Genomic DNA, 58708 nt, shown 5'->3' with positions numbered 1-58708 from the left:
AATTCAGGGCCACTGTAAAGAGAAATCATGGCTTGAGGTTATTTTGGCCCCAAATGGTAAAGCAAATTTAGACTGCAAATGACAGAAGGGTTAGCTCATGGTTGCAAATTCCCCAAAACAGCTGTTTGATCCTTTTTTTGCTGTGTCCAATGCAAATTTCCTCAGAATACTCTTGTATTAAAGGATAGAGCAGATTTTGTTTTTTTTCACCCTGACTCTGAGGATATGAATCTTGGTTTCCCAGATTTTCAGGGAGGGGATATCTCATATGCTCCCCACATGAATAAGCTCTTGGCATCATTTCCTATTATTACAACTCATGAGGCTGAGAAAGCCAAAACTAAGATTTTTCCAGATTTGGCAAATACCCTAAGGATAAAACCAACTTTTTTCTCTGGATTATTTCCTACATTTATATTGTTGGGGTAAATGATTATTCTCTTGATTATTCTACTATACTTTTAGATTTTTAAAATATTTTATCAATTATTTTTAGTGAAAGAGGGAACTTCTGCTTCTAAAGAGATGTTGCACCAGGTCTGTCTTCTGTTCTAAACCATCTTGTAACTCCACGTCTCACAGAAAAGCCAAAGCCTTTGCAATATCGCTGAGACCTACATGAGCTAACCAGACACGGGACCTCATTTCAATTACACTCTGCTCCAGCCACACCGGCCTCCTCGTTCTTCCTTGAACACAGACACGCTCCTGCCCATGCATTTGCACCGGAGGCTCTCCCTGCCTGGAAAGAACTTGCCTAGATCTCCTCTTGGACAATTCACGGCTTTTAAATCTTTACTCAAAGTCACCTTCTCAATGAAGCCCATACTGACGATCCTAGTAAAACAGCCATCTTCCTCCCCATCCCACCCTCATTTCTACTCTGGATCACTTTCCTCAAAGCAATGACCAACTTCTAATGTAAACCCTTTCCTTTTTTACTATGCTTATAGTATATAGTCTGCCCCTCAGTGATAGAACATCTGCTCCACAAGGCTGGTGATGTTTACCTGGTTTTTTTCACTGGGATTTCCTAGATGCAAAAATAGTGTATCATATATCTGCCATGCAACAAATACCAGTTGAATGAATAATCAGTGTAGAGCACCTCCCTATTCTAGAGATGGTATCTTTATTAATGCGACCTTAGGCCAAATGCTGCTTTGTGGCAGCTACAGCTCACATCTGCTCACCTTGCCATCAATGCCCCCTGTGCTTTTCTCACAGTGCTGCTCTCCCTCCGTCTGTTCAACTCCTCCCTCCACACCAACTTCCTGCCCCGCACACAATTATATCTCTCTCTTCAGATAAGGTGATCCTTGTCTTATGAGTCCTGTTTTTTACCCAACTGTGGATCTAAAGTAGACTCTATTTTATGAATCCATGAGTTTCCATCAGAGCCACCACTTGGATTCCTGGAGCTAAGGTACAGAGGAAGGGGGCAAGCTGAAGAGAAGGTGGAAAGCCAACAGGAATTTAATTAAGAGGAACAACTATCGGATCCCTCCTCTCTACTAATTCCAGAATCTGACTCTTTCAAAAAGATTGGCAAAGATGGAAAGAATCATCCAGGAAACAGGCCTAGAAGGAAGGGCAAGAGCTGGATGAGTTTGAAAATTAATCTCTCAATGCTATAGGTGCCTGTGACTGGGACTGGTAGGGACAATGACAGGCAGAATTGACTCCTTCTGCCGTCACAGATCGGGGAAGCCGGAGGAAAATGAGACCAGAGAAGAACAGGCATCATCTAGAAGAACCCACAGAAGCAAAATATAAACACGCAAAAGATGGGGGTTGAGGGCTGCACCCAGGTCCGAACCTAGGCTGACCCAGCTACACGAAGCCCTTGCTGCTGATGGTCCTGGAAACAGGACAAGGTCCCCATGATATCCAAGTCTCTGTGATCAAAGGTCCTAGTGAGACAATGTTCTACTAAAGGGACAAGGACAAAGGAGCAGAGAAGATGACCCAGCTGGGGAGTGACCATGTGAAAGCCCACACCGCACTGAGCACTGCCCAGGCACAGGCCTCATCCATACTAGGCTCCTCACAGCCCTCTCCTCTACTCCCCTGCACCCCACCGCCCCGCAACAGACTCAGCACAGCAAACCTACAGATTCTGGAAGGTTCTCAGTGACTCTACCTATTTCCTGTCTCAAACTTTAGGAATCTTCTCCTTTATTAACCCATCAACCCCACATGACAAGAAGTAGAAAAAAGAAATTCATATCCAGATTTTTATTTTTAATAGGGAAGAAAGATGTTACTACTCAGAGCAACATGAAGTACAGACAGGGATAGAGACAGCTCAGCCCCACCTCTGCTGGAACCAGAAACTTGATCAGGGGAGAAACACGGAGATCGTGGTGGGGAGGGGGTCCTAGTGGGCAGAGGTGGGCCAGTCTCCCCACCTCCTCACATCATGCTAATAGGAACACAGGCATGTTCAGATGCCAGTTGCAGAAAGAGAAGTCAGGGGATCTCGAAGTCACATAGTGGGAGTATGAACACATTTTTTTTTGTCACCAGTCCAACGCAAGGCAGCTGTCTCACGTTGTAGAAAATAATCATGAACAAATTCAGGTCAGTCATATAAGCGTTGACCTTCTCAACAGTCCATTACATGATTAAAATGTCCTACTGAAAGAATCTCCATAACCCCTTTGTGTCCCCCCCTCCCACCCCGTCCCAACCACTCCCCCATTCCAGGCCCTCCAAGCCTTAGGCGCTGTCACTGCCCGGAACAGAACAACATCAAGGTGTGGCCAAAGCCCAGAGCTGTAACTAAAGGAGGAATCATGGGGTGGGCCAGCTGCCCCCATGGGACCAGGGGTCTCAGGGATCAACCTACCGTAACTCACTTGTAGCCCAAGAACAGCTCCCTTCTTTTTCTCCTGTAGGAAGAAAACATCCTGTGGGAGGGCAGGGAGGAGACCGGGCAATGAGAGCCTAGACATCCCCCAGCCCAGGACCAGAGGCTCTTGGCTACACACTTGGGACCTTAGTTTTGCACTTTTAGTGGCCCATCTTTTTCCACGAAGGGTAGCCTGTGTTAGCAGGTGCAGAACTTTCTTTTCAAAGGTCTACAGTGGTTATCCTACGTCCATCCCATAACCGTATTCACGTTCCCTACCCTGCCCTGAGTCTTCAGTCACAAAAGAACTTTAGGGGCACCTGGGGGGGGGCTCAGTTAAGCCTCTGACTCTTGATTTTGGCTCAGGTCATGATCTCACAGTCATGGGATCGAGCCCCACATCAGACTCTGCACTGAGAGTAAAGCCTTCTTGAGATTCTCTCTCTCCCCCTGTCTCTGCCCCCCCAAAAATAAATAAATAAAATAAATTTAAAAAAACCAAAGAATTTTAGGACTCTATAGACTCCTTTCATTCAAAATTATTTTATTTTATTTTTTTTAATGTTTTTGAGAGAGAAAGAGTGTAAGCAGTGGAGGGGCAGAGAGAGAGGGAGACACAGAATTTGAAGCAGGCTCCAGGCTCTGAGCTGTCAGCACAGAGCCTGATGTGGGGCTCAAAGCCACAAACTGTGAGATCATGACCTGAGCTGAAGTCGGGCGCTCAACCGACTGAGCCACCCAGGCGCCCCTCAGACTCCTTTCATTTTATACTGTCTTTGCACCTTTTACGAAAATTTGGAATATTTACGTAAATCTATGCTTTTAAAAACTCATTTCAAAGTCCAGCTTCTACCCACTGCCTGATTCCAAAACTAACACCTCATTTAAGATTTTTGTTATGATAGCACCCTATTTCCAGATACCAGATCCTGTAATAGTTATTATTGCTGCGTAACAGCATTATTTTTAAAAATGCAGCTTAAAACAGCAAACATTTATTATCTCAATACTTTTCTGAGAGTCCAAATTGTCAGAGCAGGCTAGCTGGGCAGTTCTGGCTAAAGGTTTCTATTAGGTTACTATCAATATGTTGGCTGGACCGGTAATAATGTGAAGGCTTGACTGGGATTGGAGGATGTATGTTCAAGTTCACGCAAGGGACCTTTGGCCAAAGGCTTTGGTTTGTTGTTGGCCCCTGATTGGAAGCCCCTGCCCTCTACTATATGGGCATCAACACATGTGAGCATCTTTAGGACGTGGCACCTGCTTCTTCCAAAACAAATAATCAAAGACAAGGAGAGGACAAGAGAGGAAGAGAGAGCAAAAGACCACAGACCCCTTTATGGCCTAATCTCTAAAGTCACACAACAACACATCCACTTTATTCTCTTCATTAGAAGTGAGTCACTGGGGCACCTAGGTGGCTCAGTCGGTTGAGCATCTGACTTCAGCTCAGGTCATGATCTCGCAGTTCGTGAGTTCGAACCCCACATCGGGCTCTGTTCTGACAGCTCAGAGCCTGGAGCCTGCTTCAGATTCTGTGTCTCCCTCTCTCTATGCTCCTCCCCTGCTCACATCCTCTCTTTCTCTCTCAAGAAAAATAAAGAAAAAAAAAAAAGTGAGTCACTGAGTCCAGTCCACTCTCAAGAGAAGAGGAATTAGTTTTATCCCTCAAGAGGAGGAGAATTAAAGAGTTTGTGAACCACCACACCCTATATGTGAGCCGTCATTATCTCCTGCTGCTTTCCAGATTTTTTCCCTATCTTTGGCGTCCACCAGTTTATACATTGATGAGCCTGGGGCAACCTTCTTTGGTTGTCTCTTTTGCTATATTGAGCATCTTGGATCTATATGCTAAGTTGGGGGCCTTTCAGACATGATTTCTTCAAGTCTTTTTTCCTGCTCTTTTTCCTCCTCCTTCTCATTTTTGAGCTCCAATCGTCTGTTGCCTCTTAGGTATTCTTCCATGAGTTTCTAAGGTCTTGTTAATTTTTCCTTCCTTTTTGTCTGTGTGTTTTTGGATTGGGTAATTCCTATGGACTTTTATTCAACTTCACTGCCTTCCCAGGACCTTCTTTTGAGCACATCCACTGAATTTTACTTCAGTTCGAGAATTTTGTTTGGTCCTTTTTATACTTTTCATTTCTTCGTTCAGATTTCCTGCCCATTCACTCTTTAATACCAAGATTTCCTTTAATTCCTTCAACATATTTTCATTCAATTCTTTGAATTTCTTAGAGCTGTGTGGGAGTCTTTGAATACTGAATCCAATATTGGGACATTCTGGGAATACATTTCTGTTGACTTTCTCATTATAGGCACACGCTTCTGTTTCTTTGCATGTGGTAATATTTAATTTAAAAGTGGCTATCGGATATATGTTTTGGGAAATCTGGAGCCATTTTATTTTTCTGAGGATTGATTGCCTTCTTTTCCCCCTAGAAGGTGGTTAACATGCCTGGACCACACTGTGAAATGTGAACCCCTGCAGTGTGCAACAACTGGTACGTTGGCTCCATTTTCCAGCATCTACTTGTTGCATTTTTATCCCGAATGTTGAGTGATCTATCTGGCATCTGTATAATTCACTGATGAGCCAAGGATTTGGGAGGTTTCTACTCACATGCTGGCATTCACTGTCTCTGTGGTTGCCTTGTTCTTGGTATTTCCCCTAAATTTCCAAATGCACTGCCGGCCACAAAATCTGACCTTCGATACCGCAAACCAGTAAGGTTTTTGCTTTCTGCTGCCTAAGCTTTGTGCTAACTGAAGAATTCATCAGTCAAAGTGTAGACTTGCAGAATTCACCAGGATCAGTCTGGTTCTTGCTGCTTTTTCAAGCAGTGTCTCTTGAGTGTCCCACCACCATGCACACTTTAGTGGTCAAGCAGGATTTTGTTGCAGCTTCTGCAACACTTCTGCTGCTCTCTTACTTTCATAGTTTTCACTCTACACTTCCAACTACTCTGCACCATGGACCCTATCACCCACCTTCTTGAGCCACTGGGGCATCGTTATCTTCTTGGGTTAGGAGAACCCGTAGGTAAGAAGGCTACAGCCTGCAGTTCCTACCCATTATGTTCAGGATCCAAGTAATTCAAGAGCAAAGTTCTTCTCGTGTGTTTTTCCCTGCCTGTATTTATTTTTCAGTGCCTTCAAATATTTGTTTTTCATATTTTTGTCCAGTTTTCGTAACTGCCTTCTGGGGAAGACTTGCTCTGCCATGATAATTGCCATTATCAGGAGTTCTACCCTGTGAAGATGGCCATAGGCCATCTTTTGATCTCGTGAGACTAATATGGGTCTAGGCACCAGAGATTGGCCATTTGCAGCTTTCTCAAGCAGAAATAAGATTAGGCCTGGGGTCTGGGTGCACAAACTCCTCAGGGGTATCACTGACTTTACACAACCCACAATGACCAAGGATACCCCCATCTGATTGCTTCTTTAGACTCGGAGGCAACAAATTATATATCTGAGAATTTTCACACGTTTTCTTCTCTTTTCTTTTCTTTCTTTCTTTCTTTCTTTGTGTGTGTGGGGGGACCAAAGTGCAGGACTTTACATTTATTCTTTTTTTGTAAATATTTATTTATTTATTTATTTATTTATTTTAAATTTACATCCAAATTAGTTAGCATATAGTGAAACAATGATTTCAGGAGTAGATTCCTTACTGCCCCTTACCCATTTAGCCCATCCCCCCACCACAACCCCTCCAGTAACCCTCTGTTTGTTCTCCATATTTATGAGTCTCTTCTGTTTTGTCCCCCTCCTTGTTTTTATATTAGTTTTGTTTCCCTTCCCTTATGTTCATCTGTTTTGTCTCTTAAAGTCCTCATATGAGTGAAGTCATATGATTTTTGTCTTTCTCTGACTGGCTAATTTCACTTAGCATAATACCTTCCAGTTCCATCCACGTAGTTGCAAATGGCAAGAGTTCATTTTCTTTGCCGAGTAATATTCCATTGTATGTATCTATATATACCACATCTTCTTTATCCATTCATCCATCAATGGACATTTGGGCTCTTTCCATACTTTGGCTATTGTTGATAGTGCTACTATAAACACGGAGGTGCATGTGTCCCTTCGAAAAGACACACCTGTATCCCTTGGATAAATGCCTAGACGTGCAATTGCTGAGTCATAGGGTAGTTCTATTTTGAGTTTTTTGAGGAACCTCCACCCTGTTTTCCAGAGTGGCTGCACCAGCTTGCGTTTCCATTTCACACGTTTTCTGAATGAAGTCACCAGAAATGCAGCTACATTTGAATGGTGGCCTTGGAAGTGGTTCAGTTAAATCTGAAACAAGCTTACTTTTGTCCTCCATCCTCCTCAGGCCATGAAATTACAGTCATCTCTCATCAATCCTACAGCTGTTTGTAGCCTTTGCCAGTAAAAGTTCCCTTTAGCGGGCTCTGCACTTTCTAACTTAACGTTTTTCTCCACCTATGAGGACTATAAGTGACATGTTACTGCGTTGGTGCGATCAAATCCTAGTGAATAACAATTATCAATGCCCAAGGAAAAGTTATGTCTTCTCATCCCCTTTGGGGCCTTCCCTGAATCAAAATCCTAATAGGTACAAAAAGCTCCCACATAAAATGCAAATGGCACCTCTACTTGAAGGCTAAGCCTGGACCCAGAGGCCTGAGCAAACTGTACACATTGATGGTGGGTAGCACATGTACACTCCTGCTGCTTTCCCAAAGCACCGACCACCAAGGGACCCGACAACAGAAGGGCCACCTGACATTGAAGCATGGTTCACTGGTGGAACAGCTCACCTGTTCCACTGTGGCACCCCCAGAGGAGTGCTGTGGCCATCCACTGTTTGGAGGTAAACTGCCGATGGCCCAGAGCATTGGAGACTCTGTGCAGTTAAGCTGAACATCAGTTGGCCAGAGAGCACACAATCTGACATTGACTGAAGTCCATGGACTCTTGGGCCTTCATTAGCAGACCTGCTGAAGAGTCAGGTCATTGGGCTTCTGAATACTTCATTTTGAAGGGCACATCATAAGGCAAACCCTTTTACAGATGCAGGTTAGACCCCAGACACAAATTAGAACTTTATATCTTTCATGCCCATGAGAATGGATTTCTCTGTTTATATAGTTAGAGGCTAAATTATTGGGGGGATATAACATGGTCACACCTTCCTCTTGAACTGACATTATCCTTATTATGAAAATCAATCATGTATTATGATATGCCATAATTCTTCTTTCCTTAAGTCTACCTTCTCAGACACTAATACAGCTACTCCAGCTCTTTTCTGGTTAGCTTTTTATTATATCCCTTTTTTTTTTTAAATTTTTTTTAATGTTTATTTATTTTTGAGACAGAGAGAGACAGAGCATGAATGGGGGAGGGGCAGAGAGAGAGGGAGACACAGAATCGGAAGCAGGCTCCAGGCTCTGAGCCATCAGCCCAGAGCCTGACGCGGGGCTCGAACTCACGAACCGTGAGATCGTGACCTGAGCTGAAGTCGGACGCTCAACCGACTGAGCCAGCCAGGCGCCCCTATTATATCCTTTTTAACACCTTCCTTCTTAACCCATTGCTTCCCAGTATTTAAAGTGAATCACTTAAACAGCTTGCATTGGGGGGTTTTCTTTGTCTAGTCAGGCAATATTTGTCATTAAACTGGTAGTTTTAGCTTACTTACTTTCTACGTTGTTTACATAGAGAAAAAAATTAATCTTCATGGGTCCATGGGTTTTCACAAAAGCCTACAGTGTATGTCCATCGCCATAGTCATGATATGGAAGACTTTCATCTTCCATGAAATTTCACCACGTTATACCCAACCTTGGCAGTAATCTGTTCTCCAACCTTACAGTTTGCCTTGTCTAAAATGTCATGGAAGTAGAATTCTACAAAGTGTCACCTTTTGCGTTTGACTACTTCTACTTAGCAAAATGCATTTGAGATTCATTCATGTTGTTGTGACATTCAATATTTCATTCCTCCTATCGCTAAGTAGTATTCAGTGGTATCAATGTAACAGAGTTTGTTTATCCATTCATCTGTTGAAAGGCATCTGGACTATTCTCAGTTTTGGACGATTGTTAATACAGCTGCAAAAACAGCCAACTATACAGGTTTCTGTGCGAACATAAGTGTTCATTTCTCTTAGATCAGTAAGAGTGGGATTGCTAGATTGTATTGTAAGTTTATATATGTTTAACTTTAGGTGACATTGCCAAACTGTTTTCTAAGGTGGCTTTACATTTTTACACGCACACCAACATGTATGAGAGTTCCAGTTGCTCCACGCTATTGCTAGCATTGGGCACTGTCACACTTCGGGGTGTTTTTTTGTTTTAGATACTGTACTAGGTGTGTAAAAGGGTCATACCATGGTTTTAATTTGGACTTCCCTTATGGCTAGTAATGTTGAGTATCTTTTCATATGTTTAGTTGCCGCCCACATATTTTTTTGGTGCTGTTGGTTTTTAAAAGTTTATTTTGGGTGGGGGAGAGTGTGCACACATGTGTGAGTGAGAGAGAAGCAGAGAGAGAGAGAGAGAGAGAATTCCAAGCAGGCTCCACGCTATTAGTGCAGATCCTGATGTGGGGCTTGATCCTACAAACCGCGAGGTCATGATTGTAAGGTCATGACCAAGAGTTGGACACTTAACTGACCGAGCCACCCACGTGCTGCTTTTTTTTGGTGCTGCTTTTACTGCTTTGGTGAAGTGTCTGTTCAAGTCTTTGGCCCATTTTTAAAATTGTGTTTTTCTTAATTTTCAATTTTGAGAATTTTATATATATCCTGGGGAAAAGTCCTTATAAAAATGTGCTTGGCAAATATTTCCTCCCATTTTCTTTGTTGCCTTTTCATTGTCCTTACAGCATCTTACACAGAACAAGGGTACACTTTTGGTAAAGCCCAATTTATCATTTTGTTCTTAGATAGACTGTGCTTTCTATGGTGTATATAAGAACTCTGCCTAATCAAAGGTCATAAATATTTTCTTCTATATCTAATTTCTAGAACATTCATAGTTTTGCATTTTACATTTATTTATTTATTTTTTTTTTTTAATTTTTTTTTTTCAACGTTTATTTATTTTTGGGACAGAGAGAGACAGAGCATGAACGGGGGAGGGACAGAGAGAGAGGGAGACACAGAATCGGAAACAGGCTCCAGGCTCTGAGCCATCAGCCCAGAGCCTGACGCGGGGCTCGAACTCACGGACCGTGAGATCGTGACCTGGCTGAAGTCGGACGCTTAACCGACTGCGCCACCCAGGCGCCCCTGCATTTTACATTTAAATCTATATGCATTTTGAATGAATTTTTGTATAAAGTGTGAGGGATAGGTAAATTTTCCTTTTCTTACAGATGGCGAATTGTTTCAGCACCGTTTGGTGAAAAAAATTATCCTTTCTCCATTGACTTGCCTTTAAAATTTCACAAATATCCATTTATTGTTTTTGTGTTGTGTCTATTTCTGCTTTTGTCCTCATTATTTCCTTTCTTCTTGCATTGAGTGTACTTTGTTCTTTTTCTAGATTCTTAAGATGGAAGTTTTTAGATTACTGTTAAAAAAAAGTGTTTAATGCTACAAATTTTTGTTGAAGCACTCCTTTAGCTGCATCCCCAAATTTTTCATATGTTTTAACTGGTCCTAATTTAAAAAAATTTCTTTGAAACTTCCTTCTTGACCCATAGATTATTTACAAGTATGTTATAAAGTTTCTAAATATTTGGATGTCTTCTGGAAATAACTCCATTTGTTTTCCAGTTGAATCTTACACTGGTCACAGAATATACTTTGTATGATCTCTATTTTTAACAATCCTTTAAAGTTTGTTTTCTAGCCCAGCATCCAGTTTCTCTTGGTTAATATTCCAGATGCACTTGAAAAGAACATATATTCTGCTGCTGTTGAGTGTCCTATAATGTCATTTTAAGTTTTCCCTTTTTTATCCCTGATAATATTTCTTGTTTTGAAGTCTACTCTGTCTGATACTATAAGTTTGCTAAGTTTGCCAAGGCTGTGCCATAGCTCTAGAGGATAGAAGTCCAAAGTCAAGGTGGGAGTTCCTTCTGAGGGCCATGAGGAAAGGATCTGCTCCAGGATCTCTCGTTGGCTTGTAGACCCAGGTTCTCCCTGTGTCTCTCCACATCATCTTTCTCTTTATGTACCTCTGTGTACATTTTCCCTTTTTACAAGGACACCAGTCATACTGTAGTCGGGCCTACGGTAATGACTTTATTTTAACATGATTACCTCTGTAAAGACCTGCTCCTTAAATCAGATCACATTCTAAGGTACTTAGGGCTAAGATTTCAATGTACAAATGTGGGGGCTCGATTCACCCCAACAGATCGTAGTACAGTTACTCCATTTTTCTTTCAGTTTACATGGTATACCATTTTCCATTTTTTTTTAGCCTATCTATATGCAATATTTAAGTCAGGTTCTTTTTATAGACATTTTAATGGTCACATTTAGACCATTTGTATTTAGTATGATTATTGATATGTTTGGATCAAAATCTACCCTCTGGCTAGGTGTTTTCTATTTGTTCCATCTTTTTTTTTTGTTTTTTGGTTTTTTTTTGCTTTCTCGAGTTAATTGAGCATTTTTTATGATTCTATTTTATCTCCATAATTGACTTATTATTTATTTATAACTGTTCTTATAATTTTTTATTGATTGCCATAAGGCTTACTAATATATCAATAACTAGATTTCACCATTAAATACCATTATAGTGCTTCCTGCATAGTGTTACCTTATCTTATAATAGTGTATTCCCAATTCCTCCCATTTCTTGGCTATTGTTGGCATGCATTTTATTTTTATGTATGCTATATAAAACAATACATATATGCAACAACACATTGCTACTATTTTTGCTTAGGATTGCTATCTTAGAAAATAAAAATGCAAAAATATGTGCTTTATTTTACATTTATTTATTGCTAGACTCTTCATTTCTCTATATAGATTCAATTTTCTGTACAGTCTCATATTTCTTTTACTTAAAGACTTCCTTTTTATATTTCTTATAGTACAGATTTGCTGGCTTTGAATTCTCCGCTTTTGTTTCTCTGAGAAAGCGTTAATTTCACCCTCATTTTGAAGATATATTTTCTGGCTTTAGAATTCTAGGTTTACTCTTTTTTTTTTTTTTTCCTTTGGACACGTTAGAAATGGGACTCCTTTGTCTTCTAGCTTGCTTGGTTTCTGATGAGAAGTTTGATAAGACTCTTACCTTCTGGCAAGTTGTGGCTGGTTGGAGGCCTCAGTCTTTCACCACATAAATCTTGTTTTGAGGTTGCTTGAATGTCCTCTTGATATGGCTGCTGATATTCCCCAGAACAAGTGATTTAAGAGAGACATTAAGGAGGAAGCTATAGTGTCTTTTGTGACCTACTCACAGAAGTCACATAGCATCACCTCTGCCACATTCTCACATAGAAGAGAGTCACTAAGAGAAGCCCATGCTTCAAGGGAGGGAATTGTACTCAGCCTTCGGAGAAGAAGAGAATCAGAGAATTTGTAGATATACTGAAAAACCACCACACGGTTTAAAGAGTCTCACTCTATAGGGGCTTGTGAAGTAAATTTCCTGCCCTTTCCCTTACCTGTGAAGGTGCTAATTTGATTTGAATGACTCAGTCATCACTGTTCTTCTGTTCACTGTTCTTACCAGTGGCCCTTTCCATGTGTTAACAGTTACCAGAGTTCCTAACTATCCTTTCCTGAGAGGGTAAAGTATTATATACATATATATATATATATATATATATATATATATATATATGAACATATACGTGAACATATATGTGAACATATATATGAACATATATATGTATATATTAACTATACAATGATACACGATTTTTAATGTGAACAGTACACTCTATAAAGTCAAGGAAAGAAAATAGCATATAATGTCCTTGTAAACTTAGGGCAGGGAAACTTTTCCTTTGGAAAGACTCCCAAAGCACAAACCGTGGAGCTTTGACTCCATCAAAATCAAGGATCTGGGTTAGATGAAGGGCTTCCTAGTTCAAATTAACACGGAATAGATTGGGGGTAGTTATTTGCAATGTTAAAAATAAATAAATAAATAAAATTTCTTCCAGATTGCAAAGAAAAACACCAGAAACCCGGTTTTCAAAAAAGGGCAACAGATGAAACAAAAAATGGCAGCACATGTAAACAAACAACTCACGGAATGGAAAACGCTGTGGCTGTCACACCTAGGTGTTAACGCACACTAGTGAGCAGAGAGGACGAACGGAGACCAGAAGTTCGATGCAACCTTACACACGCAAGACGGGCAAAACCCAGACGGGTGGACGATGCCAAATTTGGGAGGGGAGTGGAGAGCAAACGGAAGTCCGGGCCTCCCCCTCCCCCCACCCCAGCCACGGGCCACGGGCCACGGGATCCCGGTGGGCGGTGCACGCCCCTCCACCCCCGCGCGCCTCCGTTGCGTCTCTCACCACGGTGGCCCCCACCCCGGCGTCACAGCCTCGCCCTCTGGCCGCCATGGGACGAATCTCCTGACTGAGACCTCGCTGCCTTTGAAGTCGCTGTGCTCTTGGTGGCGAACATGAGTGGTCGCGCCCGCGTGAGGGCACGAGGCAGGGCCCGCAGCCCCAGCCCCGCGGACGCGCCGTCGGTGTGTAGAACGCGTGGCCGACGCGGTCTCGCTCTCTCCTCTTCTGCCTTCTTCGTGGACAGCGCGTCCTTCTGCGCTGACCTCTCCCTGTCTGCTGGGAAGGCGTGGCGTATCTTCCCTTTCCGCTTTGAGCCTTCCCGGGGTTTCTCGCATTTTTCCCTTCTGCGGGGGGTGGGGGGGGGGGGTCTCATCCGAGGAAGATATTCATGGCGATATTTTGCTTAGCGAAGGGTACTGGGAGCTGGAGGCCGGTGTGTCAGTCTTTCCTACTTTCTGAGTGTTGCTTAGTTACTTGACTCGGTTCTAAGTCTCCTGGTAAAAAATTCCTGCACCTTCGATAGTACTCTTATAGGGCATATAGCCTGATATGATTTGTCTCCCCAATTCATGCATAAAAATAAGTAATTTCAAGCACAGATGTGGTTTAGATTCGATTGCTGTTTCTCGACAAACAAGGCAACGAGGTTAAATTGGCTGGCAAATCAGCAACTTTTGAGCGATGTGACTTACTCCTTGTCAGTCCTTCGAGCAGTCTCGTAGACCAAAGGTACTCAAAAGTGGGTAGTCTGTGGTCATTGTGCCTTTACTTTCATGGCATTGCTTTCTCTTGACTTCATGCATTTTTTTTTTTTTCCTTTGGCAGTCCAAGATACTTTTCGTCTTGAACGACAAGAAATAGTTACTGCGAGAAGAGAAAATATTAAGGGTTCTCTCTGTCTGTTTTATGAACTAATTTGGGACCCATTTATTCAGGAGAGTCCTCACCCGAGCTAGTGACCCAGGTCGCCTGGGCCCAGTTTATTTTCTTGCTACTAACGTGTTCATACTGGAGGCCCGGCGTGTGGAGGCTGTGAAGGCAGGAGCTGTGTGTGTTCGTGGGTACCACCTTCCGTGTGATGAATTCCCTGGGCAGGAGAGTCACAGCTGCCTCTCTACACCTCCAGGGTGTGACAGCAGCGTCTGGCTCACAGTCAAGATTAAGGTCTGATAAATGGGGAAAACTATAGCTTGTCCTTGTCTTTTTTTTCTAGAATGGGCAGTCTCTTCGCATCTCTCAAGCGTTTTCCCTGTTAGCATTAGCTCATGGTAATCTGATGACTTAAAACATGATACAGTTCTTATTTTGTGTTAACCTTTGGGTTTATGATTTAACATCTTAAATGTAACCAAGGTGTTTTTTTCCTCCTATTTTAGCCTACATCTGTTGATATTAGTGCCAGTGAAGCATCCTCTACTGGTGACTTTGCGGGAACGAGCAGGATTTCCCAGACACGTAAGTGCAACCCCGTCTGTCCCATCCGGCTCCTCTCCATCTGAAGGGAACAGGAGTGACCACTCAGCGTTACAGCAGCAGGCTCACTTCTCAAACATTCCATTTACCTTTTCTTGGAGGATCCCGTGTTTGTGTGTTAGGTTTCTTTGGGACTCCCCAAACACAGTCTGCTGCTGAATTTCCCGAGACTGCTTGGTAGTTGGGCTTCCACAGGCACCAGGAATCCAGTTTTCTGATCTTTTCCGTTCACTGAATAATTAAAAAACATTTTTAAAAAATTCTTTATGAGGGGCACCTGGGTAGCTCAGTTGGTTGAGCGTCCAACTTCGGCTCAGGTCATGATCTCGCAGTTTGTGAGTTTGAGCCCCGTGTCGGGCTCTGTGCTGACGGCTCAGAGCCTGGAACCTGCTTCGGATTCTGTGTGTGTGTCTCTCTCTCTGCCCCTCCCCCACTCACGCTCTGTCTGTCTGTCTGTCTCTCTCTCTGCCCCTCCTCCACTCACACTGTCTCTCTCTCCTTCGGAAATAAATACACATTAAAAAAAATTTAAAAAAAATTCTTTATGATATATGGATGCCCATGCCACCACGCTGCGGGGATGGAAGAAACCTGGCTTACCTATGGCCACGGCTTTCTTTTTTTTTTCCCCACCCATGGTAGACATCACCATTTGATGACAGCTCTCTTCACTGCAAACCCAGATTTGGCCTCAGGGTCTTGTCAACATGCTACTGCAAGTAGCCGCTATCACAGTGTGGGGTGGTGTGCCCGTGCGCTGGTTTGCGAGGGCCGCCGTGACAAAGTACCGCGGACTGGGTAGTTTGAACAATAGAAGAGTGTCATCTCATAATTCTGAAGGCTGGAAGTCCAAACCCACGGCGTCCACGGAATTGGTTTCTTCTGAGGCCTCTCTCCTTGGCTTGTAGATGGCTGTCTTCTCCCTGTGTCTTCACATGGTCTTCCCTCTGTATTTGTCTGTGTCTTGATCTCTTCTTATGAGGACACCAGTCATATTGGATTAGGGCTCATGCTAATGACGTCATTTTAGCTTAATTACCTTATTAAAGACTCCGTCTCCAAATACAGTCACATTCTGAGATATTAGGGGTTAGACCTTCAACATATGAATTTTGGGCCACACAATTCACCCCATTCGACTACTGCCAAAACCTGTTAGCCTTCTCCCTTGTTCTGACTATGAAGTGATTGATTGATTGATTGCTAACAACCATGTAAGCTCGAAGCACTAAGGTTCTCCCAGACTCTGTGAATCAGCAGTCTGTCCACCATCATGTGCCTGGCTCTCTTGTTCTCCACCACGGTTTTTCCAACTCTACTGAAGGACCCTCTGTGATCTGAGCTCACAGAAGTAAACTGGTCCCTCAGAAGACCTGTTCTGAGAGGCTGTGCCTCAGGTCCAGCACTCCTGCCACCATTCAGAGGCTAGTCCAGCTTCTCTTGGGAATTTCTTTCCATGCCTGCTGCCCATCACTTGCAACTAGCAAGTGCTGGAGAGTGATTTTTATTTATTTATTTATTTTTAAAAATTGTGGCAAAATATACACAATGTAAAATGTACCATTTTAACCATTTTTAATTGTATGGCTCCATTGGCGTTAAGGACATACACATTGTTGTGAATCACATCACCAGCACCAACTCTGAGTGACTTTTTATTTTTTAACCTTACAAAACTGAAACCCTACACTCATTAAGGAATAACTCCCCATTTCCCCCTCCCTCTAGCCCCTGGAAACTACCGCCTTGTGGTAGATTGATTTTTTAGAAACTACCCAACATCTTTTGAAACCAAGAGCAGTGAAGGATATGGATAATATAGCAAGAATAATTTTTATAAACACCTTTTTAAATTAAATAAATTTTGTGATTTTCCTGGGAGACTCAGACTCCACTGAGAAGGGGATGAACAGTGGTCTTGAGCAAGTGTTGGTGTCATTGGGGGCAGTTGCAGTGACTTTGTCAAAAGACAGTAGTCAAGTCAGAGCCCTGGAGATTGGTGATATTATTACTTCCTAGTAATACTACTACACTTTGTGACGATTTTCTATATTTTTCTATTTTCACATTGTCTTTGAAGTACCAATGTTGTATCCAAAAAAACCAGCATCTCTTCGTACCTGTTTAAACAGAAAATGTTCATTTGGAAACAGATTTGACTTTCATACTTTCCAGAACCTATGAGTAAATAACATGCCCCAAGGTGAAATGCTGGCTTTCATTTCCAAGGGAATGATCTAGAATAAAAACTGATGGCAGTGTTCTGGGCATTTCAGAGCAAGAGATTCAGCTCCAGTCTGGGAAGAGGTTGGTGTAGACAGTCTTAGTCTGTGACTCTTAAGGGTGTTTGTTACACAGGAGTTGAGGGAGGGAGAGCTACCCCCCATAAGTGAGTGTGGAGAGAGGCCTAGGGGATAGAGCTTTTTCTCCATAGCCAAGAGGAGGAGCAGACTAGATCAAAATGTTATGAGGTAGAATTAACTCATCACTTTGTTATTTCTAACAAAACATACCATGCTTCCTTTACAATTGTCAGTTTTTAGGCTGAAGACTCCTGTATAGTCATGATTGTTTTCAGCAGAGTGGGCCAGTTTTAATTAAAGCCACGAAAATCTGAGCTTTGGTTATCAATGCACTTTTGATATAGTAGTTGTAAACAATATCACTAGAAAGAAATAGACATTATGGCATTCTCTTCATATATTAGATGGTGTATCTCCTGGTGATGCAAGATGTCCTTTCATCCAAAGAGGCGGGAAAGGCAGACGGGACTTCATGGATCTGGATGTCTGTACCAGAGAGAAATTGGCCCATGTGAGAGATTGCAAAACAGGTACCCTCTCTTCACGGTACTTACTTTTTGATTGTTACCAAAACTTGATTAAGGAATTTTAATTTCTAGATCTAAAGTAAACAAGTTTATGTAGTGACTTAAAAGATACTTATTGAACATCTGTTACGTTCAAGGCATTATCCAGACACTAATTGTTTTACCCTCAATTCTCTCCTTTATTAGTAGAAATATTAATATTTCCCCAAAACATTTCACTTGTTCAAAAGATTTTCTCCTTCCACCTGGGATAGGGGTTAAAAGAGATGCGCTGTCTCTTTTCCAGCACTTTTCCTATATGGGAAATAATAACCTCCTTGGACTTAAGCCGTGAAAAGAAAGATCTAGCCTATTTTTGGAATTCCTAACCCAGTTTCCAGACTCACCCTTGAAATTGCACCCAGAGTTGTGCGCACATGCATTTTGAGGAAAGTAGGTCTGCTGTCTTCATTAGATTGTTGAGAGGCTTTGTGATACTGTCCCAAAAGGTAAGAGAGACTCCCTGAGGCAGATCAGTTTTCTTCAAACTCCTTACAACCATGCAAAAAAAATTAAGGGATAGATATATTGTTATCTATATTATATTGTATGTCTAACATACACACGCTGACACAAAAAAATTGAAACTAAGTCTCATGAGACAATGCTTGCCCTTATTCTGGTCCACTCTGTTGCATTCCTGTCATTTCGTAAAACATAATTGGTCATCTCATATATTTCCATAACTTCAGCACTAATGGGTCATGATTACAGTTTGCAAACACTGGTATAGATGATTTCCAAGCGTCTTGCCAGCTCTGATATTCTAGGATGACTCCTCTTTGTCCACGAATATGAGCAGCTAAAATATGTTGCCATTTCCCAGGATACAGGAAAAGAAAAGAAAGCTTTTCTTTAATTAAAAGAGCACAATTAGTTAATTCCTTGCTCCTAACAGATATCTACCGTATGTAGAAGCTGAGGAAATAGGCATACATGATGTTTTTTCTTTCTTACCACCTTGGGGGCTCATGTTTCCACTTCCTCCATGAAAGAAAGCAAAATAGTGCCCATTTGGTATAATTTTTTTTTTTTTTTTTTTTTGTAACATGAACACCGGATGATTCCCTACAAGGAGAAGTTGGACGTAACTCTGCATTTGTGTCCTCCTTGATTCTGTCCTAGAGGGAATTCATGCCATCTTGAGCACAGAACAGCTATATTGAAGCCAGCTCTGAATTTGTCCTGTAGGTTTTGAAGAAGTGAATAAAAACTTCTATAAGGGATGCAGTTTCTGGAAGCACACATGGCCTCCCTGTGTGTGCAGAAAACAGAAACCCAGAGGCCTTCTCTGTTTTTACACATAAAAGATGTGTGATTTCTTTTTCTCTCCCCTGTCCTGCCCCTCAGTCTCTTCCCTGGGACTTGTAGAGTGGTGTAACCACTGATTGAACTGTTTCAGAATTTTCACAAGCATGGGGGTTAACTTTTGATTATCTGGATTTCCAAGGGGCTGGGAGCTGTGTTCATGGAAGAACCGGACGTTTCTTTATAATCCAAGAGCAGGATAATTTCAGAGCAGCATCTGAAAATATTACCTGAGCCAGTTTGAATTTCAGATGCAGAGCTGGAAGGCAAGTTTTGGAAGGAGTCCTGGGGTAGTTGAATTCTGACGCTTCTCTTTTCCCAAAGAGAAGAACATCTGTGTCTTCTCTTATGTACTTATGAGGTCTGCTTTACACATGATCCCTTTTAAATTCCTAAATGTGTGTTTGTAGGACTCTATAAGGTTACCAGGCTATAGGTTGTTAGAGCTTGTCTTGTGTCACTGACACAAGCAACAACTAGGCAGGAGCAAATAAAATTGTTAAATGATGCGATCATTATTAGCATGGTGTGATTTTATTTTGGTTTAAAAAAATGTTTTTTATTTGTCTCCTTCAGGTTCCAGTGGAGTACCTGTGAAGCTGGTCACAAACCTCTTTAATTTAGATTTGCCCCAGGACTGGCAACTATACCAGTATCATGTGACATATGTTCCAGATTTAGAGTCTAGAAGGCTGAGAATTGCTTTGCTTTATAGTCATAGGGAACTTTCTAACAAAGCAAAAGCATTTGATGGTGTCATCCTTTTTCTCACACAGAAACTGGAAGAAAAGGTACAGTGTGGTTAATGTTTATACTTGCACACACATGCGTATACTTACACTCATCCATGTATATTTAAGAGGTTAGCTGATTGTCTTAACAGTTGGAATGAGTGTTTCACTCTCTCCTTTCCTCTTTCCTGTTCCCATGCCTGAGAGCAAAAAGATTTCCTAATTAAGACCTCATCAGTAATTGATTTCTTAATTAAGAAGCTGATGATCTGGCATTTAAAAAAATAAGAGCTGTAATACAAACACTGATTTTTTAACTGCTACTTTTTTTTTTAAGGCAAAGTGTCCTTGAAATAAGCATCCTTTTTAAACTTTTCCCCAAATAGATAAGACTTTAAGAAACACCGTATAGCCTATGGATGGCTTCAGAGCTTTAAATTTACTCTACATTTTTTGCTTCTACACAGTTGTATCTGTGAGTCCAAATAACTTTATATCCGTTTCTGATTCAAAAACTGTCATTTCTTTTATCATATGAAATGAGTTATTGATATCAGTCTTAAGGATTTGTTTTAATGGTGTGATCATTGAAAATGGCAATTGCATGATTCATATTCCTTTATCCATGTTTTTATACCTTCAACATTTTCAGTCCTAAAATATATTGTTATTGACGTTTTTATCATATGCTTTGTTCGGAGGCAGTATTAAAATCACTACAACGATAAAAAAACCTTATTAGTAATTGATTTCTTAATTAAGAAGCTGACGATCTGGCATTTAAAAAAAATAAGAGCTGTAATACAAACACTGACTTTTTAACTGCTACTTTTTTTTAAGGCAACATGTCCTTGAAATAGGCATCCTTTTTAAACTTTTCCCCAAGTAGACAAGATACAAACCAAAAAGAACCAGTTTTTTTATAAAAAATTGAAATGGAACATTGGATTAAAACTTTATGCTTCTATTCCTGAGAAAGCTTAGTCTTTTAGTTCAACATTTTAGACAGGACAATACCAAGGCATAAATTTAAATTTCTGGACTCCACATAAATCTCTGTGAATTTCCTCAAGAAATGCATTCTTTTTATTTTTAAGAGAGTGAGAGCGCATACACACAGTAGGGGAGAGGTAAAGAGGGAGAGAGAGACTCTTAAGCAGGCTCCATGCTAAGTGTGGAGCCTGACACAGGGCTTGATCCTACAATTCTGGGATTGTGACTTGTGCCAAAATCAAGAGTCGGTCGCGTAACTGATGGAGCCACCCAGGTACCTGAACAAATGCATTAATGAGCACTTTTGGGGCCTATATCTTTTTACAAGAGCCTAACATTTATAGGAGCTACTTGAGTGATTATTTTCTCTGGATATGCAATTTGAAAGTTGTACCATAGGTTTAAATTTAGTGGCTTGGAAAATCCAGATGTGTAAATTTAGAAGCACTTGAATTCATCCTAAGTCCTTACTGGTTTAGTATTTTGTTCTATGACCAGATATTGATAGCACGCTAATATACGGCGCCTCTCATACTTGAATGATATATATTTCAGGTGTATTGTTATAATTAAAAATCATCTTGTTCTTGTACATACATCTGTAGTAACAGTAAATTAGATATGTTAGTATTATATACCCACCTTGAGTAGTCCAGCTTACTTCAATTGTAACCAAAATGGAGAAATTTTACTCTACAGATGCTCGGAATAAGTTAATATTACTTGATTCCTATTCAAAATGAGCATGTGGTATGTACCTTATTGTTAGGGGTGGAATCTAATGAAGAGGCAGCTGAGTAAACACCTAGTGAGACAAGCCAGGCCTGTCGATTTTATTTCCCAGACACAGGTGATATGGGATTTAGAGAAAAGAGTGTTGTCTTGTACCTTATCAACATATGACCTGCTACCCAGTGACAGTGAACTAGAAATAGTAAAAAGAAATAGTGTCCCAACAAACACGTTACTATGTTCACCTTTTTATTCTGGTCTTCATTTGTCTCAGGCTTGTCCGGCACTCCCATCCATCCTCTACACACTTTGCGGGGTGTTCATTTTTGTTCAAAGAGCCCCTTCCACTAATCATTCATTGTACTCCCACACAGTGCAGTTCTAGAAGTCCTGTTCTGCTGCTCCCTGGCCTTCCGCTGTCTTGCAGACCCCATTTGTGTATCTGTGGCCATGACCTGGATGGCTGTCACTAGTCACATCTATTTGCCATTCTTATGCATTCATTCCGCACTTCGAAGGGGCCTGGTGTGTGACTGCCATCATAGAGGAAACCAGGAAACCGGGACAGATAAAACAAGGTTCTTGTCAAAACACTTCAACTTAGCGCTAAGGTCATTTCCAACTAAATACAGCACAAGGTTATTTATAAATGAATACAGGACAAGGTGACATTATTGAGTGCGTGCTCTGCCAGGCTCTTTATATGTGTGATCTCGTTTAATCCTCTCATCACTCCTGGAGCCTCAGAAAGGTTAAGTATCTTGTCCAAGGTCTTTATAGAGAGGTGGATGAAAGATCGTTCCCAGCAGGATACTTGAAGGGAAGCAATACTGGCTCCTAGGATTTGGATCAATGCAGGGGATGAAGGCGGTTAGAGGGAATTCCGAGACAGAAGGACAGGAAGGAGCAAAGGCACAATGATAGAAGGGGAGGGGCATGTTTTAGCAACTTCTGATCATTCAGGTTTAGCCAGGAAGGAATGGAAGTTGTACGTCTAACGTAGGGAGAATCTTAAATGTCCTGGTGAGGGATAGGGACTGCCCTCCATGGACCACTGAAGCCTTTGAGAGAGGGTTTCCACGAGAGCTGTGTTACATTGCAGTTGCTCTCATCATATCCCATTGAATGGTTGGCAGGAGAAAGGGGGAAGATTGATAAAGTGCCCCTGGAAAACTCTGGGCAGGGTGTCAGAGGGGCTTGAAGAAAGGTACAAAGTGCTGCCATTTATTTAACCTTCCTGAGTGCATGGATAAGGATAAGGATAAGATCAGTGAATTATCTCATGTGATTTTCACAACCTGTGACTTCGGTGAGACTTCCTCCCATTTTAGAGATGGGAAAAGGTCTTGAGGAACTATAGTAGCTTGCTGTATATGACAGGATGTAAGAGGCTGAGGACCAAGGTTTGTCCAATTCCCAGTCATGCGCTCTTAAGCCCTGTGGTAAATAACGGGAACAGCTAAACTAGATAAAGGTATTGTCAGTGTAGAAGTGCTAAGACTTGCCAGCCGATTAGCTGGTGGATTGACAAATGAAAGCCCACTCTGGCACCAGCAGCCCCGGCACTGGATGTGTGGGGATGGACGTTAACAGACACAGGAGCCGAGGAGTTGGCATTTGGTAGGGAGGGTATAGGCAGCATTGATGAGTTTGCTTAGAGGGCTGTTAGGAATGCAGATCCCAGATGGAAGTCTGAGTGGGGACCACTGCTGTCACCCCCACACCAGCCCCTCAGCCAATGTCCTTTGTTGTCTGAAGCCTTTGTCCTGAAGTCCCTACGGCAGTTTGAGAGCATCATGCCTGCTAGACTTCTCTCGGATGTTGATGAGCTCTTCCTGCATCCACCCCCTTCTGATTTCTCTCAATTTTATTTGAGGAAGAAATCATTTCATGCCCTGTGAAAGGACCTGTTTCTCTTTGTTTCCATACAGTAAACCATTCCTGCCCTATATTTCTGGTTGAACCTGAAAGTGATTGAAATTACACTTTAACTATAGGAAGTAGGGATAAAATACATAACTACCTGTTAATGAGCTGACCTCTTCTGATTCCTTACCCTTCTGAAAGATCCTTGGTCATTGATTTTTATTGACTGATTTGATCATTCTTTTATTCCAAAACCCTGTACCAAGTCCTATCTGGTCTAAAAAGTTTTACATTTCTTGGGGAGCTGGTATAGAAATTTTCATGCATTCATTATTTTGTTAGAAGATTGTTCCAAATAATGAGAAGCATACAAATTTCTCTAGATGTTTCAAAAAGTAATAAAATCAGGTTCTCTGTTTTCATGTCTACTGATTACTCCCCTCTTTCCTCACATTTACTTCCACTCTTGCAAATCTCCTCTCTTTATGTTTCTTCCTCTATTCTTCTCTGTTCTTCTGTTTTATGAAAAACAGTTGAGAGACTGTCTTTTGGAATCCACAAACCCAGAATGAGCAGGACAGTCCACATATAGGCTTCTGGGTGTCTGTGAACACCCTGAAAATAGGTGTATCATTGTGGCATACAGGTATGTAAAGTTTTCTTGGGACAACGCCTGCAACTTTAATCAGACTCTCGAAGTGATTTGTGACCGGCCCCCCCAAGTTGCCTCTGCTCCCCCCACCAAATAAGATGAAGAAACCTTGCTCTGGATTTCTCTTTGGATCAAGTCTCTGTACCCTAAGCCTGATTTTGATTCTCCATTAAGATCTTCCATTAAGAGGAGAGAAACGTGTTGCTTTTCTAGGATTAGCAAGATAGAAAAATCCTCCAAGTGTAATGTGATTAGATTATTACATTACTAACACCTGCAGTTTTGTTTTGTTAATGCATATTAAATTGTGATGGCTGTATCATATCTAATTTTTCACACCCGGGGACAATCTGGAGTGCCTATTAAGTGCGTCTTTTCCCAGGTCACGGAGTTGTCAAGTGAAACTCACAGAGGCGGGACTGTAAAGATGACTATCACTCTGACAAGGGAGCTGCCGGCAAGTTCCTCCGTGTGCATCCAGGTCTTCAATATCATCTTCAGAAAGTGAGGCAGCCCACGTGTTCATTTAATTGAGGCTAGAGACACCTTTCATCACGGAGCCAGGGTGTGACGGCTGTCAGCCATCTCGTGGGCCACCTGTGAGCAGCAGTGTCGTCCGCGGGGCACTTCCCCATGGACTTTCACGTACGCGTGCAGTACTATGCCCGCAGTCCCTCACAGCCTCTCACTGGCTCCCATCTTGTCATCCAGTGCTCCTTGAGTGGGGACAAAGAGCTTAAGGGTTGTGATGTCTCAGAGATAGCAGCTGTGGGTGGGGGAGGGTTGCCTTTTCCTTACCCTCTCTCACCCTCCACCCCAGACTTAAATATTCTCTGTTACTTGTTACCAGCTGCTTTCTGCTCTCGCCCCACCCTCAGCCCCCTGCCCTTCCCCCCATGAACCCCTGCGGCAGAAGGAAGGGTGTGATTACACCACTCAGTGTCCTTGAAATTGATGCAAGGGTTACTTGCTTCAGTGTTATCTGGGATGGAGGGTGAAACTCCATAAAATGCAGATTTCCTCGACCCTCCCTGGACCTAGTAAACAGAACATCAAGAATGGGGCCTGAAAAATCCATATTTTGAGTACACTTTCTAGATGACACATGGCAACACAAAGGCTTGTGAACCACAATTTTCCACACTGCTGGTGTGGACCAGCAAGATGATATGTCCAGAAACCTTTGACGCCAGCCCTTTGCTCAATAATGGCCTCTGGACAGGAGGAGGACAGAGGAGTTTGGTTGTTGGGTTGGGCACATGAAGGAATCCACCCCCACCCCCAGATGTATTATTTCCTAATTCTAGTCAGAGATCTTGCTGAGCAGCCTTAGGTCATATGTTCAGTATGGTCAGATATGCAGGCTGAGGCTCAGTGTCATATGGTAGCCCAAATCATGGAGTTATAACCCATGTTTTCTGACCTGAAATGTGTATACTTCCCTCATGCGGTGGGCGGCCTCAGATCAGTGATGTGTCCAGCTCCACAGGTGACCAGGATGTTAGTTGCTGAAGAGGCAGCCATGCCATGTGGGGAGCTTGAGTAGCCTCACGAGAAGCCGCTTCCCCACCTCAAATCAGAGAAGACATCAGAAGAGCCTTCAAACATGGCTTGCCTCGCTCCTTCCATGCTAACCAGTATGTGACAACCACAGTCCTATTGGTGACCACGTATTTATCATTGCAGTTAAGCGCGGAGGACAAAAGCAATTTCAGTGATACCATTCTCAAATATGAGGAAGTGATAGTTCTCATATACACACGCGTGCTTATATTTAGCATCCAAACCTTCCAGCGCTAGAAGAATGAGAGTTCTATACTTTCTACATACTTTTATCGGGATGTTCAGCATGGGTACAAACTTAGAATTATACCGTTATTAACTGATGTTTACCAAATATTTAAAAATATATATACTTGCAGGATCTTAAAAAAGTTGGCCATGTACCAGATAGGACGGAACTTCTATAAGCCTTCTGAACCAGTGGAAATTCCCCAACACAAGTAGGTTTATTTATATTTTCTGTTACTCTGAAATTGCGGTAACGTGAAGAACATAATTTACGATGCAATATTATGCGACGTTATGCCATTATGCCTCCTCTGAGAGACTGTGTATTATGAAAAGTAATGGATTTTTTTAATTTTCAAGGTTTTTTTTATAGAATGGTGAATGTCAGTGTGAAGCTAGCAGCCTGTTTTCTTATATTGGTGTGCTAGATCATTATCATAAGTCGTGGAAGGAATTCAGAAACTGAGTTTTTTGTGCATGACAAGTAGTAATGAAAGCAGAATAAGCTATATTATGTTATAGCACATATTGATCCTCTGCTTTCTTGCTGACAGCAAGTTTGGTTGATGTTGGGTCAGCAGAGGTCAGACGAACCAGTCGACTAAACGGAGAAGACTTTTCACTCCGAACTGGGGAGTGGTTGCTTTTGGGAAGGTGGTCAGCTATGTCTGCAGCGGGTTGTCAGCTCTCCAAAATATGTGGTCAAGCTAAAGACAGAGAGGCAGTGGGTAACCCAAAGACAGATGTGTAAACAAAGGAAGGAGTGCATAAAAGAAAACGAGGGGCACAGTGTTTAGCCTGCGGGCAGGTAGGGAGAACATGGCGGGGTTTCCATATGTTAGTTCAGTGTGTCAGAGTAGTCCATGGAAAGCACCCTGTTGGTGCTCTCACTTATCTCCCAACCTGGATTAGAAACTCTTGTAGGTCCAGTGTTGTGCTGGGCTGGAGTGGGTGCCCAGCGCACATGCTTGTCCTAAAGGCTGGCTGTGAATCAAGTCCACAAAGTAAACTGAAACAATTAAAAAAAACCATATTTGCCTGTTCTTTCATGTCTTTTCCATAAATTTTTCTTTTCCAAGACTTCAATCCATGATATCCATGAATGTAGAAAGGAGTTATAGCCTCTGCTGTGGTGTCCCTTTGTGTGTTTGCATGTGATGTCATTTAGATTATTTCTTGTTCTCGTGAAGTCTGTACACTGTCTTCACCGTTGAGTCTGCATGCTTTTCTGAACCTTGAAGTTTTTGCGCTGGGACGCACAACTCCATAAATGTAGTAATCCTACAGCTGTGGCTCCCAACCAAGGGCAGGTTTGTCCCCCAGGGGTCATTTGGCAATGTCCGGAAGTATTTTTGGTCGTCACGGTGTGAAGGCTATGCCTGGCTTCTGGTGGGTAGAGGTCAGGGGATATTGCCAAACATCCTGTGGGGCACCGGACGGCTCCTGAGACAGAATGATCCAGTCCCAAATGTCGGTAGTGCCAAGGAAGGGGGATGCTCTTCTCTGGGATGCATTTATCATAAATATATGCTTAAAGACACTCCCCAGCTAGAAATAACTAAAGATTTTAGTCAGCAACTGGAAGAAATCAGACTGAAGAAAGAGTGTTCTATAAAATCAGGAAAATTGGAATATAAAATCAAATCATCACTAAAAATGTTTATTGTTTTATGATAGGGCATTTCAAATTTATTTATCTATCTATTTGAAGGTTGTCCCTTTGGCCTGGGTTTGCTATTTCTGTGTCACGGTTTGAGAGCAGGCTCCTATTTACTGCTGATGTGAGTTATAAAATACTCCGGAATGAGACTGTTCTGGAATTCATGACTGATCTCCGCCAGGAAACTACTATGTCCTGCTTTACCCAGACGTGTGAAAAACGGCTGCTGGGTCTCATTGTCCTTACAAGGTAAGATTAAGAAAACTTCCTGAGGGAATGAATTCTTTTTTATTTTTTTTAATTTTTTTTTATTTTTTTAATGTTTATTTTTTGAGAGAGAGAGAGGGACAAAGTGTGAGCAGTGGGGAGGAGCAGAGAGAGAGGGAGACACAGAATCCAAAGCAGGCTCCAGGGTCTGAGCTGTCAGCACAAGAGCCCATCACAAGGCTTGGCTTGAACCCACAAACCATGGATAACTAACCGAACACTGTACCCAACTGTGAGATCTTGACCTCAGCCGAAGTCGGACACTTAACTGACTGAGCCACCCAGGCGCCCCGAGGGAATGAATTCTTTATGCTGTTTGGGAACAGGAATAGCCACAGGGCATTGTCCTGAGAGCAGATCTGATCAGTTTACTGGCCTGTTTAGACCTGGCCATTCTCAGTTGACTAGAGTTCAGACTTCCTGGAGTGGCCTTCAGGGACCGTCCACTCCTCACACGGCCCTACAGCATCTCTTGCTGCACCCCTCTCCCCACTCCTGAGAGTCTGCACTTTGCTGCTTCAGTGCCTTTGCCTGGATTTTCCACCCTTAATTCTGCCTTTTTAAAGTTCTATTTCCACAAAGTCCTGCTCATACCTCACTGCTTTTCTGAAGCCATCACCTGTCCACTCAGCTGGAAGTACTCAGTTACCTCCCCTGTGCTGTTCCCGTAGCACATTGCTCATAACCCTTTTATTTCATTTTATTCCGTCACAGGAGAGAACATCAGGTCCATGTCTCTTCTTCTCTGTAAGATTAGAGGGGCTTTAAGACCAAGATCTTTCAAATCCCGAGGTTTATCTGCATATAATTTTCCCTGCATGCACATTGAACTGAGTTAAACACGGATAGATTAGGTTGCTTCCTGAGTACCAACCACAAAGCTTACCATGTCCTTCTTCAGTCCACAGACAGTTCTTCTAGAGGACGTGTTAATCCTCTTTCTAATCTGGCTTGGAATTTACACTTCAAGTTGTTTTTTCTGGGTTACATAGCAGGGCCATAGGCCTGGTTGTCTTCCATACCACCTGAGGAGAGAAGGCCACCCCTTGATCCTCTTGTCATGATTGCCAAGAATTAGCTTATCACACTATTCCAGAGTAACCTTGCAAAGAACCAAGAGCCTAGGAGTCAGCTGACAAGGAGGTTCCTGTCTTGCGGCTGGGGCAGCATGCAAGAATATTCCAGGCCACACAGTGCTGCAGGGGGAAATAGACTTTAGAATGATCTTAGCCAGCCTGCTTTGCAGTTTGGCTGAGGGCCAGCCCTCGATGGGAGATCACGTGGGATACCCAGCTGGCATGGTTGATCAACCTTCTTCAGGTGCTTTTTAGCAGAAGAACTGTCTGGGAGCTCAAAAACTCTGAGTGATACCAGAAGCTGATGGGAAAGCTTTGAAAATGGGAAAGCTTTGAGCAATGCTTCACCCTTTGAACATATAGGAATAATTTATCTGAAGTTAGAGTGTCTCTCATTGACAAAGATTGTGGTCTAATGACTTCCTTACCAGTTTTGTTGGAGAATGGAGGTCTTCCTGTATCCTGAAGAGTTAATGAATGCTCTTCTCAGATAAGATCCAGTCATTAAAAAAAAAAAAAAAAAAAAAAGACTATTCTTGTATTACTATTGTAATTTCTGAAATTCTGGAGTCTAATACTTTGAATTAAAGCTGTAGTGAAATAGCCGCTTGTATGATTTGGAAACATTTGTGAAGATTTCTTGCATTTCCCAGATACAATAACAAAACCTACCGCATCGATGACATTGACTGGTCGGTGAAGCCCACGCACACCTTTCAGAAGCAGGATGGCACTGAGATTACCTATGTGGATTACTATAAGCAGGTTGGACTTTTGTACTTTATTCTGGTCTCTCTTCCTCTTAGTTTAGAGAAGTCTCTCTGTTCCTTTCCAGAGCTAACAAGTCCCCCAAATTGTCAGGCTGAGACAGCTTCTGACATAATTCTTCGACTTGTCTCTTCCCCTCCAAGCCTGCCTTCCCTGGCTTGGCTCAGACCTGATCCTGTCTCCTGTTGTCCTTCTTCCTGTAGTCTGAGTAATTTCCCTTAAAAGCGTATCTGATAATGTCATTTCCTTGCTTAAAGTATTTCCATGACTTTGTAGTACCTTAGAAGCCAGTCCTAAGCTCCTGGGCAAAGCCCCTTTATGATCTGGCCACTTCCTGCCACTGGAGCCTCATCTGTTACCACTTTCGTTTCCTTTGTTCTGCTGTGCTTATGTTTGTGGTTCCTTTAGTCAGTTACTCCTACCCACCCCCCACCCCCCACCCCCTTGCATCCTCATGCATGTTACTTCCTCTTCCTGGACTCCCCTTCACAGCCAGCCAGTCAGTCATCGACACCCTTCAATACTCAGCTCAGCCGTCAACTCTTAGGCAAGCCCCATGGCACTCTCCCCAGGGGCCCCTTCCTGCATTTAGCCCCATCACATTATCATGGGCAGGATGTGAAGGGTCTGACTTCCCTCCTGAACTTTGGGCTCTTTATTTCTGGATACCCAGGGGAACACGGTGCCTTGCCTTGCACGTAGCAGATACTCAAACATTTGTTGATGGAATCTCCTGCTGCCTCCAGGAGCGTGATTCACAATTATCACCATCACTGTTACCTCTACCCCCACCTTCCCCTCTGAGTTCCTTACAGAGGCTCCTTCTCTTTAATGTACAATCGTATTTCAGTCTCCAGAATCTCACAGATATTTCAGAAAACAAACACATAGCAAAAACTCTTCCTTTCTATACTTTCAAGAATATATATGTATAATTTTTTTTTCCTTAGCTGATTTCTTTGGAAGGTCATCTTCACTGGCTCCAAGCACCTCTTCTGTTCTTCCTCCCTGAAAGCTCCGTAGTCTGGCATCCAGTCTGCTGCTATGGAAATAGCTCCCTTTAAAGTCAAATTCAGCTACTGAACTTATTGTAAGGGGCTTTTTGTGGCACATGACACCAGTGACCACTCCCACCCGACTGAGTGGCTCTCCTCTTTGACTCCTGGGCACAGCCCTGATGGCTTCCCCCCAGATTTTGTTGTTGAGTTTCAGCCTCCTTTGATGCTTTCCCCTTCCTTTCCCTTCAGGTGTTAAATGTGATTATTCACCATGGTTCCCTCATATAGGATCTCCTCTTCATATCTCCAGACCTCTCAAATACAGTATTTTTGCCCTTGTTCGTGAATTATACTCATTTCCATTTTCAGACCATATTTTCATGAATGTCCTGCAGGCATTTCAGACTAACATCATTCATTCTGAATTCGTTGTCTTTCACACTCCCGTTTCTCCTTGGAAATTCAACCTCTTGCTTCCGTCCTCTTCTTTACCCTCACTTGCTCATTCAGTTGTCACCAACATCAGTCCTGCCATCTTTATCTGTGGATTCTCCCAGGACCCCATCTCCCTTCCCCAGCCCTATAACCGCTGCATGAATGCAAGACGACTCACGGATCCCCACCTGGAAGATTTGGGTCACCCCCTTATGGTGCCCTTGCCCCAGCTTTGTCTTCGCTGTGCCCTGTTATCCTAACTGCCCTGTTATCCACACATCTTCCTGAAATGCTACCCAGAAAGGTGGTTAAGAGCATAGGCTATAGAATAAGGTACTCCTGGCACTGGCTGTGTGACCTTGAACAAATCACTAAACCTGGAGGATCATCTGTGAAGGGGAATCATTGATCTGCCTTCATGGTGCCTGTAGCACAAGCATAGAATGAGGTAGCCATGCCTATAGAGTTTTTAGCCCAGTACCTGCACATGGTGAACACTGGATAAATGCTGGAGACCCGGCCCCTCTTTTCCCAGCCTCCCCTTTCTTCATCTCTGGCATCACACACTTTGGTCCCATCTCACCTTTCAGCCTCATCTGTCACCGCATTGCCACCAGGCACCCCATGCTGCTGTCACCCCATCCACTCACTGTCACTAAATGTTTCTCAGCCTTTGCTCGTGTCCACTAGACACTGGCATAAATCCACACCACACCTTTCCCCTTCACCACCAGCTAAACCCTTAACTTGCAAGTCACGTGTCACCGCATTTGCAAAGTCCTCTCTGACCTTGCTTCCTGTCACATTCACAGAAGAGCTAGTGATTCTCTTCTCTGAGCACTTGTATCACACATCATGTTGCTTCTAGAATGTCTTCCTTGTAGAACAGGGATGGCATTTGGATAACCCGTGATGAATAGTGCCTAGCAGAGCATCTTGTGCATGATGTGCTCCATAAGTGTTTTGTTTATTAACCACCAAGTTTGTTGAACATTTGGGTTTCTTTCCTGCATGATTAAATTTGTTCTTCCTTGAACAGAGGTATTTTTAGGACCTGTGACATTCTGAAAAGAGAATCATGGTAAAATCCCACTCAACTTTCTTTGTAATGAGTTGCGGTTCACTGCATGTATGTTGTAATTAGGGAGAAAAAGAAAGAAATTGTGCCAATTCTAGAATGTCTTCCTCTCTGTCCCAGGGAAAGGAACACTAAATTACAATGTAGTCAACTCTCAAAGTGGACATCTTGATTTTGACTTTTATATTTCTCCATTTTATTTTATCATGAAAAATATTTTCAAATGCTAAGAAAACTGGGCAAGGGAGAAAGTAAAGATTACCTTATGACACAGTTTAGGGGAGACAATTCTTGGCCATGTGCCAGGTAAATGCAATACCCTCTTCCTGGAACATGCCCCGGCGAATCTTTATACTCCCGTATTCCCTTCAAGGTGCTCTTTTGGGCTCTGCTTCCTTCGTGAAGCCTTCCCTGATTTACCATCCATGTATTGTTTTCCTACCACCACCTTTCTTCCCCAGGGACCCAGTACTGAATGGTGTAATAAGCAGAAGTTCCCAAGTCTTAGAGGATAAATCCTGGCTGTGCTGATTTCCAGTTCTGGGACCTTGGGAGGGTTGTTTCACTTCTCGTGATATTTCCTTGTCTGTGGAGGGGATGAACTAGTATCTGTCTCATAGGTTTGTTGTTAAGATTAAGTGAGGAAAAGTAGAGGTGCTTAGCATGTCATCCTTGTACTTCTCATACCTTGTTTGTAGAAGGTGTAGTTGTATCAGGTAGGGATTGTGCCTCTTCCATTTTTGTGTCCACTGTGGTAGTGGCGTGAGATGTTTACTGTACTGTCAAAGTCACGTACCAAACTCTCCTTCTATGAAGACTTCGCCAAGCTTTTTAGCTATAGCATTCGTTGCAATAAGCACTTCAAACTGCAATTTCCTGAATTGTTTTATTTTAATGACTAGAAGTCCTTACTGAATAGAGAAACTCTCACTTCTTGCCTCCTTAATTATGATTATTGATGTCAGCATCACGTAGTGCCCAGGCATTTAGTAGATTATAATTCCAGTTGTTCTGTCATTAGTGTTGAGTAAATTACACCGGAAATGAGTGGTAATTGGAACCTCTGCTGTTGGAAGGTAAATGAACTTTTGGCAAGGTGAGAATGTTGAAATTCAAGGTTAGGAAGGGAAAGGGGGTGGGATAGGAGTGAACAGTTGCCAAGGACTCATTAGAAACCAGACACCATGCTAGTGGTTTATGTCAGATGCCTCTGAGCTACTGTTCACCTCATTTCATAGATGAGGAAAGGTAAGTAACTTCCCCAGTGTCACAGTCCAATTAAACAGAAGAGCCAAGGATCAGGTTCACATTTGCCAGACTTCAAAGCTGCTTCCCTGTAACATCAGGCTGTCCTGGAAATTAAGGAGACAGTCATGCTTTTTTGGGAAATCTGAGGTTCATTCAATATAACCCACACCCCCAATTTGTGTGTGGATATTTTCAGAATGACTATAGATGCTCAGAGCCAGTTAGTTACACATGGAGTTGCAGGCCTCAGTCATCAATAGTGGAAAGGCTGGCACTGAGTCCCCTCCACTGGGGCCACTGAACTGTGTACACAGCCAGCTGGAGGCTGTTCTGACTCTGGATGAGGCAAGGAAATAACTTCTTTTCTGTTTTAATCTACAAAATGCCTGGGCATCGCATTGTAAAAGATAATCATTAAAATCATAACACTGACTCTGAGAAGTAAAAGACGAGTCCTAGGAGGGAAGTAGAAATGAGTGGGTAACCATAGGGATTCCTAGGGATTTTTTTTCTTTGTTGGAAAGATTTATCTATTCACTTTAGGATTACCTTGTGGCTTATAAGCAACGATGCTTATTTTACAGTGTTTCCATATTAATTTTTCCCTCATTAATCTTGCATTCTATAGCAATATGATATTACTTTATCTGACCTAAACCAGCCAGTGCTTGTTAGTCTGCTGAAAACCAAGAGAAATGACAACACTGAGCCTCGGGTGGCCCACCTGATACCCGAGCTCTGCTTTCTAACAGGTAACGTTTATACTTTATACTCTATCATGATAGTCAGGCTCTTGATCCAAGGCTCAAGGCATATGCTTAAAGCATATCAAGGCTCAAGGATCCAGGCAGTGGGCAGCTAGTGGAGTGCCAGAGCATTCATTTAACCCATGGACGGTGGGCCCGCTAAGTGGTGTGTTTTATAGAGGAAAGTGGGAGGGTAGAGTGCCCTTTGGAAATTGCTTGGCACAGTAAGGGTTATATGCTTTTTTAATCTCATGCATTCTGTTTGTTACTTTGACATAAAAGAGGCCACCAGATATTTTCTGAAAACCAAGCTTCTCTTTTTTTTACGTGCACTATTCAGTCTTTTATGTATCTTGAGCCACTTCATTGAGGTAGTGATTGACATGTCAAAAGCTGTGCATATTTAACTAATACCATCGAATGAGTTTGGGGTAAGTGTACACTTAGAAAACCGTCAGCACCCTGAAGGTCGTAGGCCTGTCCTTCACCTACCAAAGTTTCTTGCTGCTCCAATTATTATTATTATTATTATTATTATTACTATTATTATTATTTTGACGCACACTGTTCTATTTGACTTCTGTGTGATTTAAGTATAATTATAATTATCTCCATTTTATGAGTGAGGGAACCAAACCTTGCAGATTGCTTTAAGTCCCATGCCTTTTAATAGGCAAGATTAGGATTTAAACTTTTACCTGTTTGATTTCAGATCTTAATTTCTTTCTTATGGTACCTCTCACCCCAGAATAAGAAAGGGGATTCTAGGGAGTCAGTTAAGCTTAGAAGTAGAAACCTTTACTATGATGTTATCCAGTTAGAAAGCTAAAAGGGAGTAGCCAAAAAACCAGTGTGAGTTAACTTTATTTGTGAGAGACTCTAGAGGTGCTAGTAATTAATAAGAAATAAGCTCTCAAGGTTAAACTCTTCTAATACAGGAATAGTTTACAAATGGTAACACCATGTATACTGTTACCTCAGGGCCTTTGCATTAACTGTTACCTGTGCCTGAGTATTTAAAAAAATTTTTGTATTTATCTTTTTAATTCTAGTATAATTAACATACAGCGTTACGTTAGTTTCAGGTGTACAGTATAGCGATTCAACAATTCTGTACATCACCCGGTGCTCATTTGGATAAGTGTACCCTTCCTCCCCTTCATCTCTTTCACTTATCCCCTCACCCACCTCCCCTCTTGCAACCACCAGTTTGTTCTTCATATTTAGGTGTCTTTCCTTTTGTTGTTTCTTTTTTTTTCTTTGTTCGTTTTTTGTTTCTTTCTTAACTTCTATGTATGAGTGAAGTCATGTGGTATTTGTCTTTCCCAGTCTGACTTATTTGACTTAGCATTATATCCTCTAGATCCACCTATGTTGTTGCAAATGGCAATGTTTCATTCTTTTTTATGGCTGAAAAATATTCCGTTGTGTATGTATGTGTATGTGTGTATATGTCTGTATATACACACATACACACACACCAGATCTTCTTTATCCATTCTTCTATTGATGGACACTGGGTTGCTTCCATATCTTGGTTATTACAAAGAATGCTTCAATAAACGTAGGATGTATATATATTTTCAAATTAGCATTTTCATTTTCTTCGGATAAATACCTAGTAGTGGAATTGCTGGATCATATAAAACCAAGCTTGTCTTTAACATTTTTGAGCTTCCCTAGCATAGGAAGCAATATGACTTTGATTTTCTTCAGGTACATTGTTTGCATGGTACCAAAGTGATCCTTGTTTTCCTTTTGCATGAGTTCTAGAAGTAATCCTCACTCTACAGTAGAATCTGAGTAACTGTCCCGAGTACTTTTGATCATGTTCATTTGATTAATAGGGTAGGACTAAGCAAGGAGGACTTTCTGCCTTTTGCATTTTGGGAATCAGTTACGATATGTATATATTTATTTCACAATTAGAAAAATTAATAAGGATATAATATTTGAAGGAAGGGATGATCCTTGTTCATGGTATTCTAGATCTGCACAGTCCCATATGGTGGCCACTGGCCACATGTGTTTAGTGAGCCCTGGAAAAGTGACTGAAGGGCCAGCTGGAGACATGGGAGACATGCTGTGAGTGTAGAATACAGACTGGATTTCTAAGACTTAGTATGAAAAAGAGAAAAGAGCTCCTTAGTTTTTATGTAGTGATTGCATGTTGAAATGATAACATTTTGGATATATTGAGTTGAGTAACATATACTATTCAAGTAACTTCATCTGTTCTTTTTGGCTTTTTTCCAATGTGGCTGCTAGAAGATTTAAAATGACACGTGTGGCTTGCGTTTCTTTTGCATCCAGATGCTAGACCTGAGTCCATTTAAGTGGAAAGCTTACAGTCTGCCTGAGCTGGGCTGGGTTACATTGCATGTTCATTTTTCCACTTTGTTTTCATTTACATTAATAGGGCTGACCTGCCAGGCAACCTCTGACTTCCGGCTGATGAAGGCTGTGGCTGAAGAAACACGCCTCAGTCCTTTGGGAAGGCAGCAGCGCCTGGCCAGGCTTGCTGACGACATCCAGAGGTACTGGGCAGCTTTGTGGGGTCAGAGGGTGTCCTTCCTAAGGCCTAGTTTATGGAATTGGATGGTCTACAAAACGTTTCATTCCTTGATGAACATGTCTCTTTCCTACTGATTCAGAGCAAGGCACTTTTGAATTGCGTTGGCCGGAACCAGGGGTTCACCCCAGATGCTCAGGACTACAGCCTGCAGGGGGGTGGGGGGGAGGTGGTTGGGGCCCATGCTGACAGAACTACCACCCGGCTTCAACAAGATGACTCTTGCTTTCTTCTTTGTAAAACATGGAGGTTTGGGTAAAAAATTGAATGAAGAAAAATGTTGTAATTTAAGAAACAAAAAACCCCCACCACCTCAGCCCCCCAATATTCACGGTCAAGAATGTTCAGTCTCAATATAGTGGCCTCAGCACAGTGACCATTAGAAGATTTCTACTGTGTGTTCTTTAAGCTTAGGAATGCTGTGTGCCCTTTGGGTTAGCCCATCTGGCCCTCAGACTGCACTCCTGTCCTCTTTCTGACAGTTGGCTGTCTCTTGGGATCCCAGCTGCTCCTGTTTTCCCTTCTGACCTAGTAAAACTTCACTGCCCCCTGCTATAGCTTCATGTAACTGTAGGACATATGTGGCTAGTGCCCACATCTTGAAATGATCACATTTTCAACTTACTGAGTTAATGGCATATATTTTAAAAACAATTTTATTTGACAGTTTTTACTTTTGTAATGCAGCTATTTAGAAAATTTAAAATTATATATGTGGGTTGCTTTGTATTTCTACTGGACAACATTGTAGAATGGCCTTTTTTTTCTTTAAAGATACAAAACTTGGAGGACGAATTTGGAAATTTATGTAGACTGAAACGTGTGTGTGTGTGTACTCAGTGAATGTTTGTTTAATGCGTGAACGAATCCTGATTGGTGTATATCATTTCAAATATTTTTAAATGCATGTAATAATGTTCATTTTAGGAAAGTGGCATAGCACTGTGCATTGTGTTTTTTTTTCAGTTTTTTTTAAGGTTTATTTCTGAGACAGAGAGAGACAGAGCGTGAGTGGGGGAGGGGCAGAGAGAGAGGGGGACACAGAATTCGAAGCAGGCTCCAGGCTCTGAGCTGTCAGCACAGAGCCTGATGCAGGGCTCGAACTGACAGACCGCGAGATCACAACCTGAGCCGGAGCCGGACGCTCAACCACCTGAGCCACCCAGGCGCCCCTGTGCATTGTTTTTGTAACTTTTTCTTGAACATTTCCATAGGATAAATGTGAATCTCTAATATCATGTTCATGATTTCACAGTTTTCCATTTTGTGGCTATGCTTTATGTCGTTCATCCTGGGTACCCCCCAGGCTTATGCCTGCTTGAGAAGTTTCCTGGTTCTCTCCCCTTATTCTGGGCTCTGGCTTACTCTTCCTGCCGCCTCTCCCTGCCACCTTTCAGGAATCCCATTGACTTCAACCCAGTTTCCCGACTGGAGATTACCCTACCCATCTCATCTTGGGCAGATAGCATCTGCCGGAAAATAATTCCAAGTATTCAATGTGACTGGACCACACATAGCATTAACAGATGGAAATAATGAGCTGTTGCACATTGTCACTGAAAGGGGTTTGAGCTCCCTTAAGGAGAGAGGGGAGGCTTTACTAGGCAATGCATGGGTCTCATCAGTGTCTTCAGTGAGTGCCCGGCTTATCATGTGCCGGCTACCGTGGAGGCCAGGAGGTGAAGTCGGTATGGTACCTCTCCTGAAGGAATTTACAGCTTAATAGAGATGACCGTGTATCATAATCCAGTGAGGTTATACATCAGCTGTGGTTAAGGTTTACTAAGTTATAACCTTGAAGTACTATACAAATATAAAGCAGTTAATATTGCTAATACTAATATTCTCCCCATGATCTTCCTGCTGCCATGTCTATCCAATGAGTCTTCTGAAGCCTAAGTCCATATGCTCCCTCCTTTGTCATCATTCATCCACTCGTAGGCCAACTAATTCACATATTCCCAGAAGACATCTCCACCGGCAGAAGCTCCATAATATCTCTTTGTTAGCAAGTTTATTATCAGGAAAAATAGCTCACATTTATTGAGCACATTAGCATGTGCCCGGTCCTGTGGTAGCAGTTTCCAGGTGTTGTCAGTTTAATCATTACATCACCCATTTGAAGGAGTTAACTTTATTATGCCTACATTTTGCCAATAAGGAAACCATAACTTTAGAAGATTTGAGTCTTACTCAAGGTCACATATTAGGAAGTGTCAGCACTAGGAGTTAAACCCTGGTCCGTCTGGCTCAAAGGCCCGTTTTCCTAACCAGTGTGCCACATTGGAAGCCTTCTCCATCCCTGCATGTCCCAAATGGGTTCAGTTGTCCCATAATTCTTTTGAGCAGGGGAAAACAATGGTGAGTAGAAATGAAAGTCAGGAATCCTAAAAAATAAAAAAAAATTAGTCTTTGACTAATTCAGTAAGTTATAGTTCTATCTCTAATAATTAAAATTCCTTAGAAGATAAGCGCTTTAATGATTTAAAACTCTGTCAACAGAAACAAGGATGCTCGTTTTGAGCTGGAGACCTGGGGGCTGCATTTTGGATGCCAGGTGTCTCTGACCGGGCGGGTTTTGCCTTCGGAAAAAATACTAATGCAAGACCACATAGTAAGTGCTATGATTTTATTTTCATTTAAAAGTATTTGCTTGAGTATGTGTAAGTTTGATCATATGCCAGAGTGACTAGTGGGCTTGTAATAATCATTTAGTTTCTCTAGGGCCATGTCCATGCCTTCCCTTTGTCCTAAACCTTGACGTCCCCTCTGTTTTCAATCTGAGTGTACTTCTGAGGCTTAGCACCCACCGGACACGATTTAGGTCAGTGTGGTGTGGTTTCACACTTAAAAACACATTAGAAAATGGTATTTCAAGCTATGGCAATTAAAATGTTCCCACCTATTATTAATTGTTGCAGTGCTTTTGTGTCACTACATAAAAGAAAAAGAAAAAAAAATCTATAGTACCCGAAAACTTTTTTGGAGCTGGCGAAGGTTAATTCCAATAGACTATGTTTCTTGATGCCAGGTTTCTTCCCCGCCCCGCACCCCCCAAGTGAAATGCTGCTTGGTTGCTATCAATGTGAAGAAACGCAGGGAGTCCGTCCCCAGCCGTAGCATTTAGGGAAAGAGGCACTCTGAAACCCAAGGAAACACATCTCAGTTGAAAAAATGAACCCATTTTATGCAAAAATGGTAAATTATCTTTGCACTTTCCCCTCTGTTTTTGCCCATTTTAAAAGCTAATTACAGGTGCACCTGGGTGGCTCAGTGGGTTAAACGTCTGACTTCGGCTCAGTTAATGATCCCGTGGCTCGTGGGTTCAAGCCCTGCATCCGGTTCTCTGCTGAGCCTGGAGCCTGCTTCAGATTCTGTGCCTCCCTCTCTGCCCCTCCCCTGCTCATGCTCTGTCTCTTTCTCACTCAAAAAAAAAAAAAAAAAAAAGAACAAAAAGCAAAAAAAAACGAACATTAAAAAATTTTTTTAAAAACTTAAAAAAAGAAAGATTTTGGCTAGAAGTCAGTAAAAAGAAGCTCAGTTTCAGTTCCACATATGAAACAGGATTTAAATATTTAATGATCCGTCTCATCATCTCTGTAAGTAAAATCATATTTCTCGGAGCTTTTTTGTTGCATTTTTTTTTTTTTTTTTTAGTGTGGAAACAGGTCTCCGTAGGAGAAGAGGCATTAAAATAGGAGAACCTGCCCGCTAGTGGTGGTGGTGACTGGGCTAGAGTTGACTGTGTCATGGGCTTCCAGACCAATTCTGCTTTTCTGAAATTGGGTTCTAGGAACTGAGTAGAAGAGAGGCTCCCAGGCCTCAGAGTGAGCCTTGGACATTTGTCCTCGGTCTCTGTTAGCCCATAGCAGGTAGGGGTGTAGGTGAGAGTGCTGTGGCTCTCCTCATACTGGTGGCAATGGAAAGAATGAACCATGACTCCAGATGAAACCACTGATGGAGAGCTAACCTTTCCCCTTCATTCTTTAAGGTCGCCTCCTGGACCTGGCTGAGTCTCTTCCTGGCCACCTAATGCCACCTAATGGCAAGGCATTATGAGGGTGCCTGTGGTTGGATTTCAGACTGCTTGGTGGAAGGTGCCCTGATTGCAACATCAAGAAGACTGATCTAAGTCTGTCACTAACACCAGCTGGCTCCATAATCTCTCTCAGCCATAGCTTTGAAATCTGTAAAATAAGGGGATTTTAATGCTTCTTAAACATTCATATGCTGATGAATGAGTCCAGATTCTGGTGCAGTGGGTCCAGAATGGGACCCAGGACTCTGCATTTCTTTCTTTCCTTTTTTTTAATATTATACCATTCTTTAAAAAAAAATTTTTTTTAACATTTATTTATTATTGAGAGAGAGAGAGACAGAGCGTGAGCATGGGAGGGGCAGAGAGAGGGGGAGACACAGAATCTGAAGCAGGCTCCAGGCTCTGAGCTGTCAGCACAGAGCCTGACATGGGGCTTGAACCCATGAACTGTGAGATCATGACCTGAGCCTAAGTCAGATGCTTAACTGACGGAGCCACCCAGGTCTCCCAAGAGCTCTGCATTTCTAACAAGCTCTCAGGAAATAGCCATGTTGTTACAAGGCAATACTGAATAGCAAGGGATTTGATTCAGGGTGGTCCTTTTAAATTCTAACTGGCTCTTCCTAGCTCACTATACCAAAGATATTTCCATTCATTTCCGGTCTATGGATATAAGCAGAAGGCTAGTGACCAGTCCAAAGTCTCCCCTCTTCAGTGCCGGGAGCTGAGTTTTCCAGTCACCTGGGGGACCATCCAAGAGTGAGAAAGGAGCCTGTGCCCTGGCCTCATCTTTGCTCCTAGACATAGCTACTTCTGGCATAAAATACACTCTTAGCTACCCTGTAGCGTGTGTGAGTTGTAGTGTAGTGACCTGGAGTAGCATTTGACAGCGTTTCTATTTGAGGTAGCATTATGCCTAAAGAGACTGAATCAGACAGCCTGTTTGCTTAGGGATTCCCATTAAAGGGCACCCATCCTAGAGCTGGAAGGGAGCCCAGAGATCCTTGAACCACACACCTTTCTTTGCACACAGCGGAAGTCCGTGAGGTAAAGGGCCTTGCCTTCTGATCTGCAGCCGGGGAGTGGCCGACCCGGTGGGGGGTGTGGGGGGATGATCAGATGCCTCCACTTCCAGGAAGTCTGTGTAATCTGTCCAGATGTGCAGTCTGTGAATAGCAAGTGGTACTAAGTAGCTCTCCTAGGACAAACTTGGAACAACCACCTTCATGCTGTCTTTATTCAATCGCTTTCCGAATAAATGAGTTCAACCCTTTCATGATCATTATTTTTCTCAGTGTCAACCTGCGTCTGCAGCTGATTGGTCCAAGGATATGCGAAATTGCAAGATTTTAAGTGCACAGTCTTTGAATAAATGGTTGATTCTATGTAGCAACAGAGCTGAATATGTGACTGAGAACTTTCTGCACTGCTTGAGAAGAGTTGGAAGTTGCATGGGATTTAATGTGGACTACCCCAAAATGTGAGAATACACAGAAAATCATGCCAACTTTTTTTGGTATATTAATTGGGTTTGGTTAGAAGATCAGAAATAATGGCTCATGTAGCTACAAAAGCTTTATCTCAGTAAAGTTTCCTAACACAAATTACCAAAAAAATAGTTCTAAGTAGATTTTGCAGTGATTAAGTTTTTATAGTTAAAATATATTTTATATTGGTCTTTGTAAAACTGTTTTCATAGTTCTTAGGCAATAGTCTCATTATCTCCAAATCTTTTCAGTACTCGTTGGGGCATAAATCCATTAACTTTTTCTCCTTAATTCTTTCATATCAGTTATTTATAAACCTTAACAGCAAACAGGGTATTGAAAAATGAAAGTTGCATTTCCTGACTTATGTGATAGACTTTACGCTTTAAAATTTAATGTAAAAATAGATCTAAAATAACCTTTTCTGATTCTGTTAACCGTAGTATAAGATTATTTAGATAGTGTTCTGATAAAACCAAGGGCAGTTAGCCTTTGAACATTTATTGAGTATCTGCTATTAGATACTATGCCAGTTGCTGGGGATGACAAAGATAAATAAATTGCTTCCAGTTTAGTAAGGGATCCCCATATACACAATCACACTCAAAATTGGATACTCTTTGCTTTAGAAAAGCAATGAAATTGCTCCTGCCTCATTTTATTGAGCTTGATATGCTTCATAAGGAGGAATGCATACTTCATTTTGTTGTTATAGTGGAGGTGCAGTGTCCTAATTGGCAAGGTGGGAAGTTATTCTTTAAACACATGGTTACTAATTAATTACATCAGCTGTACAAGCATTGTTGAAAGCCATGCTCATTTTACAACCAAGTCTCACTTTCCACTGTAGTTTAGAATTCTCGTCTTATCACATCTGTTAACAAATCACCTGGTTTGAGTTTCACCTGCTCTAATTTCTCTTAGCCCATGAGCTAATGAAGCAGGAAAAGATTAATGAAAGAAGCCACAGTCACAGACCCGGGGATGACATCACAGTCTTCTTTCTTACATGAATTCCAAGAACAAGCCCTTGCCACGTTCTGTTCTTAGCCTGTTTTATCTGAAAGCCCGTATTTTATTCCATCCTTTTTCTTTCCCATGAAGTATCCATTTACCTGTTAGATTTTTTATATGCACGGTTTCTCCCATCTGAAACATTTGCCTGATGAGTTTAGAAAGAATGGACAGTAGGGTAGTCACAGAGTCTGCATGCAAGAGATCGAACTGGAAAAGTCAGAAACATTTAGTTGTTTTTACAGAGCTGCAGGCCATTCCTGTAGCTCAGTTAGAATCAGTGATCAGGAAACAGCCGTCCCGCCACCTGCTGGGCAAGTCTGAAAAGGCCACTGGGCATTAGGATACTCCAATTGTTTATACATATCAGAAGCGGATTCTACATAAAGAAACCAAAGCTGTGAAGTCGTCTGTGTGGGAATTATTTCTGTAGCGTCTGGCCCCTAAGGTAAACACAGAACAGTTAAGTACTTGCTGACTAATTGGTTGAGGCAGGCTAAATATTCCAGGCTCCAAGCAAGCTGTCACTGAAAGAAAAATCTTTCAATCTGAATCATTTTGATTAGCTGAATATCTTGGTCTCATTAATCTGATGATTTTTGAGACTTTTATTTTAAAGTTCTCATGGGGATTTGGTATTAGAGAAATTTTTTTTTTAAGTTTGTTTATTTATTTAGAGGGGGGTGGCAGAGAGAGGAAGAGAGAATCCCAAGTAGGTTCCACACTGTCAGCGCGTAGCCCAACTCGGGGCTTGAACTCATGAACCTTGAGATCATGACCTGAGCCTAAACCAAGAGTCAGACACTTAACTGACTGAGCTACCCACGCACCCCAGTGTTAGAGAAATCTTAATCCCAATTCAACTCAAACCAGCTTCAGATGCTTGGTATTGAGACTTGTGATGTCAAAAGCTCACTTTCAACCTCATTTTGGAAAAACAGAATTATTAATTGTAGGGGTAACATATAATTGAGGAAATTGCATTTTCCACCAAACTATTTTTAGGCTAATAAAAATGATTATCACATATTTCTGGTGTATCTTGTAGTGGGGATTATAAAATTCTGTTTGGAGTAGTTTTGACTCTGCATGTTATGTGCTTCTAAAAAGGGAATTACGTATTGTCAAAATGAATCTTTTCATGTAGCATAAAAGCACAAGAAAATCCAGCTGCATTCTTTAGCGCTGTACAGAAACATGTTGATCCTGATGTTCAGTTGGTAAGTATAGGATAATTTTGGTTTTGATGTATAATTTTTATTTTTTCCTTATATCTAACAGTCTTCTTTCCTTGAAAGAATGAATGTGAGCATATTCTCCCATGGTATGTTTGCAAATTGCTGTGCATTTCCCCAAGAACCCAAGAAAGGATTAATCTTAGCATTTTAATCAATATTTTATTTCCTTTTCATATTTCTAATATTAATTTTTAAATACTTGTTTTTACCCCTGTCTCAGTCTCTTGGATGTCTACATATTTTTAACTTGTTGGGGGCCATCTTTTATTTAAGATTTAAGATAAAGTGACTCCCATCTTACCCCATAAATGCTGGGTACCCAGTGCTCTCTCCAGTTTTTTGGCAGACTCTTGGAGGGCTTAGGTTTTTCCATGTCACCCATGGCTGCTTCCTCTGAATTCTTGCCCCCTTTCCTGAGTGCCGTCTCCCCCTGCACTGCATCCGTTTCCACAGCTCTCTCATTTCCCAAAGTGTCCTGTGTGTGTGCCCCTGTGCAGCTGACTTTGCAGAGGGTTTGCGTCCGAGGCAAGGTTACGGCACACCCCAACGTCCCAGACGAGTTACAATTGACATCCTTGCTCTTAAGGCTCTCTCAACCATGTCTCTTCTCCCAGGCCTCAGCCTCCCACCGCACAGCAGTGTCTCTTACTTACCTCGCTCACGCTTCTGGGCCCCAGCATGCCGGTCCCCATCTCCTGCAGAGCAACGTAGCCGTCTCTGTTCCTCTTTTAGTCAGACACAAAAAAGGCCCATAAGGATGTTATATTAAACAAAGGGAATTCTAACCCTAAGAGCGTCTTTTTTTTTTCTTAAAAATAAAATAAAACTTAACAGAAAGATTGCAAGAAGAGTGCAAAGAACTCCCAGATACCCTTCATCCAGATTCCCCAGTCGTTGACATTTTATTATATTTGCTTCATTGTTTCGTTCCTTCCTTCCCTCCTGCCTGCCATCCTCTATCTATCTATCTATCTATCTATCTATCTATCTATCTATCTACCTATCTACTTACCTACCTACCTACCTATCAACCTACCATCTTTTTTCCTGAACCATTTGAGAGTAGGTTACAGACTTGATGCCCCATTGCCCTTCAGTGCGTATTCTCTACAAACAAGGTCACTCTCCTACAGAACCATAGGACAACCATCCAAATCAAGAAACAGTAAGACCAGCTAATCCACAGACTCCCATTCACATTTCTCCATTAGTCCCCAAAATGTCTTCTCCAGTGAAAGGATCTAATGCATTGCATTTAGTTGTCCTGTCTCTTTAAGACTCTCCTTCAGTCTGGAACAGTTCCCTAGTTTTCGATGACTTTCCAATTTTGAAGGGTATAGATGAATTGCTTTATATAATATCCCTCAATTTGGGTTTGTCTGATGTTTCCTTATAATTAAATTCTGATTATGTACTTTTGGCGGGATTATTACAGCAATGATTCTGTGTTCTTAATGCATCCTACCAGGAGGTACTCCATTAATTAAGGTATCTGCCAGGTTTCTCCACTGTACATTTACTCCTTTCTTTGTGAAGCAGGTGTTTTTGGTCTGGTGTTTTGCAGGGAGACACTTTGAGACTATGTAAATCTCCTGTTTCTGATCAAACTTTTACCTCTAGTTTTAGAATCCATTGATAATTCTTGTCTTTTGTTATTATTACTATTTTATTTATGTATGTGTTTATTAACTTAATTAGTATGCAGCTTTGTATGCCTTCTACATTTAGTGGGTAGCCTTATGTTATAAGGAAGAACTTTCTCTTCTCCCCATTTCTTTGTTCATTTATTTTTATCAGTTATGGATTCATGGTTTCCTGTTTTATTTACCAGCTTATAGTCTGTTACCAATATTATTTACTTTGATGCCCAAATTGTTCGCGATTTTGTTGATTGGAGACTCATTCAGGTTGGCTTCCGTGACTTTTTGACATGTCCCCATTGTTTGGGGGACACTTCCTTACCATCTGGCACAATAAGGTATTTCAGGTTAATTTTGAAATTTTGCTGCCTGGCTCTGGAATTAGGTATTTCTCCAATGAGCCATGATTACTTTTGGTAGAGAACAGTATTCAGAAATCAAAATCTGGGGGGTGCCTGGGTGGCTCAGTTGGTTAAGTATCTGACTATAGCTTAGGTCATGATCTCTCAGTTTGTGAGTTTGAGCCCTGCTTTGACCTCTGTGCTAACATCATGGAGGCTGGAGCCTGCTTCAAGTTCTGTGTGTCCCTCTCTGTGCTCCTTCCCCACTCACGCTCTCTCTCTCTCTCAAAAATAAGCATTTAAAAAAATCAAAATCTGGGCAGCTGGGTGTGCTTATTTGGTAATGGGGTGTCACTGCCCCCAGACTTTCTCAATGGGCAAAGCTAGGAATATTGTGTATGCGTGTGTCTACATACGTATACTCAAACACTGCTGATCCTTGAACAATGTGGGGGTTAGGAGTGCAGACTCCCTGCATAATCCAAAATCCCCATGTGACTTTTGACTCCCACAAAACTTAACTCCTAATAACCTATTGTTGACTGGAAGCCTTATAACATAGTCAATTAACACATATTTTTGTATTTTATGTACTATATACTGTACTCTCACACAAAAGTAAGCTAGAGAAAACACAATGTTATTAAGAAAATCATAAGGAAGAGGAAATACATTTACAGTACTGTATTATGTTTATTGAAAAATCTGCCTATAAGTGGACTTGCATGGTTTAAACCTGTGTTGCTCAAGGTTTAGCTGTATATGCATACACCCTTACATCTATGTTACTACCATGTCTGTCTATGTATATATTGAAAACGTGTTCACACTTCCAGTTCCAGTCCCAACACCACAGGAAAACATTCTCCATTGCCATATTTGTACCTCCCTTCTCTGATAAGGGGAGTGTGGCCCCTGTTACCCTCCACTTATCACTTCACATCCTTGTCCCCTTGTAAGCAACCAGTCTCACTTGTCTCCCACCTTCTTTCGGCCCCCATCCCTGTTCAACCACTGCCTTGGTCTGATGCCTACCTTGCTTGGCTCCAAATTCGTAGGATGGAAAGCAGGAAGACCCCCTAAGATACATTTCCCTATTTTACGTACTTAAGTGTAAGTAATTTTGGCCCTTCACATTATGATTTTGAACAGATCTATAGGTGAAAAATCTATTTGTTCTCTGCTGGTCATGACAGTGCCTGTTTTTTTGTATAATTTGGTAGGTGTTGAAGGTAGAGAATAAAGGGTGGAAAGGTGATGGAAACAGGCCAGGAGAAGCCCTTCCGAGGGAAACACCTGCTAAGAAACAGAGGTGCTGGCAGAGATGGGTGGAATTTAAAAATACCTGAGGACCTGAAGCTTCCTTCTCCTTATCCCCCCCCCCCACCCCCCCACCCCGCCATAGCCTTATTCTCAGGTCACAGTAAACAAAACAATTATGGTTGGTTTCTTTTATTTTGGTTGTCTAGTACCTGCTGGGAAGGAGACCACCCTGTAAGCTAATCCTGCACTTGGCCTATCTGTGGGCAAGGATGGGAGAGGGATGGTGGGATGAGGGTTGGAGAGCCACAGGAAAAGCCAACGGGGTGGGAGGGAGCTGGAGTAACACCTAGGTTAGGAGGGAATTTGAGGAGCCTAACAATCAAATCAGAAGAGCTAGGAGGAAGGGAAAGCCAGCGGGTGGGGGGTTGGGGGGCTTTGGAGCGGGACTGCAGAGCCGATGGCTGATAAAAAGGCATTTCAAATGGGATTGTCAGTGGTTAAAGGCCATTTAACACAACTGTAGGCATTTTAATATTTGTTTCTTGGGAACTTGGAGGCAAGATGTTTAGAGAACCCATGTGTTCATTTTTTTTAAATTCTTATTTGTTTATTCATTTAGAGAGAGTTGGGGAGGGGCAGAGAGAGAGAAACAGAGACAGAGAATCCCAAATAAGCTCCATGCTGATCATTTTTTTTAAAGCTACTTAAAAGCTACTTTATTTTAAAGCTACTTCTAAACATAAGTAAATTGACTTTTTTCTCTTCTTTTTTTTTCCTTTTAGGTAATGTGTATTCTACCTTCTAATCAGAAGAACTACTATGATACCATTAAAAACTATTTGAACTCCTTCTGCCCAGTGCCCAGCCAGTGTGTGCTCACTCGGACCTTGAATAAACAGGGGATGATGATGAGTGTCGCCACCAAGATTGCCATGCAAATGGCCTGTAAACTCGGAGGCGAACTGTGGGCTGTGGAGATCCCTGTGAGCAGTCTGTCAGTCTTTTAGTAATCAGTCCATTTATTAATTTAAAAATGAAATCAGAGTACGAGACATTTTCACATGATTCCAGAGGTATTTGTTTTGTGTGGTGGGTTTGTTATTTGTCCGCTCTGGGTTGTGGCATGACACAAGACACCGTCCAGAAGGTGAGGTGAGGCTCCTGTTCCCCAGGAGCTTTGAGTAAGCTGATAACAGAATGTTTCATGAAAGAGAATCTAGGTTGGCACAGCCTTGCGGGGTGGCTTGATCTGGAGCTTCCCGCTGCCACGTAAAATCTGTGCCCTCTGGCCTCTACTTTTACCTACTCTTTGCAGCGCACTAGCTCTCAGAGTAGCCCTGCACCCTGGATGGGGGCCTCCCCACAGCTTGGGGAACCGGCAGAGCTATGATTTTGAACTGTGGTGGGAACTAAGAAAATCCATGTCCACTGGGGGAGGAAGTGAGGGGGTGAGAAATGAGGGGATGTCATCCATTCCCTTCCATTTCCATAACCAGGATGTGTGCGCTGAGCCCCAGCTGCCTCCCTGGAGGCTCATGGCCAGTGGCAACTAGGATCCCTTAGACATCTGAACAATAGGGAGTGGACTTCCTCTTCAGATCCCACCAGCCCAGAAGCCAGGGATAAATGACTGATCACTTTCCCAGAATCTCTTGAGCCACACTAAGGGCACTTGTCCACCTCCACAAAGGATGGTAGCTATTTTGCACTCCAGTGAGTCTCTTAAGCAAATTAGGTACCGTATTCATCCCTTCATCTTCTTTTTTTTTTTAAGTAGATTTCTTTATTTTGAGAGAGAGACAGAGCTAGAGGGAGAGGGACAGAGAGAGAGGGAGACAGAGAATCCCAGGCAGGCTCTGTACTGTCAGCACAGAGCCCAACAGGAGGCTCAGACCTATGAACTATGAGATCATGACCTGAGCTGAAACCAGGAGTTGGATACTCAATCAACTGAGCCATCAAGCCCCCCACCCCACCCCATCCCTCCATCTTCAAGTCTCTTTGGTTTCTGTTTTAATGATCTGCTTCATCTGGACCTTGATCTCCCTGGCATATAGCTTAACTTAATTTAATAACCAGGGACAGTTTTTTTCAAAACTTCATATGAAGTCATCATTTGGGGAAATAATGTCCCATTTTATTAAATCATGAAAAATTTACTTTTACAGTTAAAGTCCCTGATGGTGGTCGGTATCGATGCCTATAAAGATGAAGTCAGCAAGGGAATGGTGGTGGTTGGATTTGTGGCCAGCATTAACCCCGGAATCACCAGGTACTTTTACAATTACCTCAACATATTCCATAATTATAGTTTGCGGTTTAACTAAAAACCATGCAGCAGGAAACAGTTTGTATTCTTCCCTCATTTGAAAAATATGAACATTTTAGTCATAAATTATACTTACATATAAAGTGTGATTGATAATATTAAGATAATATGTAGCCTTATGAAAAAACTATGTTTATACACACATTAGGACAAGCTAATACTCGTATGCCAGGCAGCTTCCTCAAACGATGGATGATAGAAAGTTTCATGTACTTATTTTCTGTACATGTGCACTGTATTAGGTACTGTACTAGGAACTTATATCCAGCAACAAGCTTTGGAATCTGATTGCTTGCTTCTGTGTCCTGATCTGCCACTTATTCTGTGTATGACATCTGGCTATTTAATGTTGCCGTGACCTAGCTGTGGTCTCATGTAAAATGGGCATGAAGATGATGCCTATTTCTTTTTTTTTAAATTTTTTAAAATTTACATCCAAATTATTTAGAATACAGCACAACAATGATTTTTCAGGAGTAGATTCCTTAGTGCCCCTTTCCCATTTATCCCATACCCCCTTCCCACAACCCCTCCAGTAACCCTCTGTTTGTTCTCCATATTTATGAGTCTCTTCTCTTTTGTTCCCTTCCCTGTTTTTATTATTTTTGTTTCTCTTCCCTTATGTCCATCTGTTTTGTCTCTTAAAGTCCCATATGAGTGAAGTTATATGATTTTTGTCTTTCTCTGACTGACTAATTTCACTTAGCATAATACCCTCCAGTTCCATCCACATAGTTGCAAATGGCAAGATTGCATTCTTTCTGATTGCCGAGTAATACTCCACTGTATATATATACCACATCTTCTTTGTCCGTTCGTCCATCGATGGACATTTGGGCCCTTTTCATACTTTGGCTGTTGTTGATAGTGCTGCTATAAACATGGGGGTGCGTGTGGCCCTTGGAAACAGCACACCTGTATCCCGTGGATAAATGCCTAGTAGTGTAATTGCTGGGTCGTAGGGTAGTTCTATTTTTAGTTTTTTGAGGAAGCTCCATACTGTTTTCCAGAGTGGCTGCACCAGCTTGCGTTCCCAGATGATGCCTATTTCATAGGGTATTTATGGAAGTTACATAAGATAAAATGCTTAAAACATAGCCTCCCATAGCAGATGCTCAATACATGCTTGTTGTTATTAACACTTGAAGGCAGTTGATGTAGTTGTTCACACAGCTGCTGAAAACATAAGCAGGTTTGGGGATAATGCATTAAATACTGACTCATAGTATCTATTTAATTGTAGTTCCTAGAATTGTTTCATTACATGTAACTAAGCAATGTGTTTTGAGGCTATAGGAACTGTTTGCACCATATTTTATTCCTGGACTTAGGTTATTTGATTTACTCCATTAAGCCTGTGGTCAGGTATATATTTGGGCTGGTGAGAAATAGGATAAGTAGCAGTGTGCCTGTGACTTCATTCCAGGTTGTGTGAGATCCCTGTTCCATGTGTCACTTAATGTGACACATTAATGTGTTAATCAAGCAGGAAAAGGACTTCCAGTTTGTTAGCCACATTCCTAATTGTGTCATTATTGGCATATATAATAATGTTGATGCACACTTACACAAAGTCATCTTCATTTTGCAAGTACTTTTGTTTACTTAATGTCTTTAACAATAGAACTTCTTCTGAAATTTAAATAAGTTAATCATGTTCAGATTTCAAGTCCAAAAGCCTCTCCTATGGAAGTGGAACTTTATGCTTGAGAAATCTTTGAATATTTTTTTGTTTATTTGTTGTTGTTTTTTGTTTTTTTACCATGTGATTCCATTTATTTATTTAATTTTAATCAATTAATTTAAATTTTAGTTAAAATACAGTGTGGCATTTGTGTCAGTGATTCAAGACTTACATATACCGCCCAGTGCTCATCCCAACAAGTGCCCTTCTTAATCACCCACTTAGCCCATCCCCCTCCCATCTCCCCTCCAGCAACCCTCAGTTTATTCTCTGTATTTGTCCCTTATGGTTTGCCTTCCTCTCTGTTTCTTATTTTATTTTTTCTTCCCTTCCCCTATGCTGTTTTGTTTCTTAAATTCCACGTATGAGTGAAATTATATGATACCTGTCTTTCTCTGACTGACTTATTTTGCTTAGCATAATACACTCTAGTTTTGAATATTTTGAAAGTAAATTTGGTAAACTAATAAATTCCTTTATAATAATAACATAGTGTTTCTATTTATGATTGCTTATCTTGTGCTAAGTACTTTATATATATTATCTAATTTAATTTTTATAACAACCTTGTGAGGTAGTAACTACCTTACCATCTTGTGTGTTTCCTTGGTACAGATGAGGAAACTGAGACTTAGGTTGACGTAGCAAAGTCACATGGCTGATGAGTATGCCAACCAAGATTTGAACCCAAGCGTGTCTGATGTCAGCACTATGCTTTAGTTTCTCTTGTCGATAAATTTCTTTTGAGGAGGGGAGGTTTTTAATATAGTTATGATCGTATAACATATATAGGCTCATGAACATTAAATTTGCTCATAATGTCTAGTTCTTTTTATTTTGATTGAGCTGTAATGACATACAACATTGTATGTTCATTTGTTGTGTTTCTCAGATTCCACATAAGAGTGAAATCATATGATACCTGTCTTTTTCTGACTTATTTTGTGTAGCATAATACACTCTAGTTCCATCCACATTGTTGCAAATGGCAAGATTTCATTCTTTTTCATCACTGAATAGTATTCCGTTGTGTATATATGCTACATCTTCTTTATCCATTCGTCAGTTGATGGGCATTTGGGCTCTTTCCATACTTTGGCTATTGTGGATAGCACTGCTATAAACATTGGGGTGCTTGTGCCCCTTTGAATCAACATTTTTGCATCCTTTGAACAAATACCTAGTAGTGCAATTGCTGGGTCGTAGGGTAATTCTATTTTTAATTTTTTGTGGAACCTCCACACTGTTTTCCAGAGTGGCTGCACTGGTTTGCATTCCCACCAAAAGTGGAAAAGTGTTTCCCTTTCTCCGCATCCTTGCCAACATCTGTGTTTCCTGAGTTGTTAATGTTAGCCATTCTGACAGGTGTGAGGTAACATCTCAGTGTGGTTTTGATTTGTATTTCCCTGCTGATGAGTGATGTTGAGCATCCCTTCATGTGTCTAATAGCCATCTGAAGCATCACATTTTCTTCACCCATTCTTCCGCTGATGGACACTTAGGTTGTTTTCTGTTTCTTCATTTAATTCTAATGCGTTTATGGTAGACATTTTGAAGTTGGACATTCTTTTCTTTTCTTTTCTTGCTTTAGGTGGTTCTCTCGGTGTATCCTTCAGAGAACGGCGACCGATGTTGCAGATTGCTTAAAAGTTTTCATGACCGGTACTAAAAGTATAGCAGTGGCGGTGGGCCCCAAGCGCTATTCCTTCAGGCCCCAGAGTCCGCGTGCCTATAGCAGACCAGATGGTGGAAGCAGACTCCCCAAAGCCTGCCTGAGTCAACCATCACCCAGATGGAGATTCCCAAAGCTGTATCCTGATCCACGCTAACAGATGCTGTAGAATTTGCATTTGTCATCTGTGTATGATAAACAGAAAGCCTCTAAGAGGCAGGGGAGTTTGTAGCTGCTGGTGGCTCTGGCAAGCAGTGTGAAGGCCAAAGGAATCTACCTGGAGAGACAGGGATTATGACAGAGTGCTGTGAGGTCTAGAAATAGGACAGAAGCCTGTGGGGTGGGGATAGGAATGCTGGCAGATGAGGGCTGGCATCGCAGGAGAAGATGGGGAAGAAGGCAGACAAGGAGGGGAGCCTATTCACAGTGGGGGTACAGTGGGAACAGATATCTGGGGCTCCCGTCCCCTGCCCAGTCCTGGCCAGGATCTGGCTTTGCCACTCCCTGTAGTACTTCTTGTGTGATTCACTCCGTCTCCTGATCCGCATTTTCCCATCTATAAGTTTGGGAAAGGGGTGTAAGTATTTTTTCCCAAAAAATTGAATTTGCTGATATGTGTTGGTTACGGCCTTACAGATATGATCATCTTCTATTGAACGCAAATGGATTTCTGGGACAATGAACTCTTCTAAAACAGTTGCACAGTATATACATGAAAACAATTATTATATTACTTTGCCCTCACTTCAAAACTTGGTTCTTTTTTTCAAGTAGTTGTGAAAAGTTTCTGTTGAGTAGGAGTTACTGTCTGGTCTCTGCTCTTTAGGCAATTTCTAGTTGGAGTGGGTAGAAATGTTTTCAGAGTTCATATTGTTAGTGCAACTTAGAATCAAATTGGGTGAGTCCATGGTAAGAGATGCTTCCAGAAGATCAGCCACGTCCTTTCCTTATGTTTTCATAATTATGCTTATTGGAGACGAAAATGACATGAAATTATCCAGTCTGTATCCATTGATAGCATGTGAAGAGTTGAAGAAACTAAATTAGTATTAATTTGGTTTTGGGAATTAATCTTTTGCACGACTTAATTTATTGCTTAAATATTAAAATTTTACTAAAGGGATATGTTAAGTTTAAGAGTATGTTTTGCCACAGAAACCAGTATGATTCCTCAAATAGCAGATGCCAGATGTTAGCCCTAAAGTTATCCATTTTTATATTAGTGCAGTCATGACTCAAATTAGGTATTACCCTATATTACAGTGGTCGGAAATAATGAACTTAAAACATTGAACTACATGGGAATTTTGTTCTTTGTTGGCATTGGACAAGTCATTCTTTTCTTCCTGACAACAAATTCTGCAGGAGCACTCAACAAATGGTACAAGCACAACCATGGCTTGCCGGCACGGATAATTGTGTACCGGAATGGGGTAGGGGACGGTCAGCTAAAAACACTGATTGAATACGAAGTTCCACAGCTGCTGAGCAGTGTGACAGAAGCGAGTGCAAACACCAGGTATTGAGTTACGTTTTTTTCCCCACACTTGCAACCAGGGCACATTTTATCATAGCTATTCAGATTACTGCACGCCAGCACCTTGTTTTCATGCGGGCGAGCTTTGCTCTTGTCTGCATCATGTGAGTACAGCTGGACGGACGGGTTTCCCCTAGACTGGAGGGTGGTTGAGATGGTCCTCTGTGAATAGGGTGGCATGAGCCTGGGTGGGGGCCCCCGGAAGAAGGCAAGTGTCCCCCAGAGCAGCTGACACTGAGACTCAGCACGAGGGTGAAGACACTTCATACATATTGCTATGCCGCGGGATTAAACAAGCGGTGGTTTCCAATTCGAGGCCCAAATCCACACCAGGGGCTAAAGTCCCTGCCATGCAGGCCCTGGTGTACAGGTGGAGGTCGATGGAGGTGCTGAAAGGAGTGTGAGGGCAGTGCAGGCTGCGCTGCAGATGGAAGTCAGACCGCCCTCATCTCCCTTGCCACGTTTCTTGATTCAGTGTTGCAGTACATTTTCCTCGGTGAGTACGTCAGGTGGCGGGTGCAAGAAGAATATTAGAAGTGGCAATTCGGGGAGGATGATAATCTTAAATGGGCTTCCTAAAATATTCGGAAGGCATCCTGTTCCAAGCAGGGCACAGCATTCATCCGTCAGGTGTGACTGTCATCACCACCATCAACCGAAGTTGTAGCCACAGGCCACAGGGGGAATGAGCCTTGACCTCACCAGTGACTGTCAGAGTGGAGGGAGAGCACGGTGGCTTGGGGGGCAGTGTCATCTTCCCCTGAGTCCAAACCCTAACAGCCAACCCTATCTCCCTCCCACTGACCTCAGGTGACTGCGCAGAATCACAAGTATGCAATTTTGGGCTAGCAGGAGTGAATTTAGCAGCTGACGGTGCTAAGGAGTTTTGTTGCAGTATAACATCAGCTTTTGAAAGTTTCAATACTGAAAACCAATAATATATTTTTAAGATAATTAAACTGCTTGAAAGTGAAATTTCACTTCAATCTTTGCCTCCCAAAAGTTCCTTTGGGAATTATGGCCAGTAAATGGATTTGACCTGGCTTTACTAAATCCTGACTTTAATATTTGATCATTCAACATTTGGCACAAATGTACATTTGGTCTGTCCATCCATCCCCCCAGGTGTGTGTCTTGCAGGGTTCAGAAGTGATGATCTGAGGAATGAGAGAACTTGCGGGTCTCTTTGCTATTCAGAAATTGAGAGGAAGAGTGAAAGTGAAATAGGGACACTATTGCTAATGGAAAAAGAAATCTTGTCTCTGTGGAATATTCTGGAAAGCCCTCCTTTAGAAATGTGACTTGAAGTTCGTTGCCCTATTAACTGTTCCTCCCTGTCCCCTTCAAATGATACAAACCAGCCAAGTGACTGGACACACCAAACTTTTGCAACAAGGACGGACAGTCTCTAATTTTAAAAACTATATGGGGGGGGGCACCTGGGTGTCTCAGTCGGTTGAGTCTGACTCTTGATTTCAGCCCAGGTCATAATCTCACGGTTTGTGGGTTCTCTCTCTCTCTCCCTCTCCCCCCGCCCCCCAAAATAAATAAGCTTTTAAAAAATAAAAAAAACTGTATGCACCTCTGAGGGAGGGGATAATTTTTATTTTCTTCATTTTTGCAGTGTTCTTCTAATGAATGAATTTATTTATTTATTCCATTTAGAAATTACCAAATAAAGGTCATTAGGTAAGCTGTAAGCTTGGTTTTAGTTCTCTGCATCTTTCCTTTTGCCTTTCTGGTTCCAAGCTCCAAACTGTCCGTGATTGTGGTCAGGAAGAAGTGCACGCTGCGATTCTGCATGGAAATGAACCGATCCCTGCAGAACCCGCCACTTGGCACCGTGGTGGACTCAGAAGCGACGCGTCCTGACTGGCAAGTGCCGTTAGCAAATCTGTTCTTAATGAAACGTTTTCCTTGTGTTCTTCAAGTGAGGCCTTATTCTGTTTGCCTTCTTTCTCATGTTCATTCCGTTTTCCCCCTCAGGTATGACTTCTACCTAATCAGTCAGGCTGCCTGTCGGGGAACTGTTAATCCCACCTACTATAATGTCATCTATGATGACAATGGCTTGAAGCCCGACCACATGCAGAGACTTACGTTCAAACTGTGTCACCTGTACTACAACTGGCCGGTGAGTGACAGCTGTGTACTTGTGTGGGTACTGACTCTCAGGGTTCCCACCCAGGAACTGTCACCCAATTCACGTTTGTATCCCTGTGTCCTGACTTCACAAAGGAGGAAAGAGTGAATGAATGAATGAATGAATGAATGAATGAGTCCTTGAGAGAAACACGGTCTGTCATAGAAATCAAGTAGCAATAACTGTTAACATCATCATTATCATCATTATTATTTGTAACATTAGTATTTACAATTTCTGGAGGACTTCATTCTATGCATTATCTTTTTTTAAATTAAAAAAATTTTTAACATTTATTTTTGAGAGAGAGAGAGAGAGAAAGAGAGTGTAAGCAGGGGGAGGGGCAGAAAGAGGGAGACACACAATCTGAAGCAGGCTCTGGACTCTAAGCTGTCAGAACAGAGCCCAATGTGGGGCTCGAACTCTTGAACCATGAGATCATAACTTGAGCCGAAGTCGGACGCTCAACTGAGTGAGCCACCCAGCGGCCCCATAGTCTATGCATTGTCTTATGCGAGCCTGGGAGGAAATCAGGGTATTGTTATTTCCAAGTTACAGTTGAGGAAGTTAAAACCAACTCAGACGCTGTCTCATGGGAAGGTAACGGGCTCGTCTGTCCTGTGTTCCTGTGCGTGAAGCCAGGAGCTACTCTCGAAGTCCAAGGCCAAGATTTGCTCTGAGCCCCTTGGAGCATCAAGTCATGGGAAACTTAGATTAGCGCTAGGTGTGATGGCACCCAGTGCTCAGCTTCATGAAGGCAGACTGGGCCTCCATCCCCTCTTGCCCAGCGAGCTTGTGTTCCCCATGGATGAGGTTACCCTTGGTTGAGTTTAGTCACTGTGTACTCACAAATGCATTCTATCATATGTAACTAGTAGGGGATAAAACTCAGGAAAATGTATTACTTTGGAGAACAAGTTATCCTCTTAACTGCTACCAGTATGTTTTCTCCTCAGGGCTTAATCAGTATCCCAGCGCCTTGTCAGTATGCGCACAAGCTGACCTTTCTGGTGGCACAGAGCATTCATAAAGAACCCAGTTTGGAACTAGCCAACTCTCTCTTCTACCTGTGATGACGTGAACTGTGGGCACCCGAGATGAGCAATCTGAGAAGTCATTGGTGTATTTTGTGCAAATCTGCCGTAAGTGTGAGGCTGTGCCTCAGGAAAGGAGATTGAGCTTAGTTTCAACTTCCTGAAAAAGCACCCAACACAGCTTCATCTGAAACGGTTCAAAAGAAATGTATATTGTTTTAAAGAGTTTTATGCTTCGTGGAAATTCTCATTATGGTACATGGAATTAAAATGTACCATCATCTGTAAGTAATTCCACGAAGCTAAACATCCTCTGAGAAAAGAAGTGTTTGCATGATGTTTTGATGATAGGGAAATGGGGTCTGATTCCCACCCTAAGTTTTGCACAAGTTTCCTTAAAGTTATGGAATGTTTTATAGAGTGGTTTAAACGGTTATTTGAAAATAAAGGAAATTCAGAGCATCGCATATATGTTTATTGTTATTTGAATTTCAATTGAAATTACATGCAAACCTCGTCATTTCCAGAAAAGGCTCTTACACGCTAAACTACATTGCCGTCACTCTTTGAATGATTATTTTTTTTTTATTTTATTTTTTATTTTTTAAAATTCACATACAAATTAGTTAGCATATAGTGAAACAGTGATTTCAGGAGTAGATTCCTTAGTGCCCCTTACCCATTTAGCCCATAC

General features: G+C 41.9%; 1 protein-coding gene across 3 annotated transcripts; it reads left to right on the top strand.

The window, feature by feature from the left end:
- The first annotated feature begins 13336 nt into the window (after positions 1–13336).
- PIWIL4 (piwi like RNA-mediated gene silencing 4) lies at positions 13337–58481 on the top strand. Of its 3 annotated transcripts, none has more exons than XM_042906439.1 (20): positions 13337–13512; positions 14707–14785; positions 17511–17636; positions 19557–19771; positions 24337–24458; positions 25877–25957; positions 27457–27654; positions 29402–29513; positions 33904–34027; positions 36441–36558; positions 39096–39207; positions 41928–42112; positions 44281–44353; positions 48398–48598; positions 49784–49887; positions 53220–53290; positions 54666–54819; positions 56587–56712; positions 56824–56971; positions 57937–58481. In XM_042906439.1, the coding sequence occupies exons 1-20, from the start codon at positions 13444–13446 to the stop codon at positions 58051–58053; spliced, it is 2535 nt and encodes an 844-aa protein (XP_042762373.1). In that variant the 5' UTR covers positions 13337–13443; the 3' UTR covers positions 58054–58481. The 3 variants fall into 3 exon arrangements, with proteins under 3 accessions (XP_042762373.1, XP_042762372.1, XP_042762374.1); XM_042906438.1 differs by having other exon boundaries at positions 29384–29513; XM_042906440.1 differs by lacking the exon at positions 48398–48598 and having other exon boundaries at positions 29384–29513.
- The last annotated feature ends 227 nt before the right edge of the window (positions 58482–58708 follow it).

The sequence above is a fragment of the Panthera leo genome, chromosome D1 (assembly GCF_018350215.1).
Source record: "Panthera leo isolate Ple1 chromosome D1, P.leo_Ple1_pat1.1, whole genome shotgun sequence".
In the NCBI taxonomy this organism is placed as follows: Eukaryota; Metazoa; Chordata; class Mammalia; order Carnivora; family Felidae; genus Panthera; species Panthera leo.
The sequence above is the reverse complement of the archived record's forward strand: the minus strand, read 5'-3'. Positions and strand labels throughout refer to the sequence as shown.

Coding starts and splice junctions, on each gene's coding strand:
- PIWIL4 (XM_042906438.1), top strand. CDS start 13,444: ATGAGTGGTCGCGCCCGCGTGAGGGCACGAGGCAGGGCCCGCAGCCCC. Junction 13,513..14,706: donor GCCCCGCGGACGCGCCGTCG/GTGTGTAGAACG, acceptor CTCCTATTTTAG/CCTACATCTGTTGATATTAG. Junction 56,713..56,823: donor GAAGCGACGCGTCCTGACTG/GCAAGTGCCGTT, acceptor TTTCCCCCTCAG/GTATGACTTCTACCTAATCA.